Below are 61,389 nucleotides of genomic sequence, written 5' to 3'. Positions count from 1 at the left end.
ACCGGTGGGGTCCCTCGGCCTGGCCTGCGCCCTCTCGCAGTCCAGGCTGAGGGACCTCCTCACCTCTGAGTGCACGAATTTTGTGCACTGGGCCTCTAGTAAAAATATATTTTGTAAAAAACGACATGGAGACGACCCTCCAGCTGACCCCAGAGGACAAGCAGCATGGACAAAGAATAAACTTCTGTTGCTTTTCCGGGTTGTTTGCTACTACCATGTAATATAGTCTATCATGACTGAAACATCCTAAACATTTAAATGAGGTCACTTCACATTAAGAGATATGTGCACTATCTTTTTGGTAAGTTACCATTCAAAATAGTCAATGCTATGTTTTGTGGCTTAAAGAATCATTTTCAATTACAGGGAAAATTCACCTGTTCCAATGCTGCTGGATAAATGAGCCATTGACAGAATATGAACTGAATGGAGGAGAGACAGATCCAGTTTCCAAACCACTTCTTTCTCTATGGAGGCTTTCGTCTTTACAGAATATACATCATGTAGGGCAGAGAGCAGGTGGGGCTCATGTGCTAAAGCTGCAGAGCCAGTCCATGCGCATGGGGTGGCATCTGCCGCTTCTGTGAGTGCTGCGGGGCTCTGGTCCCCAGCGGGGGCTGGAAGGCCCTATTGCATATCTGTCTGCGCTCTCATTGAAGGAAAAGCACCATGCTGCTGAGTGAGCCAACAACCTGAGAATATAGTCTTTTTAAGCGTACAACTAACATTTACAAAATTTACCTCATACTGGCCCACAAGCAAGTTTCAGGATGAAAACCAGATGGGTTATTTTTCTGACCAAAAGCAATTAAGCTTGAAAACACAGCTACAGGATAACTGGAAAAATCTTGTATATTTGGAAAATAGGGAACATACTTTTAAATAATCCATACGCATATACATCCTCTCAGTTAACCCTCCTATCATAATGCATCTTAGAAATGCAGGAACCGAGAGTGGAAGGAGAACATCATTTGCTCAAATTTCCCCAGTTAGTCATGGTGAAACCAGGACTCCAAACCAGCCTACAGAACTCTAGAGCCCAGGCTTTAGTGACATTCTCTTTACGCTACGTCTCGCTGGAATTCACAGACCCTCCCACGGTTCAGAGCCTCCATGGATCTGATGTTTCACTGCTTAGAGCAACTGGTAAGAGGTGGGAGACCTCGTCCCAGCGTATGGTGGAGGCACTGGCCTTGGACCTGCTGTGCAGAGATGCATGTCCCTTTAGTTCTTGCTCCTCTGGGGTCCCCTACTTGAACTGAGGTAAGAGGTCTAGGGTAGTGGAGAGGGGTCTTTCAGGTTGATCTTCCCAGACAGCTTTGAACTAGATTCCCCAGGAAGACTTCCTTTCCTTTTAAAGTTTGTGTGTTTTTTTTCCGCGTGGTCACAAGTGGTAAGCGAACAAAGAAAGACAGAAGGAAAAGTTACTTCCAGATGGCTCCCCATCTTGCTCTAATGCAGATTAAGTAAAGAATATCCCAACATATCATTAGGCAAACATGAGTATTAAGATCATTCATATTATATAAATGGAACGGAATAAAAATTCAACCTATATCCTGACTTAAATCTGGGGCTAGGGCCTCAGAGCCAGAAAACAGACAACTTATAGCACCCCGGTCTGAGCAAGGTGGAGGCCCACGATACCTGAGGTAAGAGGCAAGACCAAAGTGTTCGTAACCTTTCTAGGGTTGGCCACCTGAACTCTAGCTACCAAACTACAACCCTCCATGGCAAGGACTGTTCAAATGGCTACTTAACACTGTTATTCTCCAACTCAACCTACTTGTGTCAAGATACATTTTTAGCAAACCCCCAAGACATCCAGAGCCTCTGAGGCTCCGCATCTCGCCCTGTGCTGTGCGGGCAATGCTGTCTGCCCTCCTCCATGGGCTCACAAGGATAACTGAGTCCTAAGTGCCCAGGACTATGTTTCATGCAAGAGAAGCTCGAAAATACAGAAAACCTGACGGTGGTCTATATCCTAGAAAGTTACCAAAGTGCTGAGAACTCACCAAGTGGCCCTGGAGAGGGAGAAGGCTGAGAGAGGTATGAAGAGAGAGGGCCAGGTTGGCTAAAGGTCCTGAAGGTAGGAATTTTCACTCCATCCTGTGGCTTCATTTCTTTCACTGCAGAAGCCACCCTGGCCCAAGGTGAGGGCGAAGGCTTGCTGGGTTAATAGTGCTCACAGTGCTCCCCAGCCCCACCCCAACTGCTCCAACTCCAGGCCATCAGGGCTCAGGCCCCAGAAAGTCAGTGTGCCAATCAGTAAGTGATCCAAGTCCCACCACGAATTTAAGATCAACTAGTCTAAGATCAAAGTACCCCGTCATCCAATCAGCAGTGTGATTACATCCTTTGGATCTGTGAAGAAGGGCTGTTGACCACTTCCTGATAGGAGGTTATGGGCAGACCCCAAATGAGAATTCAGCCCAGTTGTGTCTAGAGGCTAGACAGATGGTGCGGGGCCCCGGGGGTGAGCGATGGTCCAATGCCTTCGATGAGGTTGTTCCATTGGTCATAGTTCTCTTTCAGGCCTGGGAAAAAAACACAAAACCCCAGGAAGGTTAGGTAAGTCATTGTAAGGTTAGAGCAAAGAGTACTGACCACAGACTTGGTGGGCCATCCTGGAGAGAAGCACCTGGGATACTAAAAGGACTGGTTGTGAGGGTGGTAGCAGTAATGGTAACTACTGTACATTCAGTGCCTTTATAAAGATGCTTCATAAGTCATTTGCTTAATCCAAAATAACTCAATAATGATAACAAAAAAGTAACACTTGTTGAAGAATAACTCATTATAGAATAACTCAATGGACATGCACTGTTTCATTTAATTTTCACAATATCCCTATTAGCTAAGTACTGTGATTAGCCCTACTTTATCATTGAGGAAACTAGGCTTAAAGACGCTACCTGATTTGTCCAATGTCATGATAGCTGGTAAGTGACAGAGTTCACACCTTGGTCAGAAAGGGTGAGAAAATGGGAAGCCTGCTTCAGGCTCAGAGATGGTGCTGAGCAAGAAAAGGTCCTTCGTATGCCAGCCAGTGGATGCGAATCCAGGGCCACCTCCGTGAAGGGCAGAAGGAATAGGGTGGGAACATCATGAAGCAGCGTAACGCTGGGAATGATCAAGAGAGGGCACTGGCATGGGCAGGTGGGTCTAACAACATGGTAAGAACAGTCAGAAAGGGTCTGCAGCCTCGGGCTGAGGGAGAAGGGCACAGCCGAGCAGGCAAAGGACCTCCTTGTTCAAAACAAACAAAACCTGGGACAGAAGGCAGGGCCCACTCTCCTTCATCTTTGGGTCCCAGTGCCCTGCAAAGAACCTGGCATGGAATAGGTCCTCAACAAATAAATGCTACATAGTCATTAATTCAAAAAATACTGAACACACCCATGACGTGCCACACTCTGTTCTTGGTTCCAAAAACTCCATCCACACATAGAAATCCTCGTCCTCACAGAGCTCACAATCCAGTGGCAGAGAGAACAATGAACATCATAAACTATATAGGATGTGAAAGGTGATCAGTGCTCGGGGGGTGGCGGGGAAGAGCCAGGTAAGAGAAGCAGTGGTGGTGCCAAGGACGGGTGAGGGAGGAAGGGAAGGTGTAATGTTTTTAAAAGGCTGGTCAGGGTGGGCCTCACTGGGAAGGTGAGATTTGAGCAAAGACTTGAAGGAGGTGGGAGCAAGCCATGAGACTACACAGGAAGAATGTTCCAGGCAGTGGGAAGAGCACTACAAAGGCTTGAAGCCAGAGTGGCCCTGGAGTGCTGGGGGCTTGTGTGGCAGGAGTGAGGTAGGCCGGGGGAAGAGAGCAGGTGAGCTCAGGAGGGACTGACTGGAGGCCCACATCATCGGTCTAGCAGGACAATGGACATTGGCTCTGACTCTCAGAGAAATGGAGAGCCACTGGAGGATTCTGAGCAGAGGAGTGACAACATCTGACTTGCTTACTAACAGGTCTTTCTGGCTGTACTATTAAAAAGACTGTGTAGGGCCCTGGCCAGTTTGGCTCAGTGGATAGAGCACTGACCTGCGAGCTGAAAGGTCCCGGGTTCGATCTGGTCAAGGGCACATGCCTGGGTTGCAGGCTCAATCCCTGGTGGGGGGCATGCAGGAGGCAGCCAATCAATGACTCTCTCTCATCATTGATGTTTATTTCTCTCTCTCCCTCTTCCTTCCTCTCTAAAATCAATAAAAAATATATTTTTAAATAAATAATAAATAAATAAAAAGTGACAACACACACACACACACACACACACACACACACACACAAGATTGTGTAGGGAGGCATGATGACAGTAGAGAGACCAGTAGGAAACTGATACAGCAATTTAAGTTTAGGTGAGAGCTGACTTGCACAGCATGGCAGTTGTGGGGTGACAAGTGATTAGATTCCACATGTATGTGAAAGGTAGAGCTGATAGGACTTTCTGAGGGATGGGATGGGAGGTGTAAGAGAAGAGACATGAATGAGGACTTTGGCTTGGGTAACTAGAAGGATGGAGTAACTACTAGTTGAAAAGGGAAAGACTGTAACTGCAACTGGTCTTTGTGATGTTTATTAGATGTTGAATAAGTGGGTTATCTAAATCTGACGTTCATGGGAGAGATCAAAATGCAGATATAAACTGGGGACTCGTCAGCCTGGAGATGGCATCTAAAGCCACTAGATGACATTAGGACATAGACAGAGGAGAGGTCCAAGTGCTGAGCCCTGGAAGCAGCGAAGTAGATGGAGGAGGAGCAGATCCTGAGACAGGAGACAACCACGGTGGGTTGTCTTGGAAGGATGGCATTACAGCCTTGTCAGCAGTGCTGAGAGCTCCGCTGAGGTGAGGAATGGGAGCTGACCACTGGATTTAGCTAAGGCCTGAGAAAGCATTTGGTCTAGCCCTGCCAAGGCCTTAGAGGTGAGTTAATTAATGTTTGAGCAATATAGCAGGCTCATTTTTAAGTTGATATTTCTTTAAAAATATATATATATATTTTACTGATTTCAGAGAGGAAGGGAGAGGAAGAGAAAGAGTGAAACATCAGTGGCGAGACAGAATCATTGATCGGCTGCCTCCTGCATGCCCCCCCCACTGGGTATGGAGCCTGCAACCTGGCCATGTGCCCTGACTGGAAATTGAACCATGAACTCCTGGTTCATAGGTTGATGCTCAACCACTGAGTCATGCCGGCCGGGCAGTTGATAATTTTGTATGACCCTTGAATGAAGTTATAAGTTTCCAAAGTGCCCTTGGCAGAAAAAAGGTTGCCCACCCCCGATCTAAGGTAAAGAGAAAAGAATTGCTGGCACAACCATCTTGAGCAGACCAAAAAGGATGAGGTGTTGGAGGCTTGGAGATAAAGGAGAAGGTGTAAAATAGTCTTCCAGGAGAGGGGAAGAGAGAATGACTAGGTGGGGCAGGAGCTGCATGTAGTTAATATGAGAGAAGCACCAGTCTTCTTGATGGACAAGAACATCCCTGTGTCACTGGACTACGTGCTCTCGGCGGTATTTTTTAGAATTGGTGAGAAGTTCTGCTCAGCCTCTTCAACCTATTTTAGTTTCCCACGTGACAAGGTACTGTGCAGCCACCAAAAAGCTTTTCTTTCTTTGCAAAGCTAATTAACTGGAGCAGAGAGGCTCTGCTTTTTTTTTTTCAGACTCTGTCTTATCTCTCAGCACCTAGATACTTCAAGAGCCTCCCACCCAGGCTCTCTGCCTCTCAACCTGCCCCATCTTGCCCATCCTCCACGTTGCAGCCCAAATGCAAATACAAGTCTAATCATGACATCCCCCTGCTTAGAACCCAAGGACTCTCACAGCCTGTGGGGGGAAGTTCAAGCTTATTTCAGCAAATACATGGGATTCGAGATCTGGTTTCTGCCCATTTCTCTACTTTCATCTTCCAACAATTCACCATCCTGAGCTCCAGATACACTGAACACAGTTTCTCAAAACTGACCAGGCCCACCCAGGACTTGGTGCATCCTGTTTAGAAGACCCTTGCCCTCCCCTGCCTGCTGAACCCTAATCACCTGCTAAGATTAAAGACAAGCATCGCCTTGTCTAGGCCAGTGGTCGGCAAACTCATTAGTCAACAGAGCCAAATATCAACAGTACTTCTTCAAAATAGACTCGCCCAGGCCGAAAACTGACTTCTGCGCATGGGCCACGAGGTTTCAATCGCACTGTACGTGCGCGCCCGCAAGTGGTATTTTGTGGAATAGCCACACTCAAGGGGCCAAAGAGCCGCATGTGGCTCGCGAGCCGCAGTTTGCCGACCACTGGTCTAGGGAGCCTCCTTTCTCTCTTGTCGTCCGAAGACTGAGTCCTCGCATCTGTGGGTCATGAGAGTTACTGGCAGAAGAGCAGAGGTAAATCAGTGAATCTCTCTAGTCCTTGTAACCCAAAAAGCCTACAGTATTAACTCCCAACCATTAAAGTTTCCAGTGGTGGCGAGGGCTGACGCTGTGTCAGAGCACTCTCCCTGCTGCTGGACTGGGTGGCAGGGAGGATATGAGAGGGTATCTCCTAAGGACAGGAGGCTGGACCAAAGACCTCTGCGGGTCTTGCCATTTAGCTGGGGTGATTTATGGTATTAGTCACCATCTTCCCATGCTTTGTTTTTATTAAAGCACTTCTACGAATTTAACCCACTTCTCATCACAACCTCCTCCACCATACAGATAAGTGATGAGTTAGAATAGGGGTAGTGGAGTAGAGAGATGTGAATATTCCATTTACAGTGAGGAAACCAAGGCTCAGAGAAGTTAAGAGTAGGTCAAGGTCACTGGGGTAGTAAGAGACAGAGTTAGGATCTCCAAACTTTCAGCTAAGTGTTATTTCTATAAGTCTATGTAACTCCCTCCTACAGTCAGTTTCCTTTAGCCATAATCTCCCTGATCCGAGACCTATCAGTATAGACTACTGTGCATGGAAATCTAAGGGACCCCAGGCTGCCCCAGAAGTCCCAGTTCTGTCCTTACCAAGGTGCTTCTGCAGAAAGGCCAACATGGCCCGCACCACAATCTCTTGACCTTCATAGGGGTCCAAGGTCCCACGGTTTTGACTGGAGAAGAATTTACCAATCCAGTTCCCAGACACAAAAGCAAAGTCAGTTTGACTCCGATGAACAGAACCACTAGAGGAAAAGAAAAACAAATAACTGGTAGGAGTTTTGAGGTCAGGGCACACAAATATTTGTTAAGCACCTATGTGCAAGGTACTTTACGTGCATTATTTCATTTTCACAATAAGGGAAGAATCAGGAGAGACAAAATCAGGAGAGAACTGGTCACACAGCTAGTAAGGGGGCAGCGCTAGGATTTGAACACAGGTGTGCTTGGCTTCAGGGCTGCCTCAGCTCCTGGACCACAATGCCTGACGGTGCAGGGAAAGGGCTGAGTTAGCCAGAGTGGGGGCAGGGCCAAGGAGGCGAGGTCTGCAGCACCTGCCATTCCTATGTTATTATAAACTATAACACCACGGCTTTTACCTGGTGACTTCCGAACATTCATAAAACATGTCAGCTCCTGTCTTCAGAACTGTACCACAAAGTAAACAGGAAAAAGGAATTTAAGTGAGGGCAAGTGCTTGTAAAAGAGGGTTTCTGGATTAGAATTTAAATCTTTTGGTATCAAATACATTTACTGCAAAGGTGAAATTCTGACTAGGTTCACTTTGGGCTAAATTACTTAAAACTAAAATTACTAGTCAAATCAATGAGGAAGAAAAATATAAATGCTAAACTTTGATATCATGCAAAAAAAAAAAAAAGTGACTTTACAAAAATGTATTTTTTTGCCGGGCCAGCTTGGCTCAGTAGTTGAGCATTCGATCTATGAACTAGGAGATCACAGTTCAATTCTGGGTCAGGGCACACGCCCAGGTTGTGGGCTCGATCCCCAGTAGGGGGCCTACAGGAGACAGTCAATCGATGAGTCTCCCATATCTTGATGTTCCTATCTCTCTCTCCCTCCTCTCCTTTCCTCTCTGAAATCAATAAAAAAATATTTTTAAATGTATTTTTTAAGGCACATGAAAAAGCATAAAGAATAATATAATGGACACTTGAATGTGCAGCACTCAGTTTAAGAAAGAATACATTACCAGTAGTTAAATCCCCCTTGTGTACCCATTTCCAACTGCTCTCACCGCCTTTTCCTCCAGGGGTCACAATGATCCTGAATCTGACTGGTCTGGGGAAACTTCCAAGCAGTCTTCTGTTGCCATGAAGTCAGAATGAAAGGGGGGGCTGGCCCCGTGGAAGAGAGCCGGGGCCAAAATGAGCAAGGGAAGAAGCCGCTCTTACTGAGCAGATTCCTAGCCTCCCAGGGCTGTGGAGTTGGCATTTCAACTACCTGAAATGGTTTCTGGAAGATTCCAAGGTCTGTGGCATGCAGTTCTTGTTGTTTTGCTTTAATGGGGCCCGGGACCCTTGAAGCATGTATTTTAGGCTCAAGTGCAGGACAGGAGCAAGTCACAGCCTTGTCAGCGAGCCTTCAGCCTGCACCTGGAGCTCTAGGCCAATTCCCATGCATGGTATGTTTCTTAAAATTTCTCAAAAATTTCCTGTGAAAAATGGCTTAGGAAAGAAAGCTGATAGTGCTGGTGATGGAGTGAAAAGAATGTGGTTTCTCTTAGCCAGAATATAGATGGTTTCTGGAAGATGTCTGAATTTAGGTAGTCATGAAGATCTCTAAAAACCTGTCTTACGAATGTCAAAGGTCTATCATACCCACATTCTTTTTTAAAAATATACATTTTTATTGATTTCAGAGATGAAGGAAGAGGGAGAGAAAGATAGAAACATCAATGATGAGAGAGACTCATTGACTGGCTGCCTCCTGCACGCCCCACAGTGGTGATTAAGCCTGAAACTCAGGCATGTATCCTGACCAGGAATTGAACCGTGATCTCCTGGTTCATAGGTCAGTGCTCAACCACTAAGCCACTCTGACCGGGCTTCACCCACATTCTTCAAAAGACCCAATAAAATTCCCAAATGCGGTTAAAGATCTTTGGAGTCCACCCAGACCCACTTTCCTCCCCAACACACAATCCCACAATACCCTTTTCCCAGAAGCGAACAGACAAATCCTGTCACAGAGTCATATAAACTGGTGAAGAAATCACTGTAGAACTAAGTGGAGCAGAGCAGATATGAAATTCTAAAGGAATTGAGATTTTGAAAATCGGGAAGCATTCAGGTATCCCATTAATAGGCAGAGCTTCTGGATAATCCAAAAGTAATCAAGGGAGCCCAGCTGGCAGGAAGATGGCAGGGCGCTGGGGAGCGTGGCCTTGGAGTCTACTTACAGGACAGTGATGATCCTGGACTGTTCATGCTGGGCACACATCTTCTTCATCAAGTTGACACTCTCCACTGTCTGGAATTTCTCGGCATTGATGAAGAATACAGGGCCTCGGGCCTTCGGGTAAAAGTCACGTTCCAGAGGGAACATCCAAGCATCCAGCGCCACAGCACACCTGTGACAGGACCAGACATTGGGAGCTGCCGTGCAGAAGCAGGCAGGGCAATGGGGGAAGCGTTGAGATCTTCTGAAGGTTCAGAAAGCCAAGGAGGTACCAGGGTCCACACCCTTCGGTTAGGATCTTGGCTAGAGACCACTTTCACCTGTTGCCAAAGATCCTTCTACATTTTAAACTCACTGAGAGCAAGGGTCGGACCGCTCCTCGCCCTGGACCACTCTCAGGCAGCTGCCTTCAGTTACACAGAATGGCACTTCCCTCGTTTAATCCTTCACTCAACATTCTTTGGGTGCCGACTACGTGCTTAGCCCTATGCTCTGAATACAGGGATAAATGACACAGTTCTGTTGTTGTTGTTGTTGTTGTTGTTTTTGTTTTAATCCTCACCCGAGGATATTTTTCCATTGATTTTTAGAGAGAGTGGAAGGGAGGGGGAGAGACACAGAGAGAAACATCAATTGGTTGCTTCCTGTACATGCCTGAACCAGGGTTGGGGAAGGAGCCTGCAACCAAGGTACATGCCCTTGACCGGAATCAATCCTGAGACCCTTCAGTCCACAGGCCGATGCTCTATCCTCTGAGCCAAACCAGCCAGGGCTAAATGGCACAGTTCTTGCTCTCAAGGAGTCCCCAGTCGAGAAAGGGAGGCAGTCCACAGGCCGATGCTCTATCCTCTGAGCCAAACCAGCTTGGAAAAGCCTCTTGGTGTCACAACTCAGAGATCTAGCCAGTGTGTCAGCAGTAAACAAGCAGTAACCAAGGGCAAGCCTCCCCCATTCCCACCCCAAATGCTCCTCCAGCCTTCTCCATCTCAGGAAAGGGCGATCATCTTCACTCAAATGATGGATACACAAGTGAAAAACCTTGATTCCTCTCTTTCCTTCACCTCATAGTCCTGAAAATTCTAAAACATGTCCTGACTCCATTCATTCCTCTTCATCCCACTGCCTCCATCTTAAGCAAATCCATCATCTCACCTGGACCCCGAAATAGCTCCCTCTAACGAGCCTCTTTGCTTTCTGTCCAGCTACTATCTACTCTTCACACAGTAGCCAGAGGGATCTTTTAAAATGTAAATAAATTGTTTTTTCTGTGCTTAACTCCTTCAATGGTTTCCATCAAATCCTATATAATAAAAGCCTAATATGCAAATTGACCAAATGGCAGAATGACCGGTGGAACGACCAGTCACTATGACGAACACTGACCACCAGGGGGCAGACGCCCAATGCAGGAGCTGCCCCCAGCCCACAGGCCCCAGGCCAGCCAAGGTGTGAGCAGGGGGGCCCCTGATCAACCCGCTGGTCACCCCACAGATTGGCCCTGATCGCTGGCCAGGCCTAGGGATCCTATCCATGCATGAATTTTGTGCACTGGGCCTCTAGTTTAGAATAAAACCTAACTTCCTTACTCTGACCAAAGGCCCTATGATCTGCCCTTTTATCTTTCTGATCACATTTTAACCTCTTCCCCTTCACTCACCATGCTCCTCCCACACTGACACAGCAAGCTTCCTTCCACCTCAAGGCCTTTGCATTAGCTGTTCCCTCTGCCTAGAATGATCTTTCCTTAGACCTTTATATGACTGTCCTATTTTATTTTCTTCATGGCACTTTTTGCTGGGGATTTGGTTATCTATTAGCTTGTTTACTAGTCTGTTTCCTCCCACAAATTCCATGAAATCAGAGACCTTGTTTTCTTGTTCACCACTAAATTCCCAGCCCCCAAAACAGTGCCTAGTGCATGATACTTATGTAACAAATAGCAGCATTACTGGGAAACTCACCGAAATTGGGTCTCCTTGGCCAAAGCCAGAATAGCTGTGGCCCCTCCAAATGAATGTCCCATCACAGCCACACAGCTCATGTCGATGCTGCCCTGAGGAAAGCAGAGAACTTAGCCAAGTCAGACACTGAGGAGTGCTTTTTGAGGACTTCTTCAGGGGCAAGAAGAAACAGCGAGACAATGCAGAAGCACAATTCAGCGAGTGAGTTTCCAGCACCTCCACCCACCCCCACCACATGAAAGAACCTGCCAGCTGGAGAGCAGCCTGCCAGGCAATCCCTGGACTGAACAGCCTTCTGTAGGCAGGAAATCCAAAAACCTGCCATGTTTTCCATCTTTTTTTTTTTTTTAATATGTTTTATTGATTTTTTTACAGAAAGGAAGGGAGAGGGGCAGAGAGCTAAAAACATCGATGAGAGAGAAACATTGATTCAGCTGCCTCCTGCACACTCCCCACTGGGGATGCGCCTGCAACCAAGGTACATGCCCTTGACCGGAATCGAACCCAGGACCCCTCTGTCTGCAGGCCGATGCTCTTTCCACTGAGCCAAACCGGTTAGGGCCTCCGTCTTTATTTTTGTCATCTTTTTTTTTTATATATGTTTTATTGATTTTTTTACAGAGAGGAAGGGAGAGAGATAGAGAGTTAGAAACATCGATGAGAGAGAAACATCGATCAGCTGCCTCCTGCACACCTCCCACTGGGGATGTGCCCGCAACCCAGGCACATGCCCTTAACCGGAATCGAACCTGGGACCCTTGAGTCCGCAGGCCGACGCTCTATCCACTGAGCCAAACCGGTTTCGGCTATTTTTGTCATCTTAACACATAAAATACCTGGACTAGAGTAGCCATTCAAATATCTATGAATAGCCCAGCCAGCATGGCTCAGTGGTTGAACACTGACCTATGAACCAGGAGGTCACGGTTTGCTTTCTGGTCAGGGCACATACCTGGGTTGCCGGCTCGATCCCTGGTGTGGGGAGTGCAGGAGGCAGCCAATCAATGATTCTCTCTCATATTGATGTTTCTATCTCTCTCTCCCTCTCTATTCCCTCTGAAATCAATGAAAATATATTAAAAACCTATTTTCCTCATTTAAAAAATACCTATGAATAGATGAATAGACAAAAATTATGTGATTCCAACCTGACCCATCAGTCTAAGAGCACATTAAGAGTAAGAACTCTCTCCATCCGCTAGACCCCTGTCTTAAAGCCGGTCCACCGGATGACACATGCACCAAGCCAAGGGCAGGATCGGGGAGCTCCTGCTGCCCGTCCCCTTCGCTCTGAAGCAAGACCGGCCTGTAGAGAAACCAACTCAGGTTCTGCTTCCTCTGGATCTCCGTCCTGACTTTTCTCCAGCGGAGTGATGTGCTTGCTGGGACATGCTCTGCACGTACCTATTTCTAGTTGCCTCTAGAAGCCTTCAGGGCACAGTTATATAAAGAGCCACTCAGCTGTCTGCTAAGGGGCTTGGGAGTCTGCTAAGTCTCTACAGGCTTCGCTGCCCAGCCTCTGCCTTAAACCTGGTTCTCCCCAATTTCTACCCCAAGCTTTTATATTTAAATTCTCCCCCTTTACTCAGTGCCTCCAGCAACTTGGTTGGTGGCCTGTTCAGGTATTTGTATAGGTTAATATAACTCTAAAATCAGGAATAGTCCACCCAGTGTAGCTCATGAACTAGGAGGTCACGGTTCGATTCTAGGTTAGGGCATATGCTGGGCTTGCGGGCTTGATCCCCAGCAGGGGTCGTGCAAGAGGCAGCCAATCGATGATTCTCTTTCATCATTGATCTTTCTCTCTTTCTCTCCCTTCCTCTCTGAAGCCAATAAAAATATTTTGAAAAATAAAATAAAATCAAGAGTATACAGAGAAGTCTCCCACCTACCACATTCCCTTTCCACTCCCTGCACCCAAACAGGTAAGTTTCTTACATGTCTTTGAAGAACTTACTGACACATATATGAGTAAACATGAATATATACTTCCCCCCTTTTTACACAAGGGGTATTATATCTTACCCTTTTGCATAATGATGTTAGTACATAAAGAGCTTCCTTATCTTTTTTTTACAGCTACATCTGGTTTCACCATGGCACAAATAGCTAGTGATCTCCAAATCTGTTCCTCTTCTTCCTGGACACATAGCTAGATTCTATTTCCCAGCAGTTAGATGTGGCCTTGGGGCTCTAGCCGATAGAATGTGAGTGAAAGTGAAATCTCTACTTCCAGGCCTAGTCCATGTACACTCCTTCGTGCACACCTCCATGTCCTTTCCCATTCCTGGCTTAATGCACACAGTGAAGCTGGGTTTCATAAGTGGAAGAGGGTAGAGCTAGAGCAGCAGTTCTCAACCTGTGGGTCACGACCCCTTTGGGGGTTGAACGATCCTTTCAGAGGGGACGCCTAAGACCATCAGAAAACACATATATAATGACATATTGTTTTTGTGATTAATCACTATGTTTTAATTATGTCCAATTTGTAACAATGAAATTGGGGGTCACCACAACATGAGGAACTGTATTAAACGGTCGCGGCATTAGGAAGGTTGAGAACCACTGAGCTAGAGGATAAAAGTAGCTTGGGTCCCTGAACTCCCATTTTTGGACTTCATGTGGGAGAGAAATAAATTTCTATTGTGTTAAGCCACTGAGATTTGGGATTTATGTGTCAGAGCAATTAGCATTACCCAAATGAATACAGCCATTGTTCCATCATCTATTGAACTAGTTCCCTTATTAGTGAACATTTAGGATATGATCAATCTTTTGCTATTACAAACAACACTGGAATGAATAACCTTGTACATATATCATGTTGCATGTGTGCAGGTATCTGCAGAATAAATTTCCAAAACTGGAAATTACCGGGTCAAAAAATATGTGCATTTGTAACATTAATAGCTATTGCCAAACTGCCCCACATGGGGCAATCTGCACTCTCATGGGCAATGTAAGATAGTACCTACTTCCCTACAGCTTTGCCAACAAGAATGAGTAATCAATTTTCATATCTTACTCAGTCTGATAGGTGAAAATGTACCTTTTTAAATTCTGTATTTCTCCAAAAGGCTACCTCTTAACTAACCAACTACACTGTAGCCTGCCCTTCCCCAGTGGCATGCAGGCCTGGGCCTCAGTGCCTGGGAGCCCGCTTAGCTGGTGGGGGCTGGGAAAGCACTCCAGATTCCAGGTTCTGCCTTCCCTACTGACCATCCCGACAGGTGCCTCTTTCTGGAAGCCTTTACCAAAGCCTTTAAAAGATAGTTTCTAAAGAGGCTTTGGGGCACACAGCACAGTCTTTGGGATCCAAAAACCCAATTTAAATTTTAACTCTACCACTCACTTAGTTGTGTAATCTTGGGAAAGTACTGAGCTTCTTTGATCTTTTATTTCTTTCTATGTGAAGAGATGCTAATGCTTACTGCATACATTTGTGTGAGCTGCTCTTACATAATAAGTACTCATAAAACAGTAATTGTTATTTTATATATATTTACTAAATAAAGAAAAGAGGCCACAAAACAGCTTATAGTAAATAACATTAGATTTTCATATATATGTGTGTGTGTGTGTGTGTGTGTGTGTGTGTGTATACATATATGTATATATATCTCCATATCCTAGAGGCCCAATGTACAACATTCGTGCACTGTGGGGCGGGGGAGTCCCTCAGCCCAGCCTGCACCCTCTCACAGTCCAGGACCCCTCAGGGGATATCTGCCTGGCGGCTTAGGCTGCTCCCGTGGTGGACATCCCCTGAGGGGTCCTTAGTGCTGCACAGAGGCAGGAGAGGCTCCTGCCACCGCTGCTGCACTCACCAGCTATGAGCCCAGCTTCTGGCTGAGCAGCGCTCCCCCTGTGGGAGCCCACTGACCACCAGGGGGCAGGTCCTGTGTTGAGCATCTGCCCCCTGGTGGTCAGTGCACGTCTTAGCGACCAGTCGTTCTGCCGTTCGGTCGATTTGCATATTAGACTTTTATTATATAGGATATATATACGTGTGTGTGTGTGTGTGTGTGTGTGTGTGTGTGTGTGTGTGTGTAATGCATTAAAAGAAATGAAAGGACAAACATCAAAATGTCAAAAAAATTCTGTTTCTTTTTTCTATATGTTTTTGTGTGATTTCTTAGTTCTCTAGTGTTGAGCGAGCTACTTTTGAAATTAGGGAGAAAAAGAACTGGGTGAGGGAGAAAAATGTATCTAATAGGCACCAAACAGCCAGGGCAGTTTCTATCCTCTTGGGGATTCTGAGGAAAGGAGTTAGCCTGCAGGGAACATAGGACTTGTTGCTTCCAGACAGCCCTCCCTTTGGGGAAGGGACCATCTCTCCCTCATCCACGTGGCCTAGTGGGGCTGTCAGAGCGGGTGTGTAACCTAGGCAGGCCAATCAAATTATCCTATCCCTCTGGCACAGTGATTGGCCCAGCGGGGCATGTGATTCAAGCAGGGCCACAGCCTTCCCCAGATTAGTGGAAGCTAACAGAGCCTCTTTTCCTTTCAAATCTGGAGTTGAGCTGAAATGCAGGCTTGGGCTACCAGCAATTACTTTTCTTGCCTAATGAAGCCCACATACACGGAGTGGAACTGAAACACTAGATCTAACTACACGACTCAAAGCCAGTCTGCCTTTGGTCTTCGTAGTTATTGGAGCCTGGTAAGTTAGGTAAGTTCCTATTATGTGTAACCAAGAAAGTCCTGATGAATACATGAGCTCAGGTCATACCAGTTGCTGTCATACCTTCAAGGTCATCAGATCCAACCCACCAGGCAAGATGTTGAGGACAGTCTGCCCAGCAGTGACGTTCTGCAGGATCTTCAACACTCGAGTACACTCATTTACCCGCTGATACACCTGCAACAGAGATAGTCGCAGTGGGAGCTGGGAACACTGCACAAACCATCTAGCAAGAAACTCACTCCCCTACAGAGCCAAGGAAGAATGCAGGGAGAGTTTGCTCATCCTTGTCTCAGTAAGCCCTGTGGGCCCCACATGCTGAGAAAGGCTCAGCTCCTTCTAGCAGCTCACATAGCATCACCTAATGCAGGGGTGGGGAATGTCTGGCTCCTGGCCACATAAGGCCTGAGAAATCATTCGGTCTGGCCCTGCCAAGGCCTAGGGGTGAGTTAATTAAATGTTTGACCAAATACAGCGGGCTAATTTTTAAGTTGATAACTTGTATGGCCTGTGAATGATGTTACAAATACCCAAATGGCCCTGGGCAGAAAAAAGGTTCCTAACTCTGACCTAATGGTTCAATAGTGTCTGACCTGCTATTCACACTCTGTCTACATACCCTTGGGGTTGTCTGGAGGACCAAATAAGACATGTATATGAAAGTGCTTTGAAAACAAAAGGACATAAGGGTGCTGTTATTATCAATCCAGTACTGGATTCTACTTGTCATTTATTGCCCACATCTACTGTTTTTGTCTGCCTAGCACTTACCAGCTCCACTTCTGTTAACCCTGCCTTTGAGGATTGCCCCCCCCCCCCTGCAAAAAAAAAAAAATTTAAATGTTTTTCTGATGGGAACTTCCTACTTTGGTACTTCTCCCAGCCTAGGAGTCTCTCTCCAGGATTTTTCCTACTGAAGCTTGGGGCAGGGACTGAGGGAGCAACCTCAAATAGTCCCATTCTCTCAGATGGCGAGGTCAAACATATGCAAGCTCAGAGCTGTCAAAACTGTGGCTCTAACTTCATAAAGTAAGTCAGTTTGCAGATGAGACCAACCAGCAGAGGACACAGGGATGAGAATGAAAGACAAGTCCTGATGGCATTTGAGGCTGGTTCCAGTGGTCTTGCCCATCGTATATGTCCACTTACAGAAGCTTATCTATTCTCCTTTTTGCCCAGAAAGCATAAGTTGGGTTTCTGTCACTTGTAATTATCAACAGTCTTGATTAGTACCCAATTTCTCCTATTGATGTGGCAAGCTCAGACTCACTACGCCTGAGATTTCAAGAGAAATTTGGTAAGTCTTCTTGGTGAATGTAGTACAGGGAGGACAGGCTTATTAATTCTTCTTCCCTAATTGGCACAAGCCTACCTGGCAATTCCGAACACAAAATTCCTTCTCCCCTTCCTTAATTGGACGGTAGGGAATCCATTCCTCCTCCAGCAACTCATTCGAGGGCTGCTTCTCTTCTGGGACCTGCTTGCAGATACAGGTGGTGGCAGCTGACCCATCCCTGAAATACACATGTATGTCACCAGAAAGAAACACAAAGACACTCTTGAGCTTATTTCTCCCCTTTACCAAATCCTCCTTTTCACCCAAGACACTCTGGATCACCCTTCAGCTGCTAGGGGAAAAATCTAAGGGCATGCATAGCAGAGTAGAAAAAAACATGGATTTTGAGTTTGAACGCTAACTCAGCTGTGTCACTTTCAACAAATTATTTAACACCTTTTCTTTCTTTTAAAGCTTTACTACCACTAATTTAAGTGTATTTTTAAAATTGATTTCAGAGAGGAAGGGAGAGGGAGAGACAGAAACATCAATGATGAGAGAGAATCATTGATCGGCTGCCACCTGCACACCCTCCATTGAGGATCAAGCCCACAACCAGGACATGTGCTCTGACTGGGAATTGAACCGCAACCTCCTGGTTCATAGGTAAATGCTCAACCACTGAGCAACACCGGCCAGGCTATTTAACATTTTTGAACCTTGGTTTCCTCACCTTTAAAATGGATCTGATACTTGCATAGTTGTTGTGAGGATTAGGGGACTGACCTATATCCTAGCCCACTGCAGGCACCCAATCCACGACAGTTCACTGTGACTGCCATTGCTCACCTGTGCTCTGGCACAGCCACCACAAAGCCGTGGGAGGCCAGCTCCATGCAGAAGGCCGAATATAGTGTCCTAGAGATTCAGGAAGGAAAAGAAAAGCGATCAGAAAAATGGCCCACCCTTAGCCCCCATTCTAACTATTCTCTGCTAGTGACCATCTCAAAAGACTGAAGGGAGGAAGTTCCATTTATAGCAGCCCTTTTCAAGGTGCTTTCTCCAGCCAGAATATCCCTGCTCTCACCACAGCCCCCAGAGTCCTCTGCTAGGAAGCACGTGCAAATCAATCCATGGTGTTTTCCAACACTATACACACACACACACACACACACACACACACACACACACACACACCATCCCACACCATCCCTAATACAGTTTGGCTACTTCAACAATTGCATTTTTATTGTTATATTGTATGTCTCCCAAATTAGTTCGTAAGCACCTTGAGTACAAGGACTCTAGCTATTTCTTTAATATGCAAATCTGCATGTGTGATTTAGCATGTGGAATTTTTGTCTGTCCTCCAGCTTTACAGAAAAAAAAGAATAAAGCAGACACTGTTAAATGCCCACTCCAAACATCTTCTTCCTCCATATGACATTTACCAGCCTCCTCTATAACCCGGTTTGTATGTGATTAAATTCTAGTCCAGCAAAAGAAATATAATACTGGCCCAGTTGGCGTGGCTCAGTGGTTGAGCGTCGACCTATGAACCTGGAGTTCATGGTTTGATTCCCATTCTGGTCAGGCCATATGCCCAGGTTATCGGCTGGATCTCAGGCGTAGGGCAGGCAGGAGGCAGCCAATCAATGATTCTCTCTCTCATCATTGATGTTTCTTTCTCTCTCTCCCTCTCCCTTCCTCTCTGAAATCAATAAAAAAAAATATTAAAAACAAAAAGAAATATAATACTACACTGAGTAATTTAAAAATTTTAAAAGTAAAAAGAAACAGGTAGAATTAATTTTAATAATATATACAATACAGCCAAACATGATCACTTCAACATACAATCAAAATTTAAAGCCCTAGCCAGTTTGGCTCAGTGGATAGAGCATCAGCTTGCGGACTGAAAGGTCCCGGGTTCGACTCTGGTCAAGGGCACATGCCCGGGTTGTGGGCTTGATCCCCAATAGGGGACATGCAGGAGGCAGCCAGTCAATGATTCTCTCTCATCACTGATGTTTCTATCTCTCTGTCCCCCTCTCCTTTCCTCTCTGAAATCAATAAAAATATTTTTTTAAAAATAATGTGTTTTATTACTTTTTAAAAATATGAAATCTTTGAAATTCAGTGTATATTTCATATTTACAGCACAACTCATTTTGGACCAGCCATATCTCAAATGTTCAGTAGCCGTATGTGGCTAGAAGCTATTATAGTGGACACAGCAGCTCTAGTCAATGGGAGGCAAACAACTGTGTTATACTTCAGGAAATCTCAAAAAAAGAGTGCTCCCTTCCTATTGCCTGGAATATGGATGTAATGTTTAGAGCTAAACCAGCCACCCTGGGTCATGAGATATCTTCAGAAATGGAAGCCACCATGGCAGAGTAAGACGATAAAAGAAGCCTGTTTCTCTGATAACTGCATGGAACTACCATATCAGCCGTCTACTTCTAGCTTCCTTTTATCTGCAAAAGAAATCAATGTCGTTTAGGTCACTGTTATCAGTTAGGATATGGCGGTTTTCTGTTAAATACAACTTCCCCATATCCCAACTGATTCAGGGAGGTCAGTTTCTTATGTTTCTTTTTCTTTTGGGAGGCAATGAGCATAAGAGCCAGAGAGATTTCTGATCCCTTTCTCATTCAAACTGTAACCTTGGGCATGTATGCCTTCCAGAGCCTGTCTGCTCTTCTGTAAAATTTGCACCTTCCCCGGCCTGCCCCAAATGAGACAATGGCACATTGCAAATGGTTAGTGTTTAGAGCACATACCCTGCCCTGGGATGGGAAACCATGAGTCTATGGAGCGTGGGAAGGGTTTCAGAGCCTGAATCAACCACAGAAACTACAAAAGGAAATCACGTCTCTTCCTCCCCCTCCCTTTTCTTGGAATTTTGCTCCGGTTAATGAAAAGCATCCTTTCTAATAACAGACAAACATGGTAATTGACTGTACCTTTGCTACACCTCCCATTGGCTAATCAGTGAGATATGCAAATTAACCACCAACAAAGATGGCAGTTAATTTGCATATGTAGGTGCGAAGCTGCGGAGCGAAGACTGAAGGCGGTTCCAGCCGGAGCAGCGTAGGCTTGAAGGCAGCTCCGGCCGGAGCGAAGGCCTGGGTCCCGGGTGCCGCAGGAAAACCAGTGCCGGCAGCCAGGGGAAGAGAAGGCCTATTGCATGAATCTTTTCGTGTAACAGGCCTCTAGTTTATTTATAATGGGCTCACAGGTCTACTGAGGTGTGAAGGCTCAATACAGATTGAGACCAAGAAGATCACTCTCCAAAGTCATGTGCTTGCCTGCTGACTATATGAAATACCTGTGAATGTGGGAGAGAATGTTTCTTAGCTTCTTTCCCCTCTAGACTATATTTCTGAGGGCAGGTGCTCTATCTTATTCACTACTGAGTCCCCAATCCCAGCATAGGTCCTGGCACACAGCAGATACTAAATTTATTGACTAAGAAAGCAATATGGAAAACCATCTACTTGTCTTCTACCCTCATCTCTCATAAACTCTCCACTTCCTGCCATAGGCTATAGTCATGTGAGTCCGTATTCAGGCTCCTCTAGTGAATGCGAATTCCTTTTTATTCTGTATGTCTCACCTTCCTCTCAGGCCAAGAGGCTAGCACAGAGCAGGTGCTCAACAGATATTTTCTGAATGAATGAGAACCTAGAAAAACATAGCCATTGTATTCATTCAATAAATATTTACTGGGAAACAACTACTGTCCAGGTACTGCCCTCGGCACTGGGAGAGAGAGAAGACAGGCATGGTCTCTGTCTTCATGGAGCTTACAAACACTAAAGAGTCTCTGAAGTCTGGTAACAGGGACCCTACAGCTCACCAGCCCATGCTCCTCCAGCTAGAAACGAAGAGAACTGTGTGTGTGCTCCTACTGGTCAGTCCAACTGAATCCGCACAGACCGCCTGTGGGAGCAGCGTCTGTCCCCATGTGACAGGTGAAGAAACCTAGGCTTGGAGTTCTACAGCTGCCCAAGCTCACACAGAGCACAGCTGGTCTGGCTGAGACTTGAAGGTGAGGCTGAGAGCTCCTCGAGGGCAGGAAGTGAGCCCCTCTCTTTCAGTGCAGTCATCCTTCAACATATGTGTAATAAATGACTATCTGACTATAAAGCTCAAACTCCGTCTAATAGCTCTGTGCTGTTATGTTGGGAGAAAACCGGAAGTGTTAACTTCTGTAACTGCTGGAACACGAGAAGCGAAGGGTGTGAAGCTCACTGAAAGGCTCCACCAGGGGAAAGGCGCCTGGGAAAGGCCTTGGAGAGAAGGTGGATCCAGGCCGGGGAATGAGGCAGATGGCAGGTAAGACAGCTGGCAGATGGAAATGTCTGTTTCTCTGCCCTTTGAGAATAAGTCTCAACAGCTGTCACCAGGCAAGGACTATGACAAGGTCTAAGGGAAAAGAGCTCTTACCTGAAGGCTCCCAGGCCATGGGAGAAGATGATCAAAGGGTATCCAGAGGCCTTTGTCTTAAAGGGGCCATTCCAGCTAACAGGCAGGCGACAAGATCCTAGCAGAGACACGGGCTATAGCATTTCTGGCTGCCCCAAAGCGGCCATCCCAAGGGCAGCCTGGGCATAGGCATGTGTGGGAGCACATGTCCCTCCTTTCTGGAGGACTGTCATGTACTCCTGAGTAGCCCAGGGTAACCAATCACCTTGTCTGTGTTCCCTGAACAGCATGAACACAATAGGAAATGGGAAAATAAATCCAAATGGGAAGAAAGGGGGGTAAATCCCTGAGATGCCAAGGCAGTGGGTAGAGTTCCTAATGGTGGGTCACTGGGGGAAGTGGATGACTCAGTGTGACCCTCCCGAGAAGAGGAGAGAGCTGGAGGGGGAACTGCGGGAGCCAGTACGCTCTTTGGCAGTTAGGCATGTTTCTCTGATCTACACAGCTGGCAGAGTGGGAATTACATGCCGAATACATGAGTAATAGCCACCATTTATGGAACACATTCTGTCCCAGCCCTTGCACTAGAGGCTTTACATACACCCCAGACTAGAACCTGCAAAGGCAGGTATTCAGGCAGGTTATATAACTTGCGAAAGCCCTACAGCTAGTAAATGATATACATCTGGACTCGAATCCAGGACAACCTAACTCTATAATAAAAGCTCTTATTATATAATCCTCCTCCAGCTCTCCACACCATGCTGGCTAATGGATGTCCCACTACAAAAGCGCTGGACAAAGCAAGCTGAAAGGTACTGTGTCTTCCTGGCGATTTCCTAGGAACATAACCAAGAAGCTGGGAAAGCATCGAGGGGTGAGGCCAACTCTTACCCACAGCCAGGTTGAAGAGCAAACCCCCCCAGCGCTTATTAAACTGCAGGTAATCGGCCAGGCCAGCGCAGTACTCGTAGCGGGGAATCCACAGGGGCTGCTCCATGGTCTCCTCTGACTCCTGGCAGGGGTAGAAGAGTCGGAAGAAGCTCCCCTGTAGGGAAGAAGAGAGCAGCTGCTCACAGCTAGAGGCCCAAGCACTGCTAGATTTCCCAACAAACACACTCAGCAGGTGTCTGGGGCAAGAGCAAAGCACCAAAATGGGAAAACTTGAGCTTCAATTCACATACCTGAATTTTGCATTCAGAAAATCCAGAAAGCACTTTTATTTTTAGAATGCACATAAGGCTTATGTTATTTCAAATAGCCAACTGTGTTTTGAATTACATCTGGGGGCACCAAAATATTTTCAGTGCTTGGGACATGGAAAGATTTAAATCTGGCCCTGAGCCCAGGCCTGGAGGAACCCCAGGGGTGAGAAATTAGCCCGCATGCTGAATGGGGTGGCATTGATGGGTCACCTCCAGGCTGGCCCTCGGGAAGCAGCAGCACACTCCTCTAACACGGCAGTAAGAGGTCACCAGGAAGTGTGTGCCTCTCACAAGAGAGGGGAATCCTAGGCCAGCAGAGAAGGACCTAAGAGCTCTTGGAGGAAAAGTCTGGAACCGAAGCAGCAGGGGAAAATAAATGAAGGCAGGAGAGGAGGAAAAGGAAACTGCCTTCCCATCCAGGTTGGGAGTCATAGGCCAATGGCAAATGGTCCACTGCTCTCCTGTCAGACACTCTAATTAATAGGAGATCAGAAACCTTTCCAGGATTAGGCATCTGCTCTCAAGACGGGGAGAAGGATCTGAAAGCTGCCGTTGAAGCCAGAGCCCCCTTGCTTCCTAGCTGGGAAAAGAACCCACCATCTCGGAGAGGTGCCTCATTGAAAGGAGTAACAAAAATGCTTGGAGGACAGACCTGGGGGCTCTATAACCGGATCCAGACCAGGTCTAACTCAGTTTCCTCCCCATCAGCCTGGCTATGGATAAGTCACACTGCAGGTAGAAGCAGCACAGGTGCCCCGGGATGGAGCTACAGACACTTACCTGGGGACTCCGGCCCTCCATCACATCCCCGCAGCCCACCAGGTGGGGTCCTGTGACAGGTGGAAAGCCCACGGACTGGTTGACCCCCATCTTGTCACCAGTCGAATCGAACGGCTGGGGCAGGGCTGACCTTGATGCTGGAGAGTGGAACACAGAACAAGCTCTCACGGGTTCCCTCTTAGCTTCCTGTTGCTTATGTGTGTCATCTGCCACCCCTGACCACCCCTCCTTATCACCCCATCTCCCTGCCAGTGTGGCTCTTTCCATCTTTCACATCATCTCTTTGCTACACTGCCTTTGCCAAGATTTTGTTGTTGTTGTTGATGGGGGAGGGGTGGTAAAGAGACGCAATTGCTGCAGAGAATTTAACAGAAACCTTGTCCTCGTGAGGCAAAGAATAATAACCACTTAGACATGTTATTTACTGTGTCAGCACTGAACTAAGATCTTTACATGTACCACATCACTGCATTCTCAACAAACGTCTGAAGAAGGTACTCAATTACCCAGGCCCTGTTTTAGAAATGAGGAAAATAAGGCAGAGAGAAGTTGAACAACGTGCCCAAGTCACACTGCTTACAGGTGGCAAAACACAGGTCTGTCTAATCCAGACCTGAGCTCTTAACCCTTACTGATCCTGCTCATGTTAAATAGCTGATCCTCGAACAACATGGGCTTGAACCACACAGGTCCGCTTATACCTGGATTTCCCCCAATAAATAAACAGTCGACCCTCCATTTCTCTGGGTTTTGCATCCTCAGATTCAACCAAGCGCAGATCAAACACAACATTTTCTATCTGTGCTTGGGGATCTGCAGATGGGAGGGCTGGCTGTGTGCATTGTTTTACACCATTTTATATAAGAGACTTGAGCATCTGCAGATCTTGGTGTCCATGGGGAAGGGGCTAAGGTCCTGAAACCAATCCCCAGCAGATACTGAGGCACAACAGTAATTGAGTTTGAGGGAGGCAAAAGCTGTGCATGAATTCTGACTACATGAGAGGTTGATAGCCCTACCCCATCCCCCACCCCCACCCACGCATTGTTCAAGGGCCAACTGTATATTTACAGAATCACTGACCTAAACTATTGGCTATAAAAGTGGCACTTATGTTGGGCCTTGAAACATAAGGAAGACTAGAGGCAGGGAAGAAAAAGAAAAGCATTTCTAGACAGGACATAAAAATAGAGCAAAATGGGGCAGAAGTAGGAAAGAGTACGATGGGGGCAGTAGTTCAACCAGAAGCCTTCAATGTGGCAGCTGCGCACGCTTCTGCCTAGAAGACATTCCTGTAACTTGGGGCCAATGCCATTGCTCCCTGTCCCTCTTCAATCTCATCACCACCAGCACCATCATCATTACACTTACTCTGTGCCAGGAGCTACACTAAATGCTTTACATAAATTATTTAATTGAATCCTTTCAACAATCCTCTGAGATACTGTTATCTCATCTTACAGATGAAGAAAATGATGCATGCTCAAGTTGGGTAATTTATCCAAGAACATACAGTTAGCAAAACCAGAATCTGACCATGGGTAATATGGCTATAACTGTGGAGAGGATTGTCACACTCTCCATTCTATCTTGCCCTCTTACACAGCAGCTTCGTGATCGGGTTGTGGCTGACCCATCCCTAACCTCTAGAGTTGGGCCTTAACTGACCTGAGCCAATCAGCCCTGGTATCCCCAGGTCACATAAGTTGACCCAATCAGAGTGAAGCCCAGGACTTTGGTTTGATGGTGAAAGGTCGGAAAGTCCGTGTTTTGAACTACAGTGATGTGCAGACATGAAGCCTTTAACTATCTGTTGCAGCCACTTTGCTACATTGAGGATGAAGCTACCTGTAGAGGATGGCAGAGCTAAGAGAATCAGAAATGGTCACATCTGTGCAAACATTAAAAATCTCTGGATTCGACTACACCTGAAGCCTGACCCAATCCTAGACTTTCCAGTTACATAAATCAATAAATCCCCTTTTTTGTTTAAACCAACTGAGTTTAGATTTTTATTGCTTGAACGAAAAGCATCTAAACTGATACACTGACACTCAGCCACTGTGGCCCAGTGGTTGAGCATCAACCCATGAACCAGAAGGTCATGGTTGGATTCCTAGTCAGGGCACATGCCTAGGTTTTGGGCTCTAACCCCAGTAGGGGGTGTGCAGGAGGCAGGTGATCGATGATTCTTCTCCCTCTCCCTTCCTCTCTCTGATATCAATTAAAACACACACACATTTAAACTGATACATTGAGTCCAGTCCTCAGCTCACATCTTTTTATTTTACTTATTTGTTTGTTTATTATGTATTTTTATTAATTTCAGAGAGGGAGGGAAAGAGAAAGAGAAACATCAATGATGAGAGAGAATCATTGATTGGCTGCCTCCTGCACGCTCCACACTGTAACCCAGGCAAGTGCCCTGACCAGGAATCTAACCGTGACCTTCTGGTTCATAGGTCGATGCTCATCCACTGAGCAACACCAGCCAGGCCCTAAGCCCACATTTTTAATCATTACATTACTCTGCTTTTTTTTTTTTTAAATATATTTTATTGATTTTTCACAGAGAGGAAGGGAGAGAGACAGAGAGAGTTAGAAACATTGATGAGAGAGAAACATTGATCAGCTGCCTCCTGCACATCCCCCACCGGGGATGTGCCCGCAACCCAGGCACACGCCCTTGACCGGAATCGAACCCGGGACCCCTCAGTCCGCAGGCCGACGCTCTATCCACTGAGCCAAACCGGCTTCGGCTACTCTGCTTTTTTAAAGATGTTCTGAGATGGATCAGAAAGTTCAAGTCATAAAAAAAAAAAAAGGAAGAAGAAGAAAATAAAGTTCAAATCAAAGCAATAAGAGACCTTAGCCCTGGCAGGTATTGCTTAGTGGTTAGAGCGCTGGCCCATGCACCAAAGGATCATGGGTTCAACTCCAAGTCAAGGGCATGTACCTGGGTTGCAGGTTTGATCCCCAGGCCAGATTGGGTGCGTGCAGGGGGCAACCAATCAATGTCTCTCTCTTTTTTTTTTTTTTAAATATATTTTATTGATTTTTTACAGAGAGGAAGGGAGAGACAGAGAGTTAGAAACACCGATGAGAGAGAAACATCAATCAGCTGCCTCCTGCACATCTCCTACTGGGGATGTGCCCGCAACCAAGGTACATGCCCTTGACCGGAATCGAACCCGGGACCTTTCAGTCTGCAGGCTGACGCTCTCTCCACTGAGCCAAACCGGTTTCGGCCAATGTCTCTCTTACATCAATGTTTCTGTTTCTCTCTCTCTCTCTTCCCCCTCCCCCACTCCCTCCTTCCCATCCACTCTTTCTAAAAGTCAACGGAGCCCTATCCAGTTTTGCTCAGTGGATAGAGCGTCAGCCTGGGGATTGAAGGGTCTTGGGTTCAATTCCGGTCAAGGGCACATGCCTGGGTTGCGAGCTCTCGATCCCCAGTAGGTGGTATGCAGGAGGCAGCCGATTAATGATTCTCATCACTGATATTTCTATCTCTCTCTCCCTTTCCCTTCTTTCTGAAATCAATAAAAATTATATTTTTTAAAAAGTCAATGGAAAAAATTTCCTTGGGTGAGGAAGAGGAGGAGGAGGAGGAGGAGGAGGAGGAGGAGGAGGAGGGGAAACCTTAGAGATAATTTTCATCAATCCTCCCCACAATCATCTTCGCCCTCCCCCACCTCCCCACCGGCCCAGTAACCTACATGTGCTTTCCTGATGAAGAAATCAAGGTCCTACTTGGTTAAATGAGCAGCTCAAGGTCACAAGCAGAACTATTATCACACATAGATCTCCTGACTGCCAACTGTCTGGTCCAGTGGAAAACCCCAAACAACCAATAATCCTAGTGTCAATCTATTTAACTTTGGAAGGTAATAAATGATTTCCTTTCTACTACAGACTTCCTTTCTCTGAAGCCAATTTAAAAGTAAACCAAATTCTTTTTAAGAAGCTGAGCTAAGGGATGCACCTGGGTTGCAGGTTTGATCCCCAGGCCAGATGGGGCGCGTGCAGGAATGGACTATGGCTACGTATTTCAGAAATGACTGGTGCAATCAGTGGACTACGTAGCCAGTGAAATTGAATGTGTGCTGCTTAGGGTGCTGGTCTCAGACATGACCTTTCCCCTTGTCGTTGACGGCATACAAAAGGAAGACCTACACAGGGGCACAAGACACATGTCACCCACACGACAATGAAGCAGCAGAAAGTTCTAACTGCCATAAAAGAGGGTCAGATAAGACAGTGCAGGAGTTTTCAGAAAAAGAGCTCCTTTAGCTCGGGAGTGGAGGGGATGGTGGAAAAAGTTGACTTTCAGGTAGAAAAAAGTGTGAGCAAAGGCACAGAGGTAAGAATGCACACAGGAGAAATGAGGAATGAGGAAAGCATGCCAGGTGAGAAATGGATGGTGTGATCAGATCTGAAGGGTAGCAGTCCCTCAAGATTAAGGAGTTGGAATCAGCTCCGGAAATGAGGACATAGATATCAGAGAGATGAAGCCTGAAAAACCCAAGTTTGAGCCCTAGCTCTTTTGCTGCCTAGCTTTCTTACCTTGGGCAAGTTTATCCGATCTCTCTAAGCCTGATTCCCCATCTGTACAATGAGAATACTATCCACCTTCATAGGGTTGCTATGGGGATAAATGAAATAATGCATTTAAAGTACCTAGAGTATTACTTGGCTCTTAGAAAATATCCAGGAAATATCTATTGATTGACTGAAAAGTAGAATTAAGCGTTGACAACTGAGTGGATCTGGGGAGTCAAGGGAGAAGAAAGAGCCAACTATGAGTCAGGTTTCAGGAATGAATAGAATGATAGCAGCTTCTTATGGGGAGAGATTTTGGTCTTACCCCACAGAGAACAGTGCTTGGGATTGGAATCAGAATGAGTGGACTTACAAGCAGCTAAACAGGAGTGTAGAATCCTTTGGGGTTCCTGGAAAGTTCTGGGGAAGGTTATCAACTAAATTAAGGTTGGAAATAAAAACTAGCAGGGCCAGTATAGCTCGGCAGTTGAGCATTAATCCAGGAACAAGAGGTCACCGGTTCGAATCCTGGTCAGGGTACATACCCAGGTTGCAGGCTCGATTCCCTGTAGTGGGTATGCAGGAGGCAGGTGATCGATGTTTCTCTCTCATCGATGTTTATATCTCTCTATCCCTCTCCCTTCCTCTCTCTCTAAAATCAATAAAAACAGTTAAAAAAATAAAAAATAAAGAAGCTAACTGGACACAATGAAACTAACATAAAAATGATTCTGTATTCTCTGGGCTCACACTGACTAATGCCCAAGTAGAATGGAGAGATGGAAAAATCCAACCTGACTTGCAAATTTTGCCTAAGAAACATCCACAAAAAGCATCCAGTCATTTCTAGTAATTGCTACAGAATTTTCCAAGGAAACCAGCCTAGGTGTCTCTATCTTCTTTTGCTCGCTTTATCTAAATAATTCATGGTGGTGCCTAGAAGACTCTCTGCCCTTTCAAACCTGCCCCATTCATCAAGGCCCATGAAATCCCTGGTTTTCTCTGAAGCTTCCCCAAGTCCTTACCACCTTCCCTCCTCTCAAGTCTAGGCATTGTCTGCAGCCCCCACTGGTAACCAATCACAGGCTGCCTTATGATAGTTCTTATATTAGTACTTATTCTAGCAGTTTTCTAGCAGTGACTTGCCTGCAAGTGGCCCAAGTAGAATCTAAATCAGAGGTTCCTGAACCTATCGTCACAATCATCTGGGAATCACTCTTCAAATATAGAGATTTTAGGGCCCCCATTCCCAGAGGTCAAGTAATTTTTAAAAGCTTCCCGAGTGTTTCTGATTAGCAAGGTTTCAGAACCTCTGGTCCAGTTGGTACACAGGATTTTTCTTTTATTCAGACACGTGTACCTGCAACATTTCCTGAGTGTTCCAGTTCATTTTCAAATTAATGAAATGATTACTATGATTTCACTTTGTTTAATCCCATAGCCACCAGAAACATATTCCTGCTAGTCACTAGGCTTAAGGCAGTGCCCTGCAATAATAGGCCTCAATAATTCATTTATCCAATAAATGCTATTTAATATTTTACATACTTATGCCTTATCTCTTCAGATATACTACAGAGGTAAAGATTGTTTTGTACTTCTTTTCAGGCCAAACCACCTATCTTCATGCTTTCTCCATATATTAGGGACCCCCCAAAAATCTCCCGCTATGAGGCTTTGTTTTAAACTCTCTCAATTTTTAATCTCTTTTTATCTAAAAGTAAGGCTATATGTTATAGTGAGGAAAGAATGGCTTTGGTGAAGTTTGAATTCCACCCCTGCCACTTAATTGGCGGTGTAATCTTGAGCAAGTTCCTTAAATTCTAGGCCTCTGATAATTTAACCACATGATAGAAATAATGAGCACTCATGAAGTTGTAGATGAGGATTAAATTAAATAATATATGTAAATTAAATATATGTAAATAATATGTAGAAGGCACTATCACCATAAATGGTAGCTCTATCATTATAACCACACGAACTCTTTGAGCCTAAGTTCCTTATATGTAATATGGGGGCATAGTAAAACTTAAATTAAAAAATTGATATTGAGCCCTAGCCAGTTTGGCTCAGTGGATAGGGCATCGGTCTGCAGACTGAAGGGTCCTGGGTTCAATTCCGGTCAAGGGCACAAGCCCGGGTTTGGGGCTCAATCCCCAGCAGGAGGCGTGCAGGAGGAAGCCAATCAATAATTCTCTCTCATCATTGATGCTTTTCTCTCTCTCTCCCTCTCCCTTCCTCTCTGAAGTCAATAAAAATATTTTTTCAAATTAATATTGCATAGGGCCTGGTACATTTTAAGTGTTCATAAAATGTTAGGAATTAATTAACAATGCCATGTCTCTCTTTTATCATACCAAACCAAGGTCTCTAATTTTTTTCTGGATTAAAGTCTTTGGCAAAATGCATTCTTTCCTCCCAGCCTTTTCCCGCCTGAGACAGCCCTGCCAAGACCACAATCTACAGAACAGGCCCAGAAGAACCGAGAGGGAAGGGATAGGGCTGATGCCGCGGTTGTCCATCTCCCGCCGGCTGTCCATCTCCCGCCGGGGCCCTGCCCCCAGCGAGCAGAAGCCTCCCTCCGCCAGCTGGGTGGACTGCTCATCTCCGACTATTTCAGGACAGAGTCCAAGATGAGCACTTCTTCGGAGCTGCCTTTCAGGGAAAGCTCTCTGGAGACTCAGCGCTCATCAGCCTGACCTTTGGTCTCCGGAGGAAGTGAGGAAACACCATCCTGCGCTGAGAGACAACAAGCGCTCGGGGGACAGGCTTGAGCAACAAGGGGGCAGAGCTAAACAAGGAGCCCAGACAGGACTGTTCCAGAGCCTTGATAATTCTAATAAAAACAGCCCCCCTCGCCTGTGGAGGCTTTACAGTTTACATAGCACCTTCACACATACTGGCCCGTGGGCTGCACCACGCCGCCTCATCCTAAGAGTGAGGGCGCACTGTCGTTCATCTCCGTTTGGGAGATGGAGAAAGTGAGGCCCAGGGGACGGTGGTTTGCCCGGGGTCGCTCCGCCTGTGAGCTGCGGGGCTGGACGGGAACCCGGGTCCGCGGACTTCCAGTCCTGCCGGGCGTTCCCCGGACGGAGAAGCAATGGCGAGCCTTCTCCCACTAGCAGGCGAACCAGCAAAGTGAGGGACAGGGAAGCACACAGGTGTGGCGAGTGAAGCCCAGGTTTCGGAGAGGTGAAGCTGTGGGCTCAGGGCGGGGTTGTGGGGGCCGGGTCCTCAGCCGGGAGTGACGGCTGGAGAAGACAGTGGGAGAGTTAAGGGTGTGGGTGGCTCCTGGAGGCGTCGGAATAGGAACCAGAAAGGACGAGACGTTAATATGAAGTTCCTGGGATGAGACGAAGAGCACCATACCGGGCGGGGATATGAAAAAGTCTGCAGACACCTCCGTTCAGAATCGGAGCTTCCCCCTCTCCAACTTACCCAGTCAGGCTGACCTCTCAGAAGCAGCCCAGACGGTCACTTCGACGGAACGAGAAACTGCCTAGGAGCTCACGGCCCTGTGGTAGTTGTAGTTTCTAGAACTCAACATTGGTACTTAAAAGCATTTCCCGCCTCTCTTTCCCGAACTATAATTCCCGTGGTGCACCGCGCAAGATCGCGCATTTCTACCCTAGGACTACAATTCCCATAGTTCTACGCGGCCCTTTGTCGTTGGGAGAAACCGCCCAATGCCCGCGATGCGCTGCAATTCCTCCCCCTGGTGGTCAAGGAGCCACCTCCGTGGTTACAAGGCTCGAGCGGAGGTTTCTGCATTTAGTCCTATTAGCAACCGTCAGCCTCACTGTTCCTTCAATAATTCCCAGGCGTGCCGAGAAATTAGCGCGGCTTCACTTTATTTTTAGGAAGGTGGGAACTTGTTGCCTGTGTGAATAAGAGACTGCTCATTCAGGTGAAGTGCGCATTTCCTACCAACCTTTACCTGTTGACTGCAGTAACTTTCTCTTGTCCTTCTCCAGGAACAAGAGAAACGTGAGAGATCACTGGTCCCCCTGAGCCCCGGCCGCTCCATCCTCCCTCACCTGGCTGGCTCTTTGCTGGTACTTAGGGACACACGGGTGAGCAATATGCCACCCGCAGCCTCAAAAGAATTCACAGTCCAGCAGAGGATTCCAACAAATAAATAATTACAACACAGTGATATGTGCTTGTGGGAGCTTTGAAAGGTGGTACCTTCCCAAGGGGAAATGAAGTCAGCAAGGCTTCTTAGAGATCTTAGAGAGAAGTTAAAGTTGAAAACTGAAGGAATAGAATGTAGAAATACAAGGAGTGTGAAGTACGTTTTACACTACACTGGCGCACAATGGGAGGGATAAAATGGGAGGAGAGAGAGAGAGAGAGAGAGAGAGAGAGAGAGAGAGAGAGAGAGAGAGAGAGAGACCTGAGGAATAGGCAGGACCACATCCTCAAGAGTCTTGTAAGCTTTCATAAGAAATTTGGTGGGGGTGGGGGGAAGAGGACATCTGTAAAAATAGTTAAGCCCCGCGAGTGTGCCTCAATGGTTGAACATCAACTCATGGACCAAGAAGTCACAGGTTCAATTCCGGGTCAGGGCTCATGTGAGCTCAATCCACAGTAGTTGGTGTGCAGGAGGCAGCCAATTGCTGTTTCCCTCTCATCGATATTTCTCTCTATCCCTCTCTCTCTAAAAAACAATAAAAACATATTTTTAAAACAACAACATGGACTTCCAAAAATATTGTAAAAAGAAATAAAGTTAAAACAAAAAGACATTTGGATCATTCAAGCAGCTCAAAAACTTTCAATGGCTTCCTACTACCTACTGAATGAGGTCCCAACTTCTTAGCCTGGCATTCAAGGCCTTCCCCAACCTGTCCCCCACCTTCTCCAAAAGTGTTACTCATGCTCATCTTTGACAGGAATCCCTTCTCTTCTGCTCTGCTCTGTTCCCCGCTACACTTCCCTCCTCCTCATTCCCAAGAAGTATCAGGTTCTCATCATTACTTCCATACTCATGCTCTTCCCTCCACTAGGTACATTGCCCTGCCTGCTGCCTTGTATAATCCTGTTCTTCCCTGAAAATTCCTCTAGGTCCTCACTTTCCATGAAGCTTCCCTGATCCTTCCAGTCCCAAAGGGTCTCTCCTCCCTCTCAGGTGCTTGGATATTTGTGTGTGCCTCTCATTTGGGGGCTTATTTCACACTAGAGGCCCGATGCACGAAATTCATGCAAGGGGCTCGGCCCTCGCAGCCACAATGCGACAGCTTGCCTTGGCCCTGGCAGCAGCCCCAGCTGCGTCCAGAAAGTAGTCTGGCTATCCGGTCTAATTAGCATGTTACGCTTTTATTATTATAGATTGCCTTGTGCCATCTCCTAGGTAGGAAGCTTTAACTCTGCAATAAATTATGAGCAACTTGAGGTCAGGGGCTGGGTCCTACAGCTGATCCTTCCATCTGCCCACCCCGTGCACCCTCAAATCACCAGTATTCAGAGTCTGTGCTTTAGGCTTCTTTAGGCTCATCTCTCCTCCTAATACACTGTCGTCACCACCATCCTTCCAGGATCCAAGATAAAGTCATCAGGAGAGAGTGGTGGCAGCACTGCACTGTGGTAATTAAGCCCCGGATTTAATTAAAGCCGTGGTTGATGGCAGAACATAAAAAGCTTAGTGCGGAGCAGAGAGAGGCTCCCTTTGGCTAATTAATCGGTGTTCTGCTGCTGGTCCAGAACACTCATGACTGCTTAACTGGATTCCCAGGCACGAGAGGGGCAGCTGGAGGTCATTTCTCTGTCTCCTGCTCTAGACCAGGCCACGCTGGGGACATCTACCGGTTGAGTTTTAAACTTCCCAGAAACAGGGAAGTCACAGCTTCCTTGACCTCTTTTGTCACTGTTAGGAAGACCTGCCTAGGGCCCAAACTATTTTCTGTTGCAAAATAAAATACTTGAGTCCAATTGCATTTCCTTCCAATCTAGTCTCTTCTGGGATTAACACCCAAATGCTTTGAGTGTTCAGCAAATGGTTGATTTTCCAGCCACAGATCTCATCTTCCAATGGCCCCAGGTCCCCTTCTAGTCAGCCGCAATCCCTCTCTGGCCTTTACCTTGTAGCTAAGTTACTTTAAGTTGGTATTTGAGTGACGAGCTTTGGATTTCCTCTTCCCCTCCTGATAATGGGGAAAATAAAATAGAATAAGCCTTGCTAAGAGAGTCACTTAAAATGGAGTCGGGGGATCATTAAGGAGGTGAGGCCTATGCAGGTCTCATGTCTCAGTTCTTGGAATTTTTGTTAAGTTGCTGACATGTTGCTACACTCAGCTCAAGGCCAACACAAACATCCGGGTCAATGATGGCTACAAGGACGTATGCGGACCTTGCCTCCTCCTCAGGGTGACCAGACTGTAAGCATTCTTCACCTTGAAAGGAACCAATCCATTCTGACAACCTCCATCGTCATTTACATAGTGGGTGTAACCAATTCTAACTGACCTAGCCAACATCCTTCATTACATGGGGCACCAAAATTAGAACAGCACTTATGGTTTTGCCCTTTATAAACCCTGCCTATCTTTGTTCCCGTTGGAGCACCATTTAGGTTGCTACCCGAATCTACAGACCGACCGCATTACCATTCTTCCTGTGCTCAAATAAATACTTTTTATTCTTTATTACAACTTAAACTTTATTTTTTTTTGTTAACACCCTCTACCTGCTGAAGTTGGCAGACATTTCTTAGTCAACGCATAAACGTGTGTAAAATGCATTAATATTATGTGTACAGCTTAACCCCTTTTAAAAATTTGATGTCATCTTCACCTAGTTCAAAATGTAGGACATTTCCAATACCCTGAACGGTTGCTTCATGTCCCTTCTCAGCTTACACCCACTCATTCCCATTCCCCAGAGCAAACCACTGTTTTTCTTTCTCTCTGTCATCATCAACTAGTTTTGGGGAACAACGTCTCATAACTTTTGACAATAATATTTTATGCTCAATGATCCATTGATGCCGGTTACCTGTGTCACTGCCATTCCTGTCAAAGACCACCGCAGACACACCTGTAATTGAATGAGTTGGATACTCACTCCAGGGAGGCAGAATACACATGATGGGGAACTCGAAAAGAGGGTACACAAAGGACTTACAGGACTTGGGCTTTTGTTAGATGATTTCAGGGAGGCTTTAAAGAAGCAGGGCCTTGCTCTGGATTGGATGCTGTCAGACAGTGGAGGTAATTCTCTGACTGGGATTTGAGTGATTCTTACCTTGAAGGAGGGAAGACGACTGAGGTTACAGCAGCCCTTAGTAAGAAGCAAGAGTCTCTTATATGAGGGTAGGTAGAGGGTGGTTGTATTAGGGGCAAAAATAGAATATTGAGGACTAGCTATGGTTATGGGAAATATTAATCATGCTCTGTTAACCGTGATTGCCTTTTTCTGGCTAAAGGCAACCTAGCTTTTAACCTAGCTGGGAGTTGTACGCCTCCAGGGAGTCAACCTTGGAATACAGTCCATTCTCAATCAAGAACTGCCTAATTTCATGGAAAGCTTAACCACCTTGTTGCCCAGACAATGGAGTCTGCCTGCCTCCAGCCCACACTGCCTGTAATCTGTAACCATTATACCCAATCTTATTCCTTTTCCATACTTCCCCATGTAATCTTTGTTCTACCCAATATAAGCAGCTGGTTTAGGGGGGGAAAGGGCGGAGACCAGATTTTTGTGGGTGACCTGCTGCTCTCCCATACTGCCGGCATTATTGGAATAAATGCTCAAATATGATTCAATCTTATCTCTGCTTAATTGGCTCAAGTAGGGCACTTTGGTTGTCTGGTTTCATATCCTTCCATCTCCTTATTCTCAGCCCTCCCCCTGGCCTTGCACTAGGCTTGGGGGTATAACATTCTCAAACCTAGCATGCCCTGTCACCCTCCATGCCTTTGCAAGTGCTATCTCCAATGGCGACACATGTGAGGAAGCCATTGTGGTCCATCCAGTGTCCACCTTCACTATCTCCCTGCCAACCTCCACATGATGAATTCCAGCCGCCAGTGTCCGGCACCGGTTAGACTCGTGTTTGTGCCATGTGCTTAGCATACCTGGTCTCATTCCATTGGCACAATAATTTTGAGACATCAGTAGTGTCTCTCCCAGTTTGTAGGTCAGGAAACCAAGGCTCACAGAAGGCAGGTGACTTATACAAGGTCTTAGAGCTAATGACTGGCAAAGCCAGAATCAAAACCCAGATTTACCTGTCTGCCACTGTTGTAGGTGGCGGGAACGGCGTCAGGTATCTGACCGGTGGGGTCAGACCAAACCTGGGTTCAGCAATCTCGGTACTTGGGTTCTGGCTAGGAAAGAATTCAGAGCCAAGACCCAAACTGTAAGAGAACAGTTATTTGGTAAATCATAGAGGTAGAAGTAGTTCCTGAAAGAAACGGGTTGAGGAAATGAGTTATAGAGGTACAGGAAGGGTCCTTGGAGCTTGGAGGTGAGGATACTAATCGTATGCTCCTGGGCAGGGGCGGGGAGGGGAAAGGAGAAGGGCTAGGGGACAGCAGGGCTTGCTCCCGGGAGGGAGAGCACACTGGGTCCTCCATCCTAAGGGTTTTAAGAGTGAAGATTTTAGGGGAGGTCCCAGGGGAAGATTTTAATAGAATATTCAGCAGTTTTCCAGGTGTGTCCTTTCAGGGTTGAGGTCTCCACTGGCTGATTGGCTGGCACCAGGGCAGAGGGCATTATTCAATGCAGCTGGTCCTGACATCAGCCGTGGCCACTTTTGTTGCTTATCTGGGTGTGTTAGGGTCACTGAAGGAGGAACGCATGAGGCCAAAAGTGGTAAACAATTATAAATGTATGAGGTCATCTGAAAAACCAGATGGGCTGAGCAGCAAAATGGTGCCAGCAGCCAGGGACCAGGCAGTCAGAGGTTTGGTTGTTTTTTGTTTTGGTGTTTTTTTGGTTTTGTTTTGTTTAATGTATTTTTTTATTTATTTCAGAGAGGAGGGAGAGGGGGAGAGAGATAGAAACATCAATGATGAGAGAGAATCGTTGATCGGCTGCCTTCTGCACAACCCACACTAGGGATCAAACCCGCAACCTGGACATGAACAGGAATTGAACTGTGACCTCCTGGTTCATAGTTTGATGCTCAACCACTGAGCCACTCTGGCTGGTCAGGCTAGAAGTTTTAAAGGACTCTAGGTGGGCTTTTTCTGCGGGTCCTGATCCTGGGCAAGTCGGAAGGGGAAAGATGATGCTCTTAGCAAATGGAATGTGGTCTAAGCAAAAGGGAATGTCGGTTGTGAAATGATCTAAAGGTCAGTTTCCCAGGGGAAAGGGTATCAATTATTTGATCAGACCTAACAGGTATGGTGCTAAGATACAACTGAGGCAAAAATGTTACCTCTAAGGAGGAAAGGTCAGGGGGTCCAAACTGTGTGACCAGCGATATGCTTGGGGAGGAAAAGTCACCCTGGGGTGAAGTCCCACCCTACAATTGGTTGTCCATTGCTAGGCCCCTGGGGCTTGCCACCCTGGTGATCTGTACCCGGCCCATTGCCCTTGCTCTGCTCATGTCTGTCCAACTGCCTACTACACTACACACCTTGATGCCTGGCTAGAGGAAGAGGCTAGAAATGAGAGCCTCTGAGGCTGCTCCAACATTCACCGCCCCCCGCCCCCCACGCCTCCCCCTCACCCCCCCCCCACCCCGGTCCAGCAAACCCTCATCAGGTCTAACTTTACAACTGAGGGGACATTCCCTCCCCCAAGGCAGTCACCAGAGCCCTAGCTGGGAGGAGTAGGGACTTTGGAGCCCAGAGGAAGGAGTGCAGGCTGAGGGGGCTTCCTGCACAGGGAGGGGCAGGACATCCGGCCCACCCCCACTGAGGAGGGGAAAACTGGTGAGGCCATTACTCTTTCTACTGTTGGGCTCCTTCCATTCCTTCAGGAGTTTACTTGGCCTTGGCAATGGCCTGCTTCCCAGAATCTCTCATCAAAAATGATTCTTGAGAAAAAAAAAAATAGATTATTGGAGGCCGAGCCAGTTCAGGGAAGCCCAGAGGCAAGGAAGGCCTGAATTCCCACTCTTACACTTCTTTTCCTGGCTCCCATCCTTGTTATCATCAATCCCATCAAATGCCTGGAAAAGCTCCCGGCCTGCGGAACATGAGCTGGCCTGGCAGGTACCAAGTTCTCAGGAGGTTTGGGGAAATGAGGATGGCGTGAGGGGAGAACCCTGACCGACAACACGGCATCAGCCCAGCTTAAAATCCTCCTCAGGCTGCTTTCTGCCTCCGTGGCAAAGCTTGCACCCTTATCAGAAGCCCAGGAGGCCTTTGAGATCTGGATCAGCTTCCCCCAGCCAGTTAGGTTCACTCCTTCTCACCCAGAGTGACAGGCCGGTCCCTAGATGTGAAGCACTCGGCCGTGCATCTGTTTGTGCAGATCTTTCCTGTCTGCATTCTGTCCAGTCTTGCAAACCCAGCAGAGGTGACACTTTTTCTGAGAAATCCTGGCTGAATCCCTAGCATGCATTGACATTTCCCACAATTGCACACGTCACAGTGCAGTGGAACAATGGTCTGTAGGTCTGCCTCGCCTCATGGCCAGGGGCTCCTTGAGGGCACAGATGCCATCTGATTCATCTCAGTGGGCCTAGCACAGAGCCTGGGGTTAGGACTATAGGGCAATACGATCCTTAAGGGCTTCCTGCCACAGAAGAACAAAGACCAGGAAAAACTTGCTGGACACCTGGAATCAGACCATGTGAGCACCTGAAACTGTCCTAAAGACACCTGATTGCACATCCAGATTCCATCTGCATTCCAAGCTCACTGACTCAGCCCCCAGACTCATTGACGACAAGAGCTTCCGGTCAGTGACTGCATATAAGGATGAAACTTCAGCCATCATCCACCCAGTGTCTCCTTGGCTCGGTGCTGTGCAGCCCTTCCCTTTGGATATCCCATCTCCCATCCCCTTTCCTTAAATAAATTCAATTTTTCTTTATCCACCATCTGAGATGGCTATTTAGCCTGCCCCTGGACCACCATGTTAACCTTTCACCTGGCACAGAGGGTTAAAAGAATGAGGGAATGTGTGAGAGGCACCCAGAGCAGGGGTTGCAAATACAAATGCCTTCAGGGTCCAAGTAAGTCAGGAAAATGGGGTAAAAGGATAAGGGGGCAGTGAGTGATTTGCATAAAGGAGTTCAGATTTGATTAGAGAAAATGAGTGGGTGGAATCCAGCCTCTTTTCAATACGATGTAATAAAATAGTAATTATTTTAGCCCAGCCTGTGTGGCTTGGTGGCTGAGCGTGGATCTACAAACCAGAAAGTCAAGGTTGGATTCCTGGTCAGGGCACATGCCTGGGTTTCAGGCTCGAATCCCAATACAGTGGGGCCTTGACTTACGAGTTTAATTCATTCCGAGACCAAGCTTGTTAACTCAAATTACTCTATCAACTCAATGCAAAAAATTGGCCGAGAGACAGCTGGTATCTCAAAAAACTCGTTAGTCAGGACACTCCTAAGTCAAGGCCCCACTGAAGGAGGGCATGCAGGAGGCAGCAAATCGATCATTCCCTCTCATCATTGATGTTTCTCTCTCTCTCCCTCTCCCTTCCTCTCTCTGAAATCAATGAAAACATTTTTAAAAAACAAATGAAAGAATAATTATTTTAAACTTACTCTGCCCCAGGAGATCAGGTGTAGTGATTCAGAGTGTGGACTGGAAATGAGCTGCTGGGTTTGCATCCCAGCTCTCCCGCCTCTTAGCTGTGGGACTTTGGACACATCACTTAACCTCTCGGAGCCTCAGTTTCTTATTATTGTTTCTGGAAATAATAATACTAATACCTACCTCATAGGGTTGTTGTGACGATTCAAAGAGTGAACACATGGAAAGTCCATTAAAGGGTGCCTGACACATGGAAAACACCCAAAAGCTGCTAGCTGTTCCTGTTCCTGGAGGGTGAGCGCTCAGAGCAGGCCTCTTGGAGAAGAGGACATGACAACTGAGCCCTAGATGCGAATAAGGGGCCACGATACTGGGCTCTGGGAGAAGCCTGTGCCTTGGAGAGGGAACAGCCAGATCCTGAGGTGGAAACTGCTTTGCTGGGTCTGAGAAATAGAGAGAAGGCGGTGGGGCTGGAGGAGCCGGGGAGAGGGAAGGAAACAAGGTCTGGAGGGCAGGCAGGGGCCAGATCCTGGAGGGCCTTCTAGGCCGTGGAAAGAAGCCTGGGTTTTATTCTGTATGATGGAAACCACTGGGGAGTTTGTTTTAAAATATAAATTTTATTATTATTTAGGTATGATGAGAACAGGAGACAATGCCATTGAAAAGACAGTTCGCAATACTCAGAGGTCCTAAGAGGAGGAGTCACGCCATGCTGCAGGGGCCACGGGGGAGGGGGGCGGGGGGGGGGCACCAGGTTGGTCAGGGGCAGAGAAAACAAGGGGTAACTTGGGCCAGAGTCTTTATTGTGGTTTCCATGGTGAGAATGGATGAGGCAGGGTAAGCAGGCTTAGGATGGGCTAGTATGCATCATTTCAGTGGGCTCTGAGGCATGGGGGCCGTTTGGAGGTGAAACCGATAGGACCTCATGGGCTGATGAGGACCCTGGTTGGATGACATGTGGCAGCTTGAGGCCCACCTCTTCTTCTTTCTGGGATTGGCTCCTGTGTTTCCGCCCCCGTTGTGGACGGTACTATCTCACTCTTCTGAGGTTAATGGCATAGGAAAGGGATTCTAGGAAATGCTACTTCCAGGTTAGAGGAAGAAGTAAAGTATCCAACATAGTGCCGGCACATAGTAGATACTCAACAAATCGACAGCCTTTTCTCCATGAGGTAAAGTAGAAAGTCTGGCAGGTCTGATGTCAGGCAGACCATGGCTTGGTCTACCACCCACTAGCTGGGTTACCCTAGACGTGTGAGTTCGCCTCTCTGCATCTCCCTTCCCCAATCTGTTCTTTACAAAAATATATTTGTATTGATTTATTGATTTCAGAGAGGAAAGGAGAGGGAGAGTGAGATAGAAACATCAATGATGAGAGTGACTCATTGATTGGCTGCCTCCTGCAGGCCCCCCACTGGGGATCAAGCCCACAACCCGGTATGTGCCCTGACCAGAATCGGACCATGACCTCCTGGTGAGCCATGCCGCTAGCTGGGCCCTTCCCCAATCTGGAAGCAGAGTTAAGAGCATCTTGCCCCCTCGCCTAGTAGCTCAGTTGGTTAGAGGATCATCCTGATACACCAAGGTTGTGGGTTTGATCCCATCAGGGGATTCAAGAAGCAACCAATGAATGCATAAATAAGTGGAACAACAAATATCTCCCTCTGCCCCCCCCCCCCCAAGAATAAAAGAGCACCTAGCACTTCTGGTGGTTTTGAGGATTAAATGAGGGGCCAGGCTCCCAAGGTGGAGCCCAGAGTTCAAGAGAAATGGGACTGAGCCCCCTGCACCTCCTCCTGGGAGCCCACCTCCAAACCTGATCCCTCCCCTCAGCTCCCACCTCTCAGCTGGGTAGCTCCTCAAAGAGCCAGCAGAAAGCTGTGTTTACTCTGCCAAGTGGCACCTCCAGGGAGGGAGGAGAGCAGAAATAAATCTTCCCGCCTCTGCTTTGGAAAGCAGGCTGATCATTGTCTGCCTGCTCGTAAACATTTGTCAGCTGGCCCCACTGATTAACCCCTGGGCCCCCAGGGCTGCGGTGACGTTGTCTGCGTGTGGTGCTTGGGAGGGAGGGTCTGGAAACTTAGAGGAGGCTGGGCATGGCTTCCGGAGCCTTCAGAGAACTAATTCAGGAGGAGCTAACGGTCAGGAGGATGAGACAGAAATGGACTCTACTTGGCCTGCTGTCCGCCAGACACCCGTCTCAGCAATTCAGGCCCCAGAGGAATGGCTAGGGCTGGAACTGTTCTGCAGGTTCCGGCAGGGACGCTGTCCTGTGTGTGAGGGGCTGGACCAGCGATGCCTGCTCACCTCAGACCACAGAAACCCACCCCACAGGAAGCAGAGATCTGCTTCCCACGGGAGGGGAGCCCAGATCCTGGGCCCGGTCTAGCTGTGGCTGGCTAGGAGGTTGCCTTGGGCCGTCTGTAACTGTTCACGTGTGAGCATACCTACCTAGCTTGCCAAGCACCTTCCCGCCTGTGTTCTCATTCATCCAGCCCCACAGAAGCAGGAATTAGCCCCCTGTGACGCAGTGGTTCAAAGACAGACTTTGTTTCTCACTGGCTGTGCAGCTTTGGGGCAATCACTTCCCCTCTCTGAGCCTCGCTCACCTCACCTGTAAAATGGGGAGAATCGCCACCACCCAGTCCCTGCAGTTTTGCTGTGAAGCTTAAATGAAATCGTGGATCTCAGGAACTCAGTCGTGCCTGGTGCAGGGTCGGCAAATTTGTCAGCTCCTCCTCTGAATTCCCCCCTTTACAGCGGAGGAAAAGGAGGTTCAGTGAGTCACCAAATTATACTCATCTGAACGTTTTTAAAATTTATCATACAAACGCATCGTGAGCACAAGTTAAAGTTGTATTTCACTTAATCATGAGGAAACTATCAGGATGATAGAGCTAGTTCAGAGGACTGACGGGTATAATCAAAGAAGCACGGAGAACACTGGAAGAAGATCGCCAGTCAGATTCCAGCCCCAAACGCCCTGCCGTGCGTGACCTATGTATGACCTTTGGGTTATAACCTATAATCTCTACTGGTCAGAAATCATGTGTATCCTCTTTTTTTTTTAAATATGCTTTATTGATTTTCTTTTTACAGAGAGGAAGGGAGAGGGATAGAGAGTTAGAAACATCGATGAGAGAGAAACATTGATCAGCTGCCTCCTGCACACTCCCCACTGGGGATATGTCCGCAACCAAGGTACATGCCCCTGACCGGAATCGGACCCGGGACCCTTCAGTCTGCAGGCCGATGCTCCATCCACTGAGCCAAACCAGGTAGGGCCGTATCACTCTTGGATATCTGTTTTCTACAAATTAATATCTTAGTTCTCGGACCTATAAAATGTCTGGGCCTGAATCCATAGGGAGCCAGGACACTTGGGGGCTTGTTTGATGATGCCCCCTGGGGACCACAGTTTGGACTCATCTGTGCTCAAGCAAGTGAGCTGAGACCCCGGAGGCTCCTGCAGCCTCCAGCCCCTGCACTGGTTAATTCTGCAGTGAGACACCCAGACAGCTCAGAGCTAGAGGAACAAGCAGCAGCAAAGAAGCCACAGATGGGTTTCCATGGTGATTGCCTCCTAGAGCTCTAAGTGTCTTCTTTCTGAACTGAGATGGAGGTGCGGCAGGAAGAACATGGGTGCGGGAGGGAAAACCTGGTCCTGATCGACCCCAGATGGAAGCTCAGTGTCCCTTGGGCAAGTCATCTCACCTCTCTCGGGGTCTGAGGAGGAACAAAGGACACCATTTGTTAGGTGCCTGCTCTGTGCCAGGCATTGTCTCATTTAATTCTCTCCCCAGCAAGCCTTTGAGAAAGAAGCTATTATCAGCATTTTATAGATGAGGAAACAGAAGCACAGAGAGGCGGAGTAACTTGCACAGGAACACACAGCTTGTTAAGAGCACCTGAGCTGTGCTCTGAACCACAGCCCTATCTAGTGCTCCGGGCCCCTTTCTCCTAGAAGACTAGACACGTTCCTTCTGGAGATTTCATGCCCATCCCAGAAAAGGAAGGGTGGCGGGGAAGCAGAATCACGGTGCAAAGAGGGAACACTTCCGATCAAACACGGTGAAGTTAGCTTCCATTTTCTGCCTGGGCACCTTGACCAATATGATACCTGGCACCTCAGGCAGGAAGCAGCTCCTAGCTCAGGCAGCCCTCAGACCCGCGCCCCTCCCTCTACCCGCCCCAGGCAGCATGACACCACCACAGCCATGGAACAAACACTGCTGAGTTCTGGGACGCCATCCAGAGCGTCTCCTTATCTGCACACCCACTTAGAGGCCTGCTTCAAACGGCCCTGCAGGAAACAAACAAGCTTCTGCCTCCTCCCAGAAGCCTCCCTTTGTTGAACCAGAGCCCGGTGCGGCCTCCTCCTCCTCCTCCTCCTCCTCCTCCTCCTCCTCCTCCTCCTCCTCCTCCTCCTCGCTGTTGTCCTCATCTCTCCTGCCCTGTCCCGCTCTCGTCACCCCGAAGTGTTGGCTTCTGTTCCAGTGATCAGAGCCCAGGTATAGGGCAGGCACTCCTGGTGGCTTTGATGGAGGCCCAGAGCCCGTAGCAGAGCCCAGAGATGTATTTTTAGGATGAGCCCGGCTCAGTCCTGCCTGCCAGAATGCCCTGCCTTCTCCTTTTTTCATCCAAGTCCCAAGGCAAGAATGTGAATGGCAGTTCAGACAAGCCCAGGCCCAGCTGGCCTGAGAGCCTCCCCTGCAAGGATGAAGGTAGGAGAAGGTGTGTGCGGGTACTCAAGTGTGGGCATGGGCCTGAGCCAGCCAGGGGCCCCGGAGCTGGAGTAGGTGCCCCCCCCTCCCAAATCCTCTCAACAGCTGGCCTTGGCCTCCTAGCCCTCCCAACTTTGCCCATTCATCCATCCATCCATCCATCCTCTCGTTCAACAAGCTTTGGTTGGACATTTATTATGCTGGTACTGGGGATGAGAAGGATGAATTCCCAGCCTAAGAACCTGACTATCGACGTAAGAAATGTCCAAACCTGTAGAGAATTTTTGAGTTTATTTGAATCAAACTGATGACAATTGCTGGGAAGCAAAACTCAACAAATTGAGAACATGCTCCAGAGAATGGCAGTTTTGCATCTTATTTTGCACACCAGACTCAAAGGAGAAAATGTAAGGAGGGTGACATGAAGTCCATGGGTGGTAGGTTAAGGGGGCAGGAGAAGCAGAGCGGGGAGACCTCTGGGTTTGGATAGAGAGTAAAAGGAAGAGACACATAACTTCTTTTACATTGGTGGGTGCAGGATAACTAATAATATTTACAGCACATGGAGGTGGTATTTGGGGAACAAGAGTAACAGTCAGGGGTCTGCAGTCTCTGCTCTGGTGCAACAGTTAGGCCCTGACGGGTCTGGAAAAGGAGATTACTCTGACATTTCAAAGGTGTGTTATCCTAGATGCAAAAAAGGCAACAGACAGGCTCACTTGAGGTAGAGATTGACCTTTGTCAAGGAAGCCACAGGCCTCGGATGTGACTGGATGTGACTATCGCCATGACCTGCTATTAGTTAGGCATTTTAATGTTCAGACCAACCTCTGTGGTTACTTCCAGTCTCTGAGTTTGCTGGGCCCACCATGCAAGCCTCCCCTGAGCTTGTCAGGGTTAACAGGTGGCTGCTTTTCAGTCCACATGACCTTTTCCCCAAGTCGCCCCTCTTCCCTCCAAGTTTTCCCCATCACCCTGCCTGGGGCTCAGGCCACACCTCACGTCCCACCCATCAACAATCCCGTCATTTTGCCCTGGCTCAAAATATAGCCAGAATCTGACTACATCTCACCGCTTTCACTGTTCCCACACAGGTAGCGGCAGGGATTGTTCTAGAATAACACATGGTCATCCTTCAGGTCTCAGGGAAGGTGTTACTGCCTCAGACGCCTCCTCTGGCCCCCTTCCTCCATAATGGCCTGGTGACTGGTCTCTCTTTCCCGGGGACAGTGACCTAGGGCAGGTCTGTCTTCTGCAGGAGCCAGAATGGTGCCGTGGCTAAGGGAATGGGCTGTAGATTCTGGCTAAGCGATGGGAATTTAGGCAAGTTACATAAAGCTCCCTGGGCCTCCATTTCTGCATCTGTAAAACAGAATAATAATAGTATCTCCTTCATAGCCCCCCTAGGGAAGGATTAAATGAATAAAACATAGTAATATGAATGTTAGTTATTACTGTTCTCCAATGGTGTCTTCCCAGCGCCTGGCACAGAGTTCGGCCAACATTTAGTACTCAGTAAGTATTGGTTGGATGAATGAATGAATGACTAAATGCATCTGGGTATAGAGAGATGAAGCGATGGCATGAGAAGCTAGAAGAGGGCCCAAACTCAGTTGGAGGGGAGTCAGGGGGCTTCCCTTAGGAAGGGAGCTGATTCCTATAGGGCAAGCTTGTCAAACTTGCGGCCCTCGGGTCAAATGCCTCGTTTATCTGGCCCGTGTTAGCCTTTGAGTTTGACATGCTCGCTGTAGGGTGAGGAGTTAGCCCAGCAAACGGAGGGACGACTTGCAGGCAGGAGCAGTAAGAGCGTGTGCAAAAGCTTCTCACTACAGAGAGAACCTGACCCATGCAGGGAATGTCAGTCCATCACTCAGTGACTGACCCTGTAATGCAAATAGGCCAGATTCCCCCTTTGTTGGCCATCTGGAGGACGTTTTGGGGGGTAATGATAAGAAAAAGATCTGAGATGTTCTAAATTAAAATGACAGTGTCTGGGGAGTTAAAGAAAGAGAACAGTTAGCCGGTAAGAGCTGACTGTGGGCCCGCTCTGACCTGCTGCACCGATCTCAGCATTGGCCCTGCTTCCCCTCCTCCCCTCCCCTCTGTCTGTGGCTAATGTAATCACTTCAGAGGGCTTATATCTACCTCCACTCTCCACTTGATGCATAAAAAAGGCTTGCAAAACTCCGGGATGACTAACATGCCGGGCTATCGTACCCAGCCACGCTTCTGGCTCTTTAAGCTCCATGCCTCGAAGGGTTGATGTGAGAATTCAGAGACACAGGCTGTGGTAGCTTGTGGAAACCGAGGTGTGGTCCCTGCTGATTATTTTTAGCAATCAAGGAAACTGGTTTGGAAGGGGTTAAGGGAAGAGACCCTGCCTCCCAGCCAGGAACGAATCAAGGCTGGCAGGGGTGGAGCCAGGCTGCCACTAGGAGAGAAATCTAGACTGGCCAGATGTTGCCTGGAGAGGGAAGGGAGAAGACACATAGGAAGGGCTAGGGGCCATGGGGCAGAGCCATGGTGCAGGGTCGCTGGCCTCTGCGAGGTGATAGCTCCAAGCCAGAGGGTGCAGGGTCAGCTTCTAGGGGTTGGAGGAGGAGGGGCTGAGCTGCCTGAGCCGGGAGACAGCGGTAGGGTGGGAGGAGACCAGGACCAAGAGCCCTCCTGGCCCCCCAGGCAGGGAGCACTGGCTGCACCCAGGCCTTGAACTCAGCTGACCCTGATAGCCCACATGGGGCACAGGGTCTAATTTTAGCTCAGCCACAGGGCCCGGAGCCCAGGAGTGCTGGTCAACTGGCACAGGGTGGCCAGGGCTACTCCGAGACTACTCAGGCGGGTGTGTGGAGGGGAGGGGGGAAGGGGGCAGGGAGGTGATTGGGGAGTCCAGCCCTGCATCCTGGCCACAAGCTGCCTCTTGTGGGAGCCCTGACAGGTCCCCCATGGCCTGGCAGACAGTCATTTCCATTGAGGGCCAGGTCAGGGGGTTCAGCCAGAAGGGCAGAAGGACACAGCCTAGCAGTCTGGACAGAGGTTGCATCAGCCTGAATAGTGCCTGGGGGCAGGGGGCCCTGCTGGGAGGGCAAAGGCTGGCTCGCTTGTCCAAAGACCAAGGAAGCAGAGCCCTGACCACAGGAACGCAAGGCCAGAAAGCAGGGCCCTTGCTGGCCTCCTCGTGCCTGGGTGCTGACTTGCTGTTGGACGCTGAGCAGGCAGCCTGCTCTTGATGAGCCTCAGTCTTCCCATCTGTACAATGAGGGCGCTGAACTAGGTTGATCCCAGCTCCAGCGGCCCACCCTCAGGCCCCTGCTCCTCCTGCTTCCCCGGCCCTGGCTGTGGGTGGCCACATGCAGTCGTGCAGAAGGAAGTCCCTTTGGCTGGCACTGTTGGCCTCCTGGCTCCTCGGCCTCCTGGGAATCTTACCCCTTCTCCGCCTGGCGGTACCCACCGGACCTCGGGCGGGGGCCCCCCAAGGCTGGCCCCGCTGGCTAGATGCAGAGCTCCTGCAGAGTTTCTTGCAGCCTGGGGAGCTCCCAGAAGATGCCCCTCAACTTCGTCGAGCCCCCCGGGGTGGCAGCTGCGACTGGGGAGCTTGCTTTGATACCTCGAAGTGCAGGAGTGGTGGCTTCAAGGTGTTCGTGTACCCAATGGCTGAACCCATCTCTGAGATGCAGCACAAGATCCTGGCTTCCATCGAGGGATCCCGCTACCACACAGTCAGCCCTACCGAGGCCTGCCTCCACCTCCTCAGCCTGGAGGCCCCAGCTGGAGCATGCAGCCTGGTGCCCCCGAAATGGAACGGGGGCAAGAACCATCTGGTCCTGCGGCTCCACCCGGCCTCCTGCTCTGGGACCTTCCAGCTGGGACGGGTAATGGTGGCCGAGGCCAGCCCCACAGTGGACACCTTCCGGCCTGGCTTCGACGTGGCCCTCCCGCTTCTCCCTGAAGCCCACCCGGTTCGAGGTGGAGCTCCTGGCCAGCTGCGGCAGCACAGCCCCCACCCCGGGGCGGCGCTGCTGGCCCTGGCGGAGGAGCGGGGCGGCTGGCGCGTGGCAGGCACCGACTCCTCGGCCTGCCCCTGGGATGGGCACTGTGAGCAGGACCATGGACCGGAGCAGTAAGTGCACCTCTCCCTTTGGGGGCTGGATGGGAGGGACTGTAATGGGAACGAACCGCGAGGCCAAGGTAGAGGGCAGGAGGGAGATGGGAGAACCAGCTACAGCAGGCCGGAGTCAGGTTAGATGGCAGAGAGCACTACCACCAACATGGCGACTTGCTGCAAGAGGTGTCCCAGGCAGGTTTTGGAGTCTCCCTCGGGGATCTTTAAAAACGAAAACCATGACTCGCTCTTACTCTTTTTATCTTATTCCAGTTTAATATTTTAGTTGACATAAAATTCTATCGTGTGTGCTCTGTGCTAAGCACTTTCATAAATCATGATTCTAATAAGATAATACTGATTGCGATCATTGTTTGTGTACCAGCCTCGGAAGCTCAGAGAGGTCAAGTCGTTTGTTTGAAGCCACCCAGCCAGAAAGAGAACAGCCAGTATTTTCATTCAGAATTGCCTTCAGCATTAGAATTGAGTTTTAAGGAAGAGTTTATGATCAAGCCCTCAGAGCCACAGAGATTAGTCGCAGATGGAAGCTGCTCTTATGTCTAATTTTGGGGATTAACCTCTCCAGGAAACAGCCTTTGGTTGTAACAAGTATGAACTAGGCTAGGCTTGCAAAAGAACTTCCTGCTAGTGAGAATCCTAATGCATATAAGGAGCACCAGAGCCTAAGGGTCGTGGAGGGCTCTTTAGAAACTTCTCTCTACCTGGGCTATTTGGGGTGACATACCTTAGGTCAGTGGTCGGCAAACTGCGGCTTGTCAAACCGCGGCTCGCGAGCCACACGCGACTCTTTGGCCCCTTGAGTGTGGCTCTTCCACAAAATACCGGCTCTACCCCAAAATACCGACTTCTGCGCATGGGCCACGAAGTTTCAGTCGCACTCTACGTGCGTGCCCACACGTGGTATTTTGTGGAAGAGCCACACTCAAGGGGCCAAAGAGCCGCATGTGGCTCACGAGCCGCGGTTTGCCGACCACGGCCTTAGGTGATAGAGCAATGAGCCCCTAAACACCCTAACCCCTCTGCACCCCCAGGAAGCCAGCAGTATCCAAAGGCTGGCTGGGCAGGCAAGAATATTTTCAGATATAATATGAATATGTTCATATTCATATCAATCCTGAAGTTGTCCAGGGCCCCCAAAGCAGAGGATTCCCTCTCCTTTGCTCCCTCTCCCAGGCACCTCCTGTCCTCTCCTGGAACAACATGTGCTATTCTGAGCTCCACTTCCCTCCCAGGAATTGCTCACGTGGCCACACTCCCCTTTTGCCCCTCCTTGGGGCTTTTGGGGCTTCTCTCAGCCAAAGGGCACTTGTGGGAATGAATCCCTCCACCTCCTCTAGGGAGCACCTGGCTGCCAGGGGTAAGAACAGAATTTGCCCCATCAGCTCAGCTCCCACAGCCTTTCTGCCAGGACCCACCCCTGCAGTTACCTGAAAAGTCAGGATTCCCCCAGGTACCTCCAGCCCAGGTGTCACCTTTGGTGACAAGGTTCTCCAGTCACCATGCCCCACGTCACTCAGCTACTCTTGCTTACAGAAAGTTCTAGCGGACGTCAGTTGCTGCTGAAGGCAATTGGTTATTGGTGAGTCTGAAAGCTATTGCAGCCTCAACTCTGAGAAACGGAAAGTTAGGGAACTGCACACAGTGGATAAGTGCTCACTAAATGTTTCCTGATTGATCCAAAATTGGCCAGAACTGGCCAGCGTTTTCTAATCAGTTTTCTAACCCTCTGAATAGCAATATATATATATATATATATATATATATATGTATGTATATATATATATATATATGTATATATATATATTTGAGTTTTTACAGAGAGGAAGGGAGAGAGATAGAGAGTTAGAAACATCGATGAGAGAGAAACATCGATCAGCTGCCTCCTGCACATCTCCTACTGGGGATGTGCCCGCAACCCAGGTACATGCCCTTGACCGGAATGGAACCTGGGAACTTTCAGTCCGCAGGCCGAAGCTCTGTCCACTGAGCCAAACCAGTTTCGGCTGAATAGCATTTTCGATAAGCTTATTTCCAAGGTATGACGCCTGGCAGGCTCCAATACTGTCCTCCGAGTGTCAGGAAGATCTGTCTTTGGCTTCAGCCCACCTGTAGGCAGCAGGAGTTCTAATCTCTGGGGTAGTTTGAGCCTCAGTTTCCCTGAAGTGCCGGACAGTAGAGGGACAGAGTCACAGAGAGAGGCCTACAGCCATGGGTTCAGCCCCTGGAAGGCAGCCTGAATAAACAACCACCGGCCAGAGAAAGAGGCGACTCACAGTCCCTGCCACTGTCCCACTTTCGCTCAGCTGGCAGGAGCGAGGAGGAGGGGAAGAAGCGAGTATTTGGGGAAAGCTCACTCTGGGCTTGGTGCTGTGGGTAAGTCATGCCCAACCCTCTGAGGCACCCTCAAGGGAGGCATTCGTATTCCCATTTCCAGGAACAGGAAACTGAGGCTCAGAGAGGTGGAGGGAGCCAGCCAAGGGCCCTTGGTGACACGCTCCTTGATCCACCACGGCCTCCATCCTGTTCTGACCAGGCGCTTGGCACTGGGATGAAACCCTGCCCTCTGGCCCCAAAGCCCGTGTTTTTCCACCTTTGTCCAACAGGCTCCTGTTGCCGGGGAATAAGCCTCCACCCGCTGAAATTGTTACTTACTTTATGAATAGGGAATTCATTCGCATGGCACAAAATTCCAAAGGCACAAAGGGGCATACAGTAAAAACTCCCTCCCGCCCCGGCGCCGGCCACCCCGCTTTCCTTCCTGGAACCAAACACCGCTGCTCCTCTCGTGTCTTTTCTGAGGTGCTCTGTGTGGGTACAAGCAACATGTGTCCATGCTCTCTCTGTTTTTTATTTATTTACAAGTTCAGTGCAGGTTTTAAAGTCCCCTGGGCACAGGGGGTGCAGTGCCCAGGGCCCATGATACTTTTGGGAGCCTGTGAAAAAAATTTTTTTTTTTCAAAATCAGGAGAAAATGAACTTGAGGGCATCTCAAAGTAGGTAGAGCCACACTGACTCCAGCCTTGGGCACTAAGGCCCTGAGACCGTGACAAGCACTTACATGGTCACAGAACCCTAAGATTTACACACACACACACACACACACGCTCATCTAGCCTCTGCTTGTTTACCTCTATTGATGAGGAACTCACCACCTCCCAAGGCCACCCACTACTGGCTACTTACAAGCAGCTCCGTTACTACCATTTGTGTGGAAACTGACTTTTCAGACATTAGATCCATTGGTCCCGGGTCTAGCCTCTATGGCACACTGAGAACTCATTCATTTAGCACCTCCTGAGTGCCCACTCTCTGCCAGGCACTCTGCTAGGTCCCGGAGATACTGAGATGAGGGAGGCACAGCCCTGTCCTCACGTAGTTCGGTCTTGTAGGAGAGATAGACAAGCCACTGGTTATAACACATTGTTATGCAGAGAGAAGCTATGCAAGCTGCCTGCCTGGCTCCTGTGCTTCAGAGCTATGTGACCTCTGTGGGCCTCAGTTTCCTCATCTGTAAAATGGGATACTAACATCACATACCTACCATCTCATAGGGTTGCTGTGAGAATGAACTGAGATAATGAATGTAAAGCACAAAGTATGTCCTCAATAAAGGTTAGCTTGGCTTATTACTACTCCAGTGCACACGGAGGCTGTGAGGCAGAGAGGAGGGAGCCATCTCTAGAGGGATCAGGAAGGCTTCCTAGAAGAGGTGATGTCTTTGCTTAGATATTAAGATCAAGTAGGATTCCTTGGGCTGCCAGGCAGTGGAGGGGTGCTCCAGGCTGAGGGAGAAGGACATGCAGAGAGGGAACTGCTGAGGCTGATGAGGACTGAGGGGTGTAGTTCATTCCGCAGGCTCTTGGTTTCTGGGTTCTCCAATGCCTTGACCTCAGGCATTTTCAATCCCTTAAGCCTTCACCGGGGGGTGGGGGGTGGCTATAGCTGTCTGGTGCTGCCCCTTTTAATGAGGTGGAGGGTGTTCTGTTGTTTAACTTGTGGCTTATTCCAGGGAAAGCCTGGCGGACCCCTTGGCACTGGAGGAAGAGGGCTGGGTTCTCTCGCAGCAGCTCTGAGTAGTTCAAACAACCAGGGCCCAGAGTTAGCACCTTGATTCTAGTTCCAGCTCTGCCCAACTCTCGCTGAGACCCCGAGCTCCTCTGAGTCTGAGACTCAGTCTCCCCATCTGTGCAATGAGCGTGGGTCCAGAGACTACGACCCCCAGGACTGCTTCTTGGAGGCTCAGGCTCAGGACCAGCTAGGCTGGACGGAGGAGGATCCTGGACCCTCGGGGCCCAGCCATCAGTCCTACTCTGAGCAGGCCTGTGCGCCCGAGGCCTGCCTGCCCGCCGCCCTTCCCTCCCAGCAGCTAGGTCGTGGGCACTTCCCTGGGTGGGCTGTGGCCGCCCCCTGCCCCACAGGCACTCACAGCCGAGTGTGGCCCTGGAGCTGGGGGAGGAGGTGGGAGGGACAGAGGAGGCCTGTTCTCTGGGCGAGGGGGCCTCTGGCAGCAGCTTCCTGTGTGGTTCCAGGCTGGGGGCCCGGCCCACGTCCGGACAGAGGAGCCTTTCACGGGGCTGGTTCTCAGGAAGGGGGTGCAGGATGGGAGCCACTCAGGTGAGGGCTGCCTGAGAGTCTGCGTGGGGCAGAGCCGTGGGAGGGCTAACACGTGTATGTCCAAGTCAGCCTGGGCCTTGGAAAGTCAGGCACCACGGCCTCCCATTTTGCAAATGAGGAAACTGAGGCCCAGAGAAGAGAAGGGAGGTGACTAAGACCAGCCAGGGCAGAGGCGGAGCTAGAACCCTGGGCTCCAGGTGTGGGCGAGGGGCGAGTGTGCGTCAGTGTGTAGCTGAGTGTTAGCCTATGAGAGCATGTGTTCGTTCATGGTGAATTTGGGAGTGTTGGTGTGGGGCTGGGTGTCATGAGGGAGCCAGGTGGGGGAAGGGCAGTTGTCTCAGGCCTCCTGTGCCTCCTTAGGACTCACCCTGGGGCAGCGCTGCCCAATGCCACCTTCTGCCTCATCCCCGGCCGCCGTGCTGATGCCTTGCGCTTCCTCCAAGCCCTGCAGGTACGGCCCCAACTTGAGCATTCCCCATCTCTTCCCCCCACACTCCTGAGCTGCCTGGGTCCCTGGGCCCCGGGCCAATGGTAGGAGAGGTGAGCTGCTCTTTACTCTGGGGCTCAGGTGTGCCTGTGTCCATAGTCATCTCACCCTCTGCACAGCACTCACACTCCCCAAAAAACACGTTTCTCCTCTTTGCTTCTTGCCCCCAATAGCAGCAGCTGCTGACTTGGAACTGGGAGGTGGGTGAGGGTGTGCAGGGTGGGGCTGGGCCCTCCAGTGACACCCCTGCCCCCCAGGCTGGCTGCATCCCTGTGCTTCTCAGCCCTCGCTGGGAGCTGCCCTTCTCCGAGGTTATCGACTGGACCAAGGCGGCCATTGTAGCAGACGAGAGGCTCCCACTGCAGGTAGCTGAGGGCCCTGCCCATGGGGTGGGGACTGGACCCCGGACATGGGAGGGACCCCAGGATCCCAGCCCCCAGGCTAGCCTCAGTCCTCATCTAATGTGATATACTGACGATCCCCCCCTCCCCCCCCAACAAGCCTCTGGGATTCCATAGGATCAGAAGGAGGTAGACTCCTGAGGGTTCTGAGAGCAAGTCCTGAGCCGCTGTCTGCCTCAGTTTCCCCATATGTACAATGGGATAAGTTAGACCAGGTGATTTCCATGGGCTCAGCCCCACTGGTCCATGACTACTTAAATACCCAATTTAAGGGAAGACCGCATACACACACACACACACACACACACACACACATCAGAATCGGAGCGCCTCCATGTGGCTTTGGGTGGCAAAGGAAAAGACAGTGACTTTTCATTCGGATGAAGCTAATTTTGCCCAACTCTGAAAAACACGTGTGAGCCTTGAATCTGCTGAGACGTGAGAATGGTGTAGAGCAGGGGTCCTCAAACTTTTTAAACAGGGGGCCAGTTCACTGCCCCTCAGACTGTCGGAGGGCCGGACTATAGTTTAAAATAAAACTATGAACAAATTCCTATGCACACTGCACATATCTTATTTTGAAGTAAAAAAAAAACAAAACGGGAACAAATACAATATTTGTATTTGCATGTGGCCCGCGGGCCGTAGTTTGGGGACCCCTGGTGTAGAGAGTTAATAACATCTACTCTTCACTGAGCCTCTGCTTTGGGCTCATTTAATCCTCACAACCACCCTATGAGGCAGGTACAGCTATCCTCCCCACTTTATAGATGAGGAAATAGATCCGAGAGGTTAAGTAAGGTGTCCACAGTCAGTTACTAAACGGCATGTACACTCAGCTCTCTGTGACCCTTGAATCTGTATGCCCTTACCGGGGACTTGACCACGGGTGGCCGTGGCTAACGGGAGACCCACGGAGAGAGGGCTCAGGTTCCCTGACCTCCACCCCAGGCTGTCCCCACCCGAGGATCAGTCAGGGCCTGAGGAGGCCCCGTGCCGGCTCCTTTGCTCCCTCTGTGGCCCAGGTGCTGGCTGCCCTCCAGGAGATGCCCCCCACGCGGGTCCTCACCCTGCGTCAGCAGACCCAGTTTCTGTGGGACACCTACTTCTCCTCAGTGGAGAAGGTCATCCGTACCACCCTCGAGGTAAGGGGGGCTCCCCTGGTAGGGGCTCCTGCCTCACCCCTCTCGGGGCACCTCCTCGCCTTGTCCGGGCTTCCCCCTTAAAGACGCTCCTGGGATGAAGCTGGGGCTGGAGCTCTTGGATACGTTCCTTCCCCGATGTTGGCCTCAGTTTCCCCCTCTGTACAGGGACAGCTGTGGCATGTACCACTCCAGCTGATAGGTCCTGGCTGCCGGGTGCTGTGCTGGGAGGGTCTCTGGGGCTGGAGAGAATGTCAGGAGCTGTTAGCGATGTTGGTCATGAGTGAGGAAGGAGAGGGAGGCAAACTCGCCGACATCTGCCAACTGTGGACACCTTCCCCGAGTGCCCCCTCCTCTGGACCTCTGCATCTGAACCCTCCTGTCCCCAGGGATCAGGGGATGCAACTGCCACCCCCACCCCCAGCCTTAAAGGGGAGGAGAGGGAAGGCCAGGTCCTCACCTCCTCAGACCCCGCCCCTGCCGCCCTGGCCACGCCCTCTGCAGAGCCTGCGTTCCTTCCGCAGATCATTCAGGACCGGATCCTCGGAGCATCCGCTCACCCATCGCTGTTGTGGAACAGCGCCCCAGGGGCACTCCTGGCCCTGCCCACGTTCTCCACGAGTCCCCTGGACTTCCCCTTCTATTACCTACAGCAGGGTAGGTCCTGGGGGCGGGACAACCTGAAGTCCCCTCATCAACTCTCCCCCAGTTCCTCCCAGTCTCAACCACTGATCCCCACCAGGGCCCTCCCCAAGTCCCCAGTATCTCCTGGCTCCCAGGGTCCCCAACCCAGGTCACTCTCCAGGGCATTCTGTGCCCTCCCACCCTAATAGCCTGTGTCCTTCCCCCAGGCTCTCGCCCTGCAGGCAGGTTCAGCGCCCTCATCTGGGTGGGGGCCACAGGCCAGCCCCCCCTGAAGCTCATCCAGGCAGTGGCAGGCTCCCAGCACTGTGCCCAGGTCTGCCCCCTTGCCAGCTGGGGTCCTGGGATCCAGGGTGGGGGGAAAGGGCAGGGCCCTTGAGGATACCTAGACCCCAAAGATAACCACCATTTTGGGGAAAGGAGGCACGGGGAGGACTTTCAAGTGCCCTTGCTGCCTTGAAAGGTACATCCCAAGTGTACCCCTTGCTGTACATCCCAAGTTTCTTTTTTTTTTCCTTTTTTTTTTTTTTTAGTTTTTATTGATTTTTAGAGAGAGAGGAAGGGAGGGAGAGACAGAAACATCAATGATGAGAGAGAATCATCGATCAATGGGCTGCTTCCTGCACCCCCCTCCCTACTGGGGATCAAGCTCACAACCTGGGCATGTACCCTGATGGGGATTCAAACCAGTGACCTTTTGGTTCATGAGTCGATGCTCAACCACTGAGCCACACCGCCAGGCAAGTCCCAGGCCTCTTACACTTTCCCCCCCCCACCCTCTTTTCTACCTCCCCATGGAAATTGATGACTTTATCTAAAAAGAGGTGCCTCTTGAGGAGGCTGGAGAAATAAACACACCTGTGTTCACTCAATTATTCACCCAGCAGTCACTTTCTGAGCACCAAGCCCTGGACTTGATGCTGAGGATACAGAGAAAAAGCAGGAAAGGGTTCTGCCCTGAGGTTCAGGTTCACTTAGCATTTCCTGGTACACTCACTGTCAAACGTCACTTCCAGAGAAGCCAGATAAACTCCCTAGAGTACTTGCAGAGCAGGGAAGCCGTGAGCTCAGCCAGGGCAGATGGAGTGGCAACAAAGAGGGGACATTGAGCTGGGCTGGGAATGATAATGGAGCAGGACAATGAAAATCTTCGAGAAGATGGGGGTGGAAATGGGGTTAGGACCCCGGCCAGGGGCTACCACCGCCTGAGTTCTAATGCCACAGGCAGCTACCTCCATGTCACTGGAATTCCTGCCCTCCAGAAGCCCAGAGGCAAGAACAGGGCAGTAAGGACAAGACCTTGGCTGCAACTAAGCTCTTTCCAAACTCACATATTTCTTCCATCTGAGAAAGGTGGCTCCGGGACCTTACTGCCCCGGACTTCAGTAACATCCCCCTTTCCGCCTAGATCTTGGTTCTCTGGAGCAATGACAAGCCACCCCCACCCAGTTGGCCTGAGACAGCAGTGCCCTTGCTAGTCATCGAGGGGCACAGGAAGGTACAGGATGGGGAGGGGCACGGAAGAGGTGGGCTCGCCCAGCGGGAAGGCTGGGAACTGGGGAAGGCTGGACTTCACGTTGGGCCTGAAGAAATCAGACAGGAGGTTTTGGCTACAGACCTAACAGGCCTGATTCTCTTCTATCCCTGGCCTTGTGAATTGTGCTTCCAGAGAACTGGGGTTTTATGAGTTGGGAGTATGTTGGATGTTTCAGATGAGGGATAGAGGAGAAGCTTGGGGTCCTGAGGAAACAGCCAGATGGCAGCAAATGGGCCAGAGCGGGTGAACCTGGGATGGTCTGAGTCACCTGCTTGCGGTGTGGTTCTGGCCAAGACCCTTCATCTCTGGACCTGTTTCTTTCAAACAAAGGCGGTTTGACAACCCCCGCTGGAGTTGAGGTCAGCCTCCAATGAGACAAGGGAGGAATTCTGAGGTGTCCAAACTGAAAGGGCCCCCAGACACCACTGTCCCCAAAGAGGAAACAACTCCAGAGGTGGAAGGAGTCTCAGGTCCGAGTGCTGCGCAGGCTTGTTTTCACTGCCCGCCCTTCACACCCCGCCCGCCCCCCCTGCAGGTCAGTGCCCGCTTCTTCCCGCACAGCGCCATCAGCACCGATGCCATCCTCAGCCTGGACGCCCACAGCAGCCTTTCCACCAGCGAGGTGAGGACTGGGCCCCAGAAGATCCCAGTGTGGGTGGGGACTGAGCCAGAGGGCCCTGGTGGCTCCTCAGATTCCCTGAGCTGGGAGGGCCAGATGTCAAGAGGCCCAGCCTTTTGCTTTGAAACCACCCCAGCAAGTCACTCAGCCTCCACCTTAGAAACCGAATAGCTTTCCACAGACTCTTTCAAAAACATTATTTTCAGCTCCCAGCTGAAAAAGTTCCCCTAAGCACCACCCCCCACACCACCACCACCCCTCGTCAGCCAGCCTGGCTTTGCCTCCATCTCTCTGGATGTTCCTGCTCACACCTCACTCACATATCTCCCCAGGTGGACTTTGCTTTCGTGGTGTGGCAGAGCTTCCCGGAGCGGATGGTGGGCTTTCTGACATGGAGCCACTTCTGGGATGAGGCCCAGGGGCGCTGGGGCTATACCGCTGAGCGGGTCAACGAATTCTCCATGGTCCTCACCTCGGCGGCCTTCTACCACAGGTACAGGTGGTAGCCCTGGCACCGGGATCAGAGGCTCTTTACACCAGGAGCAGGGGGGCATGGGAGTGAACACAGCAGTCAGCCTGGAGCCCAGAGATCCAGGTTCAAGGCCCAGATCTGCCATGTCCCAGCTGCGTGATGGGCGAGTCTCCTCACATCTCTCTCTCATTTTAAAATATATTTTTATTGATTTCAGACAGGAAGGGAGAGGGAGAGAGATAGAAACATCAATGATGAGAGAGCATCATTGATCGCCTGCCTCCTGCACACCCCGCACTGGGGATCGAGTTCGCAACCCAGGCATGTGCCCAGGACCCTTCAGTCCGCAGGCCCACGCTCTATCCACTGAGCCAAACGGGCCAGGGTCCCCTCACTTCTCTTGAGGTTCAGCTTCCTCATCTCTATAATGTATTCACCTCACAGGGCTGCTGTGATAATCACATGATAAAAGAAATTTTAATAGATTTTTTACAAAGTGTGTGTGATGAGCTGGGGAACTGCACTGGCACCCAGTCTTGGGGCAGGGACTGGACCCTGAAGGCTTCTTTAGAGGAGTTCCTTACACGTGTTTAAACCAAACATGGACCGTCTTGCAGGGGATTCTCAGGAAGTGAAGAATACTCCTCATGTCTGTAGGGCCGGTAGGTCTGGAAGCGTGGGAGGGCTCATCTGGAGCCGCCTCAGTCTACTCAGTCCACATCCTTCCAGAAGCTGGCTTTGGGCTGCCATGTTTGATGGCATTGGAATTAGCTGACCCCCCGGCCCCCAAATTTGGCTGAGTTCATTCCTGGGGTGGGGGCCCAGGGAGCTGGGAGGGAGGGGCAGGAACTACATACACCACTGGCTGCAGACCAGCCACCGAGCACAGAACAGTGGAGAGCGGCTGGTACTGGGGGCGGGGCCCTCTGCAGGGGCCAGGGCTCGGGAAGGGAGCAGGGGTGGGGGTGGGGGTGGGGGGGTTAGCCAGAGGCAGGGAGACTGGGGTCAAAGGGAGAGTGACGTCAGGACGGGGAAAACAGAATTGGAGCGGTGGCCTCGGCTCCAGCCTCTCCCTGCCTCCCCCCGCGCCCAGGTACTACCACACCCTCTTCACCCACTCCCTGCCCAAGGCTCTGAGGCGCCTGGCGGAGGCCGCACCCCCCTGTGTGGACGTCCTGATGAACTTCCTGGTAGCAGCAGCCACCAAGCTGCCCCCCATCAAGGTGCCCTCTGGGAGGCGGCACGAGGACGCCAGCCCACCGCGGGTGAGGATGGAGGGGGCCGGTCGGCACCGGGGGGGGGGGGGGGGGGGGAGACGGGAGGGAGGCTCCCTCTCACCGGCCAACAGGAACTCTTTCTGCTGCGGGGTGCGGGGGAGAGGCTGGGTCCGGAAGGACGGGAAACTCCGACGCATTTCTCCTCGCATCTTAGGTGCCTGGGGACCTGGAGCCCGCAGCCCGGGACTGCATCGACCGGGTGGCGGCGGGGTTCGGCCACATGCCCCTGGTGTCCTCTCGCCTCCGTCTGGACCCAGTGCTCTTTAAGGACCCGGTGTCGGTGCTGCGCAAGAAGTACCGGGGCCTGGAGAAGCCCTAAGGAGGGCGCACCGGACCCGCCCCGACGCCCGGAGCGCCGAGTCTGCTCGGAGGGGGCGGCTCGGCTCAGGTGTCCCCTCCCTGGAGACATCCAGGGACCCAATCAGGACGCCCAGCGGCCAAACGTCAGCCCCCGATTGGCCTATCCTAGAGCCGGGGGCGGGACCTCGGCCCACCCTCCAGCCGGCAGCCAGCTTCTGTTCGCAGGTGCAAGGCATTAGCTTGTGTTAGTGCCTTTGCCCGGCAGGCTCCTCTGCCGAGCTGAGGTCTTGTCTTCAAATCCTCGCCTCCCCCGGGGTTTGTCCGACCCACATCCCCTCTCCGGATCGGTTGGTCTCCTCTGCGCGTGCACAGCCCGGTGTTCCTTGCCGCGTACACCGCCAGCCCCTGGACGGTCTGGACGCCCCGGACGTGTCCTCTCTCTGGCCTTGCAGGCAGCGCTACGAATATTTGACAAACAGGTAACTGGAAGAGACATCAATTGCGGGCCTGCCCTGTGAGGACGGTGACGGGAGTGTGGACAGGATGTGCCGAGTGAGAAGACAAAACTCCGTGCCCACGCTGTGGTGCCTAGTCCGGCGGGAAGGCCGCTATCCGCAGACGCCGGGGTTGCCAGGCGCAATCCTCGCGTCCCAGCGATGGAGCAAAGAGGCGCCGGGAAGCCCGTTTCTGGGCTCCTTTCCCGGCCGGCGGAGCGAATGGGGAGGGGAAGAAAGGGACGAGAACGCAGGCGATCCGCCCCGGCCGGCCCGGGACCCTCGGCTGGAGCTCGGCCGTCGCCCTGCATTACCAGCTCGGGCCACTAGAGGTCAGCGCCGCTCCGCGCTCCCTCCTCGGGGAAAGGGCTGTAGTTCTCAGCACCCGTCTGGTCCGAGAGCGAGCCCGGGCACTAGGCAGCTTGGGGGTGCGCAGCCCGAAGTCTGAACACGCAGGGAGGGGGACTAGCTGAAAGAGTGGGCCTACGCTTTGGCCCACACACTTAGGACTAAGCAGGGCCATCTCTAGGTGGGAGCAGAAGCTGGAGTGCCTGTAGGTGAACGTGCAGCGGGGAGGGGACGCTGAGTTCTCCGGGATTCATCCACCTGGAACAGGAGTTATCGCTTCCGAAATACAGCGCCCGTCCTTGCCTCCTCTAGCCGAGGCTATAAATACCTCTGCAGC

The 61,389-nt window shown here is 49.8% G+C and overlaps 2 protein-coding genes across 5 annotated transcripts; one reads left to right on the top strand and one right to left on the bottom strand.

Annotated features, from left to right (window-relative positions):
* Positions 1-834: 834 nt before the first annotated feature.
* Positions 835-31,783, bottom strand: PAFAH2 (platelet activating factor acetylhydrolase 2). 3 transcript variants are annotated; one of them, XM_059690727.1, is made up of 11 exons: positions 31,654-31,783; positions 23,671-23,807; positions 22,580-22,733; positions 21,707-21,803; positions 18,098-18,166; positions 17,345-17,486; positions 16,036-16,149; positions 11,289-11,380; positions 9,329-9,499; positions 6,997-7,151; positions 835-2,540 (listed from the first exon to the last, which is right to left on the bottom strand). In XM_059690727.1, exons 2-11 carry the CDS (start codon positions 23,758-23,760, stop codon positions 2,446-2,448), a joined length of 1,179 nt encoding a protein of 392 aa, XP_059546710.1. In that variant the 5' UTR covers positions 23,761-23,807; positions 31,654-31,783; the 3' UTR covers positions 835-2,445. The 3 variants fall into 3 exon arrangements, with proteins under 3 accessions (XP_059546710.1, XP_059546712.1, XP_059546711.1); XM_059690729.1 differs by lacking the exon at positions 6,997-7,151; XM_059690728.1 differs by lacking the exon at positions 16,036-16,149.
* A 15,695-nt stretch (positions 31,784-47,478) lies between these two features.
* EXTL1 (exostosin like glycosyltransferase 1) lies at positions 47,479-60,229 on the top strand. 2 transcript variants are annotated; one of them, XM_059690730.1, is made up of 11 exons: positions 47,479-48,716; positions 53,694-53,784; positions 54,078-54,185; positions 55,247-55,366; positions 55,888-56,020; positions 56,215-56,321; positions 57,414-57,503; positions 58,078-58,164; positions 58,494-58,654; positions 59,727-59,898; positions 60,065-60,229. In XM_059690730.1, the coding sequence occupies exons 1-11, from the start codon at positions 47,947-47,949 to the stop codon at positions 60,227-60,229; spliced, it is 2,004 nt and encodes a 667-aa protein (XP_059546713.1). In that variant the 5' UTR covers positions 47,479-47,946. The 2 variants fall into 2 exon arrangements, with proteins under 2 accessions (XP_059546713.1, XP_059546714.1); XM_059690731.1 differs by lacking the exon at positions 60,065-60,229 and having other exon boundaries at positions 59,764-59,887.
* Positions 60,230-61,389: the final 1,160 nt, after the last annotated feature.

Source organism: Myotis daubentonii, chromosome 3 (assembly GCF_963259705.1).
Source record: "Myotis daubentonii chromosome 3, mMyoDau2.1, whole genome shotgun sequence".
NCBI classification, from domain to species: domain Eukaryota; kingdom Metazoa; phylum Chordata; class Mammalia; order Chiroptera; family Vespertilionidae; genus Myotis; species Myotis daubentonii.
Note: the sequence above shows the minus strand (reverse complement) of the source record. Positions and strands in the feature narration are given on the sequence as shown.

Excerpts from the sequence above, each read along its gene's own strand:
- EXTL1 (XM_059690730.1), top strand. The coding sequence starts at position 47,947 with ATGCAGTCGTGCAGAAGGAAGTCCCTTTGGCTGGCACTGTTGGCCTCC. Across the intron at positions 54,186-55,246 it reads ACGAGAGGCTCCCACTGCAG|GTGCTGGCTGCCCTCCAGGA; the intron begins GTAGCTGAGGGC and ends TCTGTGGCCCAG. Across the intron at positions 56,322-57,413 it reads GCTCCCAGCACTGTGCCCAG|ATCTTGGTTCTCTGGAGCAA; the intron begins GTCTGCCCCCTT and ends CTTTCCGCCTAG.
- PAFAH2 (XM_059690727.1), bottom strand. The coding sequence starts at position 23,760 with ATGGGGGTCAACCAGTCCGTGGGCTTTCCACCTGTCACAGGACCCCAC. Across the intron at positions 22,734-23,670 it reads TGGAGGGCCGGAGTCCCCAG|GGGAGCTTCTTCCGACTCTT; the intron begins GTAAGTGTCTGT and ends TCTTCCCTACAG. Across the intron at positions 21,804-22,579 it reads GCTCTTCAACCTGGCTGTGG|GATCTTGTCGCCTGCCTGTT; the intron begins GTAAGAGTTGGC and ends TGTCTCTGCTAG.